General features: G+C 38.5%; 1 protein-coding gene across 4 annotated transcripts; it reads right to left on the reverse strand.

The window, feature by feature from the left end:
• Positions 1-9,587: 9,587 nt before the first annotated feature.
• On the reverse strand, positions 9,588-57,369 carry CEMIP2 (cell migration inducing hyaluronidase 2). 4 transcript variants are annotated; one of them, XM_041458434.1, is made up of 24 exons: positions 57,100-57,369; positions 44,142-44,478; positions 39,615-39,755; positions 38,510-39,071; positions 35,232-35,401; positions 33,731-33,919; positions 30,920-31,089; positions 28,273-28,482; positions 27,664-27,869; positions 27,021-27,090; positions 24,239-24,367; positions 22,520-22,608; positions 20,594-20,725; positions 20,074-20,109; positions 19,779-19,934; positions 16,988-17,165; positions 16,288-16,503; positions 15,399-15,610; positions 14,683-14,868; positions 13,346-13,565; positions 12,671-12,769; positions 11,443-11,591; positions 10,639-10,745; positions 9,588-9,895 (listed from the first exon to the last, which is right to left on the reverse strand). In XM_041458434.1, exons 2-24 carry the CDS (start codon positions 44,464-44,466, stop codon positions 9,699-9,701), a joined length of 4,149 nt encoding a protein of 1,382 aa, XP_041314368.1. In that variant the 5' UTR covers positions 44,467-44,478; positions 57,100-57,369; the 3' UTR covers positions 9,588-9,698. The 4 variants fall into 4 exon arrangements, 3 of the variants coding, with proteins under 3 accessions (XP_041314368.1, XP_041314369.1, XP_041314370.1); XM_041458435.1 differs by lacking the exon at positions 57,100-57,369 and adding an exon at positions 56,257-56,497; XR_005954386.1 differs by lacking the exons at positions 9,588-9,895; positions 13,346-13,565 and having other exon boundaries at positions 10,640-10,745.
• Positions 57,370-72,089: the final 14,720 nt, after the last annotated feature.

Genomic DNA, 72,089 nt, shown 5'->3' on the forward strand with positions numbered 1-72,089 from the left:
TCTTTCTTTGTTGTTTTGCCTGGCAGGGAGATCTCCTGAAATTGCAGCATCTGCTGGACAGGTGCCAAGTGGTAAAGCAATCCACAATCCCTGCCATTTGGCACTGCCTCTTCTGGCTCCAGGCATGCTGGAGCTGCCAATACCCCAGCAAAGGACTCCTCACCATTACAGGCTGTAGCTGAGACACACCAAAACCACCTTTTGCAAACAATCACCAGCCTCCCAGGGTCTGAGATACTATGCACTGGCTAACACTCCTGAAAGGCTCAAGGAAAGTTGTGTTTCAAAGAAGCCTCACTCCAAAACATTTAACTCCAGAAATACCTGGCTACAGATTCTCTTGAATTTCTGATTTCTTGATTTCTGAGCTGCTCAGCCATATCCATTCTCTCTCTGTCTGCTGGCTCCAGACACCTCTCTTCTGTGAGTTTGTCTATGGTTTCTCTGAGTATGAGACCATAGACCATGAAGGGTTTTCTCTGCTTCTGATGGCAGTTCTTGTAAAATCAATAGGACTAAATTTTAGTTTTGCAGATCATAGCACTTCTGGCTTCACAAACATTACCTTGCAGGAGGCACAAACATGTAAATTCTACTGGTCAAAACAATCCATAGCCTGATGCCAATCTTTTCTTGAAAACTTCCTTCAGAAGAGAACTTTCCTTTTTCTGGTAATACTTCTGGGAAAACTATTTTGCTGGCAAATGTGTTCATCTGCCCACGTTTGTTTTTCCATATCTGTTACCTTTTGACCCAAGTACCAGTTAGGAGGAGACCATACATTACTTTGTCTGAATCAGACATGTGTTGAAAGCCGGAGCATTTGCTTCTCTGCAGTTTTGCAATGAATTATGCATGACAGAGGAAGGAAATCAGTAGCCACTGTACTTGTTTTGCTTGTTCTGCCACTGTCTTGGCCTAACACACTCTGTTCCCTGGCCCCTTTTACGGAAGAGCTGTTTCCTGCACAGGAACCTGTTCCTGTTTGTGACATACTTTATCTGAAAAAGAAAAATCATGCCAACCTTTACAAACATTTCTTTCCTAAACGAATTCTCTTCCACGATAAATCTCTATCCCATGATAGCCCCACACTTTATCTGGGACAGTCTCTACACAACCAGTAAAAGAAGCTTTGGGGATGAGCTCTGGTGACTTTGCTGGAAATGAAAATATGTCTATATATAACTACTGCATTGGATTTCAAAACCAGACCTGAAGATCTGGATATCCCATTCCTAGTGGATTATTATATGGACTGCATATTCTTGGTAACAGTATCATTGGCTCCCTATCTTCCAAAAAATTAGGTACAATTGTATTCCTGTAACTTACCTATCACATAAAAATAAGCTGTATTACAGCAAATGTATCAATGCCAAGGAAGGGCAGAGAAATCTGTGAAAAGTCAGTGAAAATACATACACCCCCCACACCTTGCTACACACTGTTACATGGAGAAAGGCAGGTTTTATTTGCTATTTTCCTCTAAATCTCACCGATGGCTCCTCTGGATGCAGTTGGGTTCATTAATTGTTTATGAAGAAGGTTCACAGGCCCAATATAAGAACTTGGTTTACAAGGAGTAGAATTTAAAGCAAGAATTAATGGACTACAAAAAGAAAAGCAGAATTAAACACTCACTTTAGGTACAAATGGCCAAATTACTTCTGCAACAATTATGAACAAAACGCCACACTTCCATTCAAACACTTGTTCCTATGACCTTAACTTCACACAGCAGATTGTGCACAAGTTAAGCATTTGTTGGATGACAGCTTAAAAAAATTACAAAGATGACCAGGGTAATTACTGTCTTTAGAGATCAAGGATTTGCCTGTATATTGTTGCACCTCTGCCTAGTGAGAAACTTCATCTCACTTTGTACTTACATTATGCAGGCATATTCTAGCAAATGACATGTCTCTGTACAGCTTCATTACTTTTGCATAACATTTCTGAGAATTCTTAATGTTTAGAGTTAAGGTACAGTGTGTTTGAGGTTTTTAAACCCATGACCATAATTTGGTTAACTGTATGTGTGGGTGCACATACTGGTTACAGTGTATGTACAGTCACCTGTGAGAGAAAAAACAGGATTTTTACTCAAATTTACCATACACTTTGCTCGTAACAGAACATTTCCTTCCCAACTAAGCTCTGTATTGAGACTTCATGCTCTGGGCAATCCAGAAGTGACCTTCCTTATCAACTTCAGTTCTAGGCAATTTGTTATATCATTTACTCTTTCACAGGCAAACAGGGGAACTATTTGCAAACAAAATTATTTTTGTAATTTTCAGGATCTTCTTTGAAAAATGGAGTAACACAGTTGCTTACATACTTATGCATTAAACACACATAAATCTAGAAGTTGCAATTCACTCAGGACCCTTGTTTTCTACTTGTATAATCAATAACTGTTAAACATATGCGTATTAGTGTGAACTTTATTTATTAGCTTCATTTTGGAAACTGGTCTTGCATGTCACTACAAACCACGATTTTATTTGTGTACAAGTGCCCAGGGTGGGAGCATGCAGAGGGCAAAGAGTGACTAAAGTATGAAAGCAAGGAAGATGAAGAATAAGAAAAAAACCCAACCAATTATTCCTACAATGAGGGGATATCAACATTTCTAAGCTTCATGTCGACACTCATTCTAATTCCATAATCTGCACTGCAAAGTGTTTAATCTGGCTCATTCAACATCATGCCTATGGAAGAACTGAAACCCACCCTGACTCACAGATTACAAAGGGTCTGTTTGATGCTCAGCAAGCAACATTGTACATAGAAATAGGGAGGTGAAAGCAACATTTTTACACAAGTTCTGTGCTATTAATTCTTTCAGCTTGAGGGTGAGAGGTTGTGGAGTCTCCCTCATTTGAGATATTCTAGAACTGCCTGGATACAATGCCATGTGCTCTGGAACAACCCTGCTTGAGTAGAGAGGTTGGACCACATGATCCGCTGTAGTCCCTTTCAAGGTCACTGATTATGTGATTCTGTAACATGGGCATGTTCCCACACCTGCTGCCTATTCACCAAAGATATTTCTATGCATCTCTTTGATTTTGAACATGATGCTACAGTGTGAGTAACAAGGAGCAGAGAATTTTATGAAATGAGTATATTTTGAGTGATGACTCTGTTTAGACAGTCATGAATGAGTGTATTAGGTTGCTTAAGGAATCACTGGCAAAGGTATTGGTAAAGAAGGTTTCATATAGAAGCGAAAGTGTAAAAAAGTTTGTTGACAAAGTTCACTCTATTATTAATTGAATAGTTAGAGCACACAGAAAAATCAAACTAAAATCCGAATCAATCAGTCTAAAACCAAAATCAATTTAAAATTATATACATAGAAGCTTGGGATGGGAAAGGGTAAGGATTAGAAGAAATAAGGGAGACTCCCCTATTGAATCACAAGATTCAGACTGAATGCCTTTGCCAAACTGAGCCTTGGACTTGATCAAGGTCTTAACATCACTTAAACTTAACAACACTCAATCAATAGCCTGACCTAAATAATTTGTCAGAAGATTCTATAGAATTTACTGCAAGCACAACAATAACTCACTTATAGGTTTAACTTACAAATCTGAAGTACCTAAGCATCTAAGAGGGCAACATTCACAGCACATTTGCTATAACATACTCACACCTGTATGCACACAGACCCAGAGGAGTATGTACAAGGCATATACCTGTGAAAAACTGCCCTCAAGCTCAGTGAAGTACTCACATGGGATGCCTTTGTGCCTCCCCATTGGGTGAAAGGTTGAGCCCCGAGGATGGGGTCAGTGTTTGCTGCGATCCCCAAGTATCCTTCACTGGCTCCAAAAGGTGCCCACTCCCTGAGAGATTTCTGGTCACACGCCACAGTGGCCCAGGGGAATTCAAAGGGCCTCACTTGGCACCACTGTTTTTAGGACTGCAAAAAAATTGGCTTTAGCCACAGTAATTTCCCACATCAAGGTGAAGGCCTAATGAGCATTTCTGAAGTCAGTGCAGCTCGAGGAGACAGCAGGAGAGATGCACCACCACAAAGAGACAGGTTAAATTCTGAAACTCAGAAATGGTGGGAAAACAGGAGAGGTCTACCCCCTCTCTAAGAAACTTTGAAAATAGATTTAATGGAAAAGAATGACTGGCAGTTACTCAAACAAATCTGCAGGCAAAACATTGGAAATATCAGAAATGGAAAACTCTGTGGGAATAAGATACTTAACCAGAATAGCATCCCAGCCCTTAAGGACTGAGAGGAAAATGGTGGGGGTCCTTACAAAGCAATAAGAGAAAGGTGTGGACAGCTTATAGGGAATAGAGACTGCAAACAACTTTTTCTTCTATCTTCATTTTCTTCCATGTTCAGCTATTAAAGCCTGACAATGAGTTCTTACTGTACGTTTTCAGCTGGCTAGCAGAATCAACTCAGTGGCAATTGCACATGCTGCTATGATTAATGGGGTTATAGATACTCATATCTTCTAACACTTTGTATTTCACTGTAGTAAAGGACAGAAAAACCTGGCATCAACAGAAGAACATTAAAAAGAAGCATGTAACCAAAACATGCTGCATATGAAAATTTATATTACACTATAAAAAATTAAAAAGCAGAAATGTGCAATGTGTACTACTGAGTGATATTCATTATAGAATAATTTCAGAAGTAGAAATGAGACCACAGATAACTATAGTGTTGTTTGCTGTTACTATGAACATACACCAGTCATTTTCACTGGAGCTGAAGGAAAACTATTAGATCATGGTTCACACCCTACAGATGGAATAAGCCATCTTCTGCTCATGAACTTCACAGATATTAAAAAGATGATATCATCTGACATCCATCCCCAAAAACTACCAATTACACAAAACACACCCTGAACTGACTTGAGGGTATCTGTTGAAAAAATGGGGAAAAAAAAAAAGGCATTTCTCTGGAAATGCTGCATGGAAAGAGATGGTTGTGTTTCCATCTGCTTATAGCAGCTCTAGCAAAGAACTTTTCTACATAGAATAATTGCACATATTAAAATAATCCTGAAATACCACTTTGTTTTTATTCTCCATTTAGAATAAACTATATATAAAGTCAGGCCTTTGCATGTTCTGTGAGCAATTTCTCAAAAAAATATTATAAATTATTCACCTGTCAACCTATTCAGCTTGGAAAAAGATGAAACAAAGAATTCCCTCTCCAGGCAAAGCAGTTAAGTCTGCTTGGTACTTGTAAATACAACAGAAATAGAAAAGTTTCAAAGTTCACCTTTAAGGAGAAAGTTTATACAGACTGATTGCTTTGAAATTTCTCTGTGATCTGACCATGCCAATTTCTCACTAATATATCAAATGTGACAGCTACAAGCCTTTCAAGAAAAGTTAAAGTTTCTCTGAATTTTTTCATTATGTGTTAAAAGCACAAGATGATGTATCAAAAAGGCTAGGCTGATCTCAGAAGATCCCAAGATTGCTGTCTCCCAAAATTCACATATTCATAGAATGGCTTGGGTTGGAAGGGACCTGATGATCATCCAGTTCCAAGCCCCCTGCCATGAGTAGGGACACCTCCAGCTAGACCAGGCTGCCCACAGCCCCATCCAGCCTGGCCTTGAACACTGCCAAGGATAGGGCATGCACAGCTTCTCTGGGTGACCTGTTCCTTTGTCTCACCAGCTTCATATTAAAGAGTTTCTTTCTCATATCTGACCTACACTCTTTCAGTTTGAAGCCATAGCCATTCCCCCTTGTTCTATCACCACATGCCCTTACAAGAAGTCCCTCTCCAGCAATCCTGTACCTTCAGGTACTAGGAGACAGTGGTAGTATCCTCTCTGTGTAAAATTGTTCCTATTATATCCAAAAACTGTGTTCCCCAGCCCCCTGCCCCCCTCCAGGATTTCATCATGGAAAAAAAAAAAAAGAAGGGGAATTCTATGACTTGCCAGTCCCGTCACTCCCAGCCATGCAAATCAGGTTTTTTTTATTTAGCAAGTTGCAACTGGTAGTACAAATTTGATCTGCAAAATTGCAGTAGTCCCCAGTACTTCAATATTGATTATTATTTTAGAACTTTAACTAGCACAAGACACAGGGAAAAGAAAAGGCATTAGGAAAGAAAAATATCTTTGTGAACTCTAGGAAGAATCAAAACCTTCCCGTAAGTGCTAGAACAAGTATGACCAGAAGATAAAGAAAAATAATGACTGGGTAAAGCTCACATTTTGAAGTAGAAAAAAGTTACTGCTTTTCACAGATATTCTGGCACTAAGGTGACATCAGAATTACCTTAAACAAATATAACCATGACAAACACTAAGACCTTCACTGACCAGTGCAGCTACAGACCCAGATAGCATCAAACCCAGCTGACTTAGCTTTTCAGTCAGAGCTGGATGACTATCCTTAGATCTACATCCTTCCTACATAAGGTGAAAAGGAATTGAGGGGAAGCAGAGGAAATCATGGGACTTGCCCTGAACAGGAAACTCATGACCTGGGTCAGACGTTATCTGGGGTCTCAGCTGTCACTGCTGTCCCACAATACACAAAATTAAGTCTCCATTTTCCTAAGCACGTCCTTGCCATCATTCTGGCTCTTTAGGGATGAGTCTCTTGCCCCTCATATACTGGATTTCCAGTGGTGCCTTTGGTCAGAGAGAGTGCCTTATTGATAGCACACTTAATCTGCTACTGGCTCCAAGGAATTTGTTCCTTAGCTTGTTTTTCTTTTAATTTCTTTACTGCAGGATGACATAATTTGAGCCAGGAATGGAAATCAGCCTACTTGTATGCAAAGCCTGAGCATGAGGAAGCAATTACAAAGTCTTTTGGAATGGGTTTGGGGACTCACCATGTTTCAGACACGAGAAGTGTCTTGCTCACCCCTTGCAGGCTGCAACAGCTGGTGCACTTGAAGAGAGAGGCTTAGGTACACCAGTGGCCTTAACTTCCCACAATTACAGGATCACCTGGCTGGCAATCACAACTGGAGAAGGTCCAGGACACTTGCTGTTCCAAAGCACTGTCAGTTAAAGCTGCTCCTCCATAGGAAAACACTCCACAGGTGCACTACCAATCAATTCCAATGCCTGACCACCTACTCAATAAAAACTTTCCTTCTGTTTTGGTGGAACTGCCTGCATTTCAGTGTGCCCCACAGACTCTTTCTCTGCCACTGGGCCCCACTAAGCACCGCTGGCTTCACCTTCTCCACTCCCTCACCAGGTAGTTAAAGACATGGATAGGATGCCCAAGTCAGTACCAATGCTGGTCCTTGCTCCTTTGAGCTGAATGACTGTAGACTCAGCAGCTCAGACAGATTTTGAGATATCTGGCTTTCAAGACAGGCCCATAACTTCAGTCACCATCAGTGTCTCCTTTCCGGAGTTGCTAGCTTGTCTCTGAATGAAGAGTAGGATATACCCAGCAAACTTCACAAGTAAACCAGTGTTGAAATAAGATAGTTTGTATTATTGACACAGAACACATTATAAAATTACTTGATACAAGAACAGAAGACACCCATAATTTTATTGCCTTGTCAGATGTAAAAATTTATTTATGCTATTTGTCAAGTGTTTAAATTTACACCAAAGACAAACACTTAAACTTCAGGTCCAATTGTTCATCAGTAAACCCTACATCAGAATAATCTTGACACTTCCAAGGAAAATTTTTACAAGACGCTTAGAACAGCAGAATATCATAAATAATGGCCAACTTCACAAGCCTGAGGATCACTACCTCATTACTATTTCTCTGCTGAGCATGAGAATAGAGGAAGCCTTAAAGCCATTTTAATCCCCAAACACTATCACTACTGCACTCAGAGCGTTTACATCACTGCCCTGCAATAATAACACCAAACATTACAGTTAGTTGTAAAGATTTATCACAGCTTCCCCTAACAAAATTACTTTTCTTTTAAACATAACAAGAGAACTGTGCATCAGAAAAACTGCAAAATACACAATCACCCATTTGGCTTGGTTTTACAATAAAAATAGTATCGGTCATCTATTTGTTAACTTCAACTCTTGTGTCACACTCCTTACCCCTTCCTTTCTCACTTAGGAAACTACACTAGACCAGGCAGTTTAATTGTAGCACTGAGGTAGCATATTTTAGTTGAACAGAGTAATATGTTTGATATTGTGCCTCTTCTCCTTTAAAGCACAAAAAAACATCCCCACAGTTTTTCAACATCTTTGGAGAAGACAGGCATATAGCTCATTTCCAACAGCCATTCTATTCTGAATTCAAAGCACAAAGCATCTATGAATGGTAGATACATTATACCAGCTCAAATGAATGAGAACATATACAAGAAGAAGGAAATATGTCAGTTTTACTAGAACTAGGGTTATATTTTAGCCCTATGGCACCTATTGTTCCCTATTATGAAATGCATCTTTACCGTCCCTGAAATTTAATTTCAAAGACAAGGATCCTGAAAAAGGGCAGCTGCGCCACTGTTCTAAATGATTTTCACACTATTGACACAGCCAAATAATTGCAACAAAACCAGATTAAATCAAAAGACCTAACATAAAGTCAACAGGAATTAACAATATGAGTATACTGAAAGAATCAAAGTTAAGGCAGAAGGTATGACTTAATGAACTGAGAGCACTTTCCATTCACTTAGAAGTTAAAGCTGAGATAGCCTTAAAAATAATTAAAGAAAAAGCAACACCAAAAAACAAACAAACAAAAACAACCCAAAACCAACCAACCAAACAACAAAACAAACCCACAAAACAACAAAAAATAACAAAATCAAAACAAAACGAAAATATCTATCACTGCAAGAGTAGAAGCCTCATTTCCTAACAAATTGAGAGTAACAGTATCTCAGCTTTGCCCTTCTGGCTAAAAGCTTTAAAAGACTAAGCTGAAGTCAAGCTGTACTCAAGATTGCAGCCTTAACTTCTAGACTGTTTATTAAAGTAACTCTTACAGACACACCTGTGTATTTAGAAAGAATAATAAACAGTGATCCTAAAGAACAGGAGTAATTTCCTGCTCTGTGTGCCATGCTTGTACACAAAGCCTTGTAAAACTCTGCTGAATGCTACACAATCCTCACCCAGCCCCAGGCTGGATCTTTGAATTCCTCCCTCCATCTTCCCCACAGAAAAGCAAAAATTTTTACTGTAGCTAAAAATCCCTTGAGTCAGCCTCATGTATAGGGGAAATTGGGTTTTAACACGTTGGAAAGCAGACTGAGAATGTAACTGAGCTGACAGATAAACTCCCATGCAAACACGTAAACAGCTGAGGGAAAAATGCTTAAGTTATAATGACCAATTCAAGCTGTTTATGAAGGCATTGATGTTAATCTTTCAAGTAACCCAAAATGCACTCGAACACCTGTTACTAAAAACTTAAGGCTTTTATGAATACCCTCTTACATACAAAAGGAGTATTAAACAGAAGGAACTTGTTTACAGTAAATACAAACATCTGAAAAATCTCTGAAACCTGTTTATACAAATACTAATAAATTCTTCAATATTTTGTACAACTAGAAGGTGCACAGATTGGCATTCAAGCAGTCAATGCTGGCAAACATCTGTCAGACAATAACATGATTTACTTGGATAACAATATAGTTTAAAATGCCATAAATTAAAAAATAAGTTAGTTCACATTTTTTTCCCCAGATTTTATGTACATCTTAGTCTTTAATGAGATCGTGCAGCCTTCTTCAGAAGCTCAAGGTCTTTCTGACGGCTTTTAATTGCTCTGGCACAGCCATATTCTTCCAGTTGCAGAGGGATATACTTTTCTATCTGAACGAGCCCATGCCCAGCAGGACTGGTAAACAGCTTAATCCAGGATGGCTTAACGTTTCCTCTGAAGCCCAGAAAGGCCAAGCTTCCTGTGACAGAAAAAGCTCAGCATTACCAAACCAGCCAAGCCCACTGCAGCATCATACAGGACTGGTTAGGTAGGAAAAGGCATGCACCCCCAAAATTCCTTCCCCCACATTATTCAGGGCATTCATCCACTCTCAGCTTTACATGCACCTTAAAAGGAAATAATGATTTGCAATTTCCTGCCTCAATACTTAGTATTAAATACCCTGAAATCTTAATTTAAAATCACAGCTAATTGGACAGTTATAAAACCTGCTTTCTCAACCACAACTTGTGGCATCACTCTGAACAGATCAGAGCTACCCCATGTGGCCTATAAACTCATCATCCCTCAAAATACCAATAGCTTCTCATTTCTAGCTTCAAGTTGTTTTAGAACAGGAAATACTAGGCAGGCACAGGAGATTGCTTAAAAATACATTTGCTGGGTGAGGCACAAAATACAAGCTTCACAAAAAAAGCCTGGGACTCTTGTGTGATCCACAGGCACAAAGAACTGCTAGTTACTTCTCTGTTTGCAACAAGTTTCACACAATGGGATAAAGAGCTTTTCTGCCCCATCTGCTAAAGGGCTGCCCATCTCCCTTCTCAGCAAGAGCTGACACACAGCAGCCACACCAGCACAAACTGGCAACCACCCTCCACCAGCTGCATCCTTCTCACACACCCCATAAGAAACCCACCACGCCAACGCAAGCACAAAGACCAAGGTGGTGCCAAAGAAATGTGCAACATTTCCACCAACCATTGCTCTGAAGATAAGGTGGTTTCGCTGTCCCCAGGGACATTAAGGCTTCAGCTAAACTATTAGGAATTGCTACATCACCTCTTGTGCTCAGCAGAATGATAGACCTGCAACAGGAACAGCATGACACAGCAGCTATTACAAACACATTATTTTAATATTCTGCTACAAACCTTTCCAGCTAGCTGCCCTCAGTGTCCAATTCCTCATGAATACTTATGACATGGAAACAGTCAACACTTTCTGAAAAAAGGACTTAGAATTTCTTGGTTTTAAAGTAACTTTAAATTTAACTTCAAAATAATTGGAAAGTGTTATTTAAATACAGTATAGTATTTTGTATCAGAAAAGTCAAGTTTGGATATTGATCCAAAATTAGAGAATTAAAATACTGATTATTTTCTGACTAACTCTCTATCTTCATTTAGTGATAAATAATTTTCTGGAGAGAACAGTATGACATCTTTCACATAGCCCTTGCCACTGTCCTTATTAAACAAAAAGTTACTCTTGTTTTAAGCAAAGCAGTTTCATTACGTGACGTTTTGTTAAAGAAAATTACTTTTGAGGAAAAAGGCAACACCAGAAAAAATTTAAGTGTTTAAAATCTGCTTAGTTTTGTTAAATAAGACTACTGACCAATAAATTGCTCCTCTGTTTCTCCTTTTGCCTGAACTTAGACATATGTTTTGTTCACTTTCAGCACTCAGGTATCATTACCTATTCATCATTATTTAAATCCTTGTCAGAGAGCAGAGCTACAGCTTGCAGGACATACTGGAAATGACTGGTCATTGGACATACCTTTGTGGAATTCCAGATTTTAAATATCCATCTACACGCCTAATGTCTACTCCAGAAAATAATTTGTTTCCCAACACTGTGCCAGTGCAGGCATCTACTACGACAATAAGTATTCCATTATCCTTGAAGGAGAACATGGTATCATTGACCTGAATGGCAAGAAAAAGAGAGAGAAAAGGAAGTTAATATGAAACAAACAGCAATTCTACTGCACTCAGTATTAATCAATCTTACTCTAGTTTAGACACAGTAATTTCCTTACTAATACTTGCTTCTCCCTAGCAAGTATTCAGTATTCTTCAGTATTCCCTTTGAAAGAACACTCCTTAATGTGACTTCTGAAATTGCATGGGAGTCTTAAGCCTGTAGCTTCCACAGGAATATTGCACATTCCAGGTGACTTACTACCTGCCTCAGTCATTTCTCCTGCTTTTGGAAGCTAAAATTCAGATAGTAAATCCCCTGAACTTCTTTACAGTAATAGATTTATTATTAATTGAAATTGATCCCTGCAGCAGGTTAGTTCCAGCCCAGTTTCTTCCTCCTGCTTTGGATATGGCACACACATTCCTGGAGAAGTTTGCTCATGTGCCATTTGTCTACCTGAATAACTGAAGGTTCAGCCAGGCCAACAATGACACTGCAGAATTACAGGCATGCGCAGACTAAGTGGTATTTCACCTTCACGTGCAAGTCTGCTTCGGCATCTGGATGGAAAATTCAAACTAAAGTACTTGTTATACAGAACCACATCACTGGGCTTATTTGGGCCACATCAGAACAAATACAGAAATCTACTGATTGTTTAGCAATTGATATGTAGAGGACTTCCACAAAGTTTAATGGCTCATGTGACCCATCCCACTAACTTGCTAATGTGCTTGCAACAAGGACAATTTCAACAAAATGTATTTAACTAACAAATTGTTAGTTTATGTGCACTGTTTATTTCCAAAACCAGTCATAAATGTATACCCACACAGATTTAAACATAAGCTGAACATTTTAAACTCTAATGGGAACATTTTTCTCTTCAGCGAATATGCAGCTTTGAAGCCTCACTTTCTAATGTTTAAATATAAGTTTTTTGACTCTATTTTTTAAAAAATGAACCAATATTTTCATTCAAGTGAAGAAAACTGAGATGTGAATTATGTAGAGATGTACAACTGCTATAATACAAACTGCTATGGTGATATTTACAAAGAAAACCATAAAGAATACTTACATATATAAATGCTTGCTGACTTCTGCTTGATGCTTTTTCAACAGATGAATTAATCTGCACAAGGAGGTAGTTTCTGTGAGGGTCACTGGTGAATACCATCTGGATATCAAACAAAACAGTTAAGTACATATATTACTGTTTCTTCAACACTTTATCATGCCAGTTTACAACAGACAGCCCATGCTCCAAAGCAAATATATCCATTTGTCAGTGGCATTATTTATGGTACTACTAATCCTAATAAATATAATGATACATAGTGTAACCTATTTTATCTCTTAATTTCAATATTTTTCTCAGCTTGTATAGCTGAGACAATTTCAAGTTCATGCTAATAACTAAAGATCCAAACAGAAGGTTTGCCATGTAGATCACTGCAGCAAAGCTCTCCATGTAGCATAGACAATACTGCAGTGCAAGACATCAATCCACCTATGTCCCTTTTCTGTAGCACTTGGAGCAAGAGTTGAACAAAAGAAGAAAAAAAACCCTGAAACCTTTGTGCTACAGAAAGGACTCCAAACCTTCAAGGAGTCCAAGAAGATTAACCAAACTGACCACTGTAATTTGATAAGTGCAGTATTCTGTGCTGGAAGGTTGAAATTTGGACTTAAATTGAGCAGACAGCATCACCAATTCTACAGTTCATGAAAATTTTAGCTTATTTTATTTTACCTGAGTTGTGCCACATTTTGTACATGGTACAGTAGTTTTTTCTGGCATCTGCTTTATGACGGTTGGTACTTGGTAGTACTTTGGGTAAGCTTTTGTCATGCAATTACTTATCCCTTTTGATGAATCTTTGGTCACAATCTTGATCCTTTCACATCCCTGAGATGAGCAATAACTGTGACCATCCCTATTATATTTGGCTTGAAGAAACAAAAACAGTAATCTACACAAAAAGGGGAAAAATAATCTAAATTAACTTGTGAAATATAGGTACTTATATTTAATCTTAGCAGCTATATTTCATGATTTTCAGAAGCAGACAAACTACAGTATTCACTTCTGCACGACTGTCCAAAGGTTTCAAGATATTTACAGTTCACTAGAGTTAGGAAATCCCTAGCAACTTATCTAAAATTCCCCACAGTTAAAGGAGACATCAATATAAATGTAGATGCTTTGCAAAGAAAAATCAGTCCCCAGATCAGCAGCTTACAGAAAGCAAAAACCAAATTGCAGAGCATGAATTTTTTCCTTGCTCATAGATCTTTGCAGACATGCAGCAGAAATATTCAGTTTCACCCATCAACACTGAACAATACAGTTGTGCTACTTCAAATGCCTGAAAGGCAATTCAGGGTGTAAAGCTCTTACACAGAGCAACATAAATGTCTGTTCAAAAACTACATTCATTTGTGTATTTATTACAGACAGGCACAGTAGCAGGTAACAGAACAAAATAAATAAGAGCACAACTTATAAATTTAGAATCAATGTTTGCAAAACTCACAACTGATGTACACAGGACTTAATTTATTGGAAGCTCATGGTATCTAAAACCTCTCAGAAGGATCTTAGTGGCCTCTGTGAGAAGTACTTTTGAAAGAGAGACTAGGACTTTTAAGTTCTTTTGAGACAGCTGAAAACAGATTAAGATTTTCAAAAAATTTTTAAATAATTTTTATCATTTTTAAATGTTGGAAGAGAGTTTCTTGGAAATTTATAGAATTTTATGCTTAACAAGAAAACAGATACTTTCTCTGAAGACTAGGAAATTAAATCCTAAAATGCACTGCTCTGCAGCACACCAGATACTGTATTTTCCCCAGACATGGGCTAGGAAATATCTTTGGCCACTGTGGTGCTCATAGAAAGTATTTCAATGACAACCATAGTAGTTTGGAGATTTAAAGACATATGAACATTTTTCCAAAGGGTTTTGGAGTCCTTCTCAACAGCTTTCCCCTTATGCAAGTGCCTCAACCAATTGCTTTTAACACTTTCAAACTGGACATTTCAAAGTTAAACAACATCTTCTAGTAGAGTCAAATGACAAGAGTTACCCAGTACTGTTGTCAAAGTAAAACCTCTTGTCTGATCGATTCCTTTCAAGCTCCATCATTGAAGACACAGGCACGTAGCGCTCCACCTTGCTTGACAGAGCAGAGGACCGCCTTTGAAAGGTTTCCAACACTATAAGAAAATCTGTCTTTGGTTGGTAACAAAGACCAACACGAATCCAGTCGTTCCTAAAACCAAAATAAAATGTATGAGTCCTTGTAGGAACAGTTTAGGTGTCAATACAGAACAAAGAGATCACTCCAAAAAAACAAGAAACAGGAACACAAAAAGCTCCTAAACCCTCAACCAGATGATCAAATCTGCACAGCCTTTCATTAAACATTTTAATAACTGATTCTCACAGGATATATTTGGTTATATACTTCAGAGATATTCAGAGATACTTAATAAGTTCATCTGCCAACAAAATCAAGTATGATAAGCTATTCAACCGCAATTCTGCTGACTTGACTATTGCTACATCATCCTCTCCAAAGGTTTTTCCTTAAACACACTATACTGGACAAGTGTTTAACTTCAGGTGCAGATTGGTTGTTTAATCCCATACTTTTGTATTTGTAACTATGAAAAAAAAAAAAAAAAACCAAAACCCAAGCTCTGGTCTTCCAGATGGTTGCAAACTCATGCACAGTAATTTTGCAGGACATAACTTCAGTATTGGCTTATGGATCAAAGCCATGAAAGAAAATAAACATACTTGTTGAAGTTAATGAGATACAGATAGGTGACATTCGGAGCTTTTCCATTCCAATGCACTGTATAGCCCTTTTGGAGCATCACCACTGGCTGGTACTGCTGAAAGGCAGCTGCTCTCTGATTAATACCTCGAAGAACCATGGGATTGGCTGGATACTCATCTCGGACAATAGTCATGGAAAGATTCTGTCCATTCCAGGTTTGGACATAAACCTATATGATATTTAAGAGGGTGAAAATAGGAAAATTTGGTCTCTTTGCAAAAGAAAATGAAATTGTGAAGCATGATCAGGATAATATTAACCAAAATGCTGCAATCTGATGTTCTGAGTTATGTAATACACAAATCTCTCCTGAATAAAAGTCCTATTTAAAAAACTATTATAGATTTTTCCAATCTTACAGAAAAAAAAAGTGTATGGAAGAAAAAAAAAAAAATCAGCTATAACACCTGGCCACACAGAGCAGGAACCAGAATGGGAATCAAACCCATAAGATTTGTATTCAGAAGGTGGTATTTAACATATCCAGAAAACAAACAAAGAAAATAACCCCTTAAAATCCACTCTGTGAAAAAAAGCAGAGAGAACTTGTGTGGAAGAAGGCACCTTCAATGAAAAAATGTCTTAGCAGATACAGCTGTAACATAGAATTCTTGACAAACACATTTAGTTTTATCTTGCAGCATCTGATACTGTACCTTCAGTCTGCTGAGAGAAAGCATTATGCATAGACAACTGGTTCAAAGGTGTGATATATACAGAAGTATTTTTAAAAGTCAAAAAATTTTGAAATCCAAAGACAGGTAATTTTTTATTTCTTACGCTACCTGACTCCACAAGTAGTTCATATTATAGATTTGCCCCAAACAGAAAGCCAAAAGTACTAGCCTGTGCATAGTTCCCACTGCAAACCACTCCATTCCATTCTGTGATGTTAATGCATTTGGGGTGTCGAATCAAGTAATTATCCATTCGGCCCACATAGGTATCCGTGTAGTCAGTCACTGAGCCATCTAGATCATGAAATATTGAGTTCTTGTCACCATCCAGATCTCCTTCTTCAAACCACGGACCAGGCTTCCCAAAGAAGGCTTTCAAAGAAACCTGACAACAATAAAAGTTTTTGTTTTTCCTGAGGTGAAACACAGACTAACATCTCCACATATGGAGAAACACAGGAATTTGACAAAGCTGACTAAAAACTTTACAGCAAGGATAGCAGAATCTTGCAAAGCAGACATGCTGGGTTTTACTAATAGGTTCAGGCCAGCCCTTGCTTCTGAATAGTGTTAATATTTGCTGCAGAAAGTTCGTTACTAAGGATATACCAAACCTTAAAAATCTTACAAAAATTTCTTTTCAGCTTTACCACAAGCTGTGAATCATTTAGTGTAACATATCCTACATCTCTGATGGTAATGGATTTTTTGGTTAGGAGGCAAAGGAGGTGTGTGTGCCCACCAGCCAGGAGATAAACTCTGAAGTAGGTATGTGTGGAAAGAATGACCTACAGATCTTGTTTGTGTATGTTAAATACAAGAAAAGAAAACCATTTGCAGGACTTCAAGAAAACTTGTAGCAAACTTACGTTTGGACCAAACTTCACATGAGAAATGTTATTTTTTGGAGTCATCTGCCATGGATTTTTCATCAAGAATCCAACCGCACTGGTAAATCTGTCTGGAGTTGGCATGAAGTTTTTAAATGTGCACTTGGTAAGGTGAATAGGTCCATCATAAATCTGAAAGCCTCTGATTGGAAATGTCCTGTTGATGCAAGCAAATATTTATACCATCCTATAACAAAATTCATGGTACACTTGAATCTGTGTCAAATACATCTCTTCTCAGAAATCAATAAAGTAACAATTACAGAACGACTCGCAAGATAGAATTTAGCACAAGAAATACAGTTTCTGCGTTTCTCTAATGAGTCAAAAAATCCCCTACTCCTATATTTTCCTGTTAGCGGAGCTATCACTCTGCATATGAAAATGTGCCACTTTTTCAATACAAGAAATACAGCAGAAAAATAATACCACCTGCTCTTTGATTGATCACAGCAACTGGAATGACTGCAGACTGGAGGAAAGCAAATGTCACTTCTAACTTGAGGATGGAGCAGACAAAGAATAGTAGGCTTAGCTGGTAAGGCTTAGCTTGACCCCCAGGAAGATGATAGAGCAGCTAATCCTAGAAACCACTTCCACGTGCCTGGAGGACTGGAAAGTCATCAGGAATAATCAGCATGAATTCACCAAGGAGAAGCTGATAAACTTCTGTGATGAAATGACTGGCCTGGTAGAGCAGTGGGAGAGCAGAGGACAGGGTCTACCCAAACTGCAGGAAGACTTTTGACACTGTGTCCCATAAGATCCTCATGAAGCATGGGTGGGATGACAGGACAAATGGCTGGGCTCAGAAAGTGATGGCATAAAGTCTACTTGGTGACCAATAACAGGTGATGTTCCCCAGTGGTCAATACCAAGTCCAGTCTTGTTCATTATTTTCATTAGTGACCTGGATCATTAGGCCAAGTATAGTCTATGGGCCAAGCTTGCAGAGGGCACAACACAGAGGGAAGCAGCTGATGCAGCAGAGGGTTGTGCTACCACCCAGACAGGCTGGACAACTGGATAGATAGGAACCTCATGAAGTTCAACATGGGAAAATGCAAGGTCTTGCACATTGGGAGCAACAACCTCTTGTGCCAGTGAAAAGGACCTATGGGTCCTAGAGGAAGCAATATTAACAATAAGCCAAACAACGTGCCCTTGCCACAAAGAGGTAAAAAGTATCCAAGGCTGCACTGTGAGAAGTGTTATCAGCAAACTGAGGGAAGTGATACTTCTCATTTCTTCAGGACTGGTGAAGCGACAATGTGGAGTGCTTGTCCCCGTTACAAGGCAGATATGGAGACACTGGAAAGTGCAGCAAAGAGCCACAAAGATGATTAAGTCCCTGGAGCATCTCTATGGGAAGAAACACTAGGAGACATGATCAGCCTGGAGCAGAAAAGCCTCAGGCAGGAATCTCAATCCTCTGAAGGGAGGGTGTAAAGAAGATGGAGCCAGGCTATTCCCAGAGACAAGACCAGGAGCAATGTGCACGAGATGAAAAATAAGACGTCCCTGCTAAACAACAGGAGAAACTTTTCACTAAGAGAGTGACTGACCATTGGCACAAGTTGCCCAGGAAATTTATGAAGAATCCACCCTGGGAGATATAGTAAAGACACCTGAAACCTGGTTGTCCTGGAACCTGAGTCCTAGGTGACAGTTCTTGAGCAGAGGAGTTGGACAAGATGACCTCCAGAGGCCCCTTCCAGCATCAGTTGTTAGGTGATTCCACTCAACAAGACTGAACACCTCATATCACCACCACATTAACCTCTCCTCTTTAAATGGCTGAACAGCAAAAAACTAGGGTGGCCGGGGCCCACTTCACCCTTTGTCCTACTTGTCCCGTGTGTAGGGACAGAACCTGGAGCCATGTGGGCATGGTCAACACATTGTGCTACTTGATACCATCTTACACCATGGCTAGGAAGTGGGAATCTTTCTCATTTTCTGAAGGAAGAGAATTATTTTTCTGGGAAAGCAGTGAGGTAACACTGGTCCTGACCAGAGTATTTGTCCACAGGAGAACACTTTGGGATGCTAATGTAAGTCTTGGCCATCTCGTTCTTTGTCTTGAGAGCTACCCAGTGCCAGGCTGAGTGGCGAGAATTTTGCAATTTTTTTGCACATAAATCACCTTTGTTTTATATAACTTTGTTATTAATATTGTCGTTATTATTGTCAATATTCTTAATCTCATTGTTTCCAGTACACTGTTCTTGTCTCAGCTTGATCTCTGTCTTTTGTGTTTCTCACCTGAGGAGGTGAGGAAAGGGGAGTGGCTACATGGGGCTTAATTTCCAGCTGGGCTTAAACCAAAACAGTCCTCTTTCTTATTCTGTGGCAAGGGTAGGACTTGGCATTATGTTAAACAAGCACCAGTGCAAGTCAAAGAGAAAAGAGAAGGATCATGGTCACAGACTGTAATTTGTCACAGACAGACTGCAGTCTCTAGTCCCAAATTGACCTTTGAAATTCTCTTACCTGAAGGCTCTCTTCTAGACCTAAATAGTTTTTAAGTCTAAGGTTTAATTTAAGTAGGATAACTTAAATTTCTACAGAATAGTAACCTGTGGAAGCATCAGATGAACCTGCATCAGTAAAAAGGTGAGAGTGACACAGCTGCACACAGAGCATTAAAAAGAGAGCATCACTTTCAACGGAGTCTTAATCTCTTGACAGCTCAACCAAGAAGGGTCTTTACATCTGATACAGCAAATTTTTCTTGTATTTCCACTTCCTTCATTCATAACATACTTACCGATTTCTAGGCAGAGTGCGTGTCTTGTTGTCTATTCCTCCAGTTCCCACATATTTATTTTGTCCACCTTGAAACCCATAATTCTTGCTCTCACCTATGAACAGCGATTCTGATACCTCCTGGCTGGCACCTTCATCATTTGGGAAGCTCCCATCACTATCAAAGCACATCAAAGATAAATCTTTAGCCAAGAATCTCCAGCACCATTTTTACTTCTGTAACAGCCCTCCTCAAGCAAAGTCATACAGACTTCATGGACAATACACAAAAGAGAAATTATTTTAAAAGTACTCACCTTGCAAATGTCAAACCTATTCCATTGTCTGCAAACCTACAAGAAAGTCCAGAACATCAATTGTTTTTTCTGAATTATCCTACAATTGGTTAATGTAAGAGTACATCCTGCTATGCACTGAAAAAAGATTGACTTTTTCTATTAATGGAACATATAATCACCACACAGTTAACTTTTCCAAATGCATTGTTGTTAAAAAGTAGTAAAATAATTTTCTACACACTTCAAACAGGACTTGAGAGCTTCAGGGAGACAACAGAAATCCCAGTCCGAATTTACTGTCTCTACCAACTCTCAGGCTTCTTTTTACTACAGCTGGTTTTTTGCTGTTTAAGGCAGGTTCTCATCTAATCACATATAAACCTGCATAATTGAAGCTGTGGAATGGTATGACAGCTGATCATACTGAGAAGTTCCTGAAGTTAACCATCAATCCTCTCCTATAACCCTGTTGTAATGCACTTCCATAAATAAAGCCTCAGAGAAAACAGCATGCAGCTGTTTGCTTCCAAACACCTACCCAGAGTTCTGAATGAGGATATCGCCTCCCCTAACCCAGGCTCCATGATCATTGTTTTTGAAAGAGATTAATCTGTCAATCAAGGCAGCAACTCGGGGCTTTTCAGGGTCTGCATCTTGATGAGGTCGAAACCTGGGAGAGATAAACACTCAGTACAAGAAAACTTTTTTACCTTTTTTTATATGTGCCATATATGTTGAGCTGAGTAAACCTGAAAGACAAACAATCATCTGATGGGCAAGTTTCACTCTGCTTAATGTTTGGAATGAAAGAAGCTAAAAGCAGGTACATCTCTGGTCCTCACCAGTGCTAGAAAAGCGTCTGTGGGATATAATGAAGAAGGAACGTGAAACATCTCTTTTCCAGTAACTCTCACAGGCTCTTGCTCAGTCTCTCTACGTTTCTTTAGCTGCCTTTAGCCTCCCTTTATCCCCCTTTTCCTTCTGCCCTCCCCACTTGTAGTGGAGCATTAATGTGAAAGTTTGATGAAGGGAATTATAATCTCCTTGGAAGGACACAAAGGGCTGACATTAGTTATGCAAGAACAGTCTGGACATCTGTCTAACTAATCCTACAAATGGTTCAAGCTTTTCTGACATACAGCAGTGCTGCTTCTTTGGGCATGCCTGAGATTCTTTTATTGCATTGCTACCAAGATGGTCTTGTACAGTAAATCATGACTGGAATCTAGTTTAAATAGTAGGAAGAAGCAGTCTGATAAAGAATTGGCGACATTTTCACTTGATTACCCCCCAGGACCCCAGACAAAAAGTAATGCATTTTAAAAAACTGCAAACAGGCATTTTGAGCAGGTAAAGATACCTAGTCTGTTATCCCAATCACCTGATACTCTTTTGTTGAGATTTGGATCTGTCCCCTCCCCATCTAAGGGAAAAAATGGGAAGATCAGTAAATGCTAAGTTTTGATAGACTCAGTCTTCTCAATTAACATTTAAATCCCTCCAGTCTGATTCCATGTACAATGATTAGGATCATTGCATCCTCAACACACTATAGGCTCTCAAAGGGCATCCTGCCCCTCTCAAGCTCCTCTCAATTAACTGTTATGACTGAGGTAAACCGCAAGGGTTATATGGATTTTCTGTCAAAACATGACAGAAGTATTATGAAGTATCAAGTATCATCAAAATTTGGAACTTTCGTCTTTGTATTTGCAGTAGTCATTTGTCTTAAACACAGGTCAACTGACAATAAAGAATCTATTTATAAAGAACTATACTATGAACCATATTTTCAATGCTAATACTTAGTTAACACAATAAAATGTTGACAGATACAGTTATCCAATATTCAGTATCCCAGGCTATTTTATTTAAAGTTCAGGACAAGACTAACCAGGCACAGTATAAACCTGGCACTTTCCTAGACTCTCCATTACCTTCTCTCACTTTGTAAACTGAAGAAAATGTGGTTGATTGTACCACCTCTGCAAAGAGCCTTCAGTAGAACTGTACTACCGAGCTATGACCTCCAAGTCTAGAAGGAACAGCAGAAACATTCAGCAGTAGGAAAGGTGAGTGGATGCACTACTGAAACCTTTTTCTAACAATTAGTTAAAACACAGTTATAAATCAGAAGATTAGATTTTAAAGGAATATTTTCCTATCAGCAGCAATTCCAGAAAACATTTTAAGCATGACAACAGAGCATGTTTAAAACAATGTCCTCTAAGAGGACGGAAACTGTCCTGAGCAAAAGCTCAGAAGAAACCCAAAACCCTTTAAGAGATACCATCTCTGTTGTTCCCAAAACAGACGAATAAATGAAGAAAAATAACACATATGAACTTACTGCTTGGTTATAATTTATAAATTTTTGTTTTAAAAGGGTTTTTCCCCATGTGGATATAAGAGCAGTCTCAAAATGTGGCCATTTTTCACCCACTTGAAAGAAAGTATCTTTTACCTTGCATTGTTGTCCAAACAGAGATATTCTCTGGGATCATCAGCACTAGCATTAGTTGTTTTAACACCCTTATCAATGAACAAACCAGCCTGAAATAAACAAGGAAAGAAATACATAATATCCAAAATTAAAGATAGAGTAAAAATGAAATTTTAAAAACTTAGGCATTGCATTCTATACAGATATTAGAAACTCTAAGATCTTTCAGTTTGGCTTCAACTGGCATATTGTCTAAGGGAAAACAAGCTAATTAATATAATAAACCAGTCAGTGCTAAAATGATATTAATTATCTGTGATTTTTTAAAAAAGGCAATGAAGATTATCAAAGGTCACTTTAGATTTATTTCACAACATCTGTTTGAGGTTTTCCATTTATTACCAGACGCTGTTCTGGAAAATCTGGAAGCCAATCTTGTGGTGAGTTTGAATTATTCTCACAAATGGAAAAGAAAAGAAAAAACCCACTGTGAAAAAACCTTTGTGTTTCACTTTAACACTAAACTACCTTTACCATAAAAGATTATTTTGATCCATACAGTAATAAGCTTTAAACTCAATAATCCAGTATGAAATAAATTATTTGAGAAAAATAAAAGCATGAGGAAGCATTTGTGCTCCTTTACCTGAATTACATACAAATACCTGTGACTACTTTCACCTCTGATCCAAATCAGGATTACAACTGAGTCTTGTACACAAGTAGATCCTCAGACCTGCTAGTGGAGCTCTCCTTCAACATGGAACTTTAGCACACAAATTGCTACCTTTGTTTAGAGATGATAATAGCTATACAGGTGAACATCTTTTCTTCACCAGGCACTTTTGTATTGAGTATGTTCTAATTCTAATCTAAATAAAATTCCCTACAGTCCCTACAGTTAATGTTAACACATTAACACAACTTCCAAACACTGCATCATTCCTTGATATCCCAGACAATCTTAAGGCAAAATCAGTTTCATTTGGCAAAAAAAAAAAAAAAAAAAAAAAATCCAATAATGATTTTATGAGGTTTCAATGGTTAAATTATGAGAATCTCATGCAGCAAACAAACACAAGTATTTATTTAGAGTTAGATGGCTTTGTAAATGTCATTATATTTATACATACCCACAGCAACTAGATTCCAAATGAAACACTTTTAAGAACTTCAGCTGAAGTGCAACTTTAGCTGAGATGTGGAAAAGGTTTAAAAGCTAACAGAACCCTCCTCAATGACTGTAGGATGAGAACTTCATAAGAAAACTGATGCAAAAAAGTGAGCTCCTCACTTTAAGGCAATATTAAACCTTAATCTCTAGCCAGAGACTGCGTCACCATGCGCAAACACCTGAGACTCAGAAAAATAAACTGTAGCTACCTCAGCAAGCTATTGGATGAATCACTGCTATAATAAACTTTGGTTGTTCAAGGGTCAGCTTTATTCTGCGTAGGAAACAAAGCTGTAAAGAGTAGCATCTGAAATGCTACTTCTGAAAATAGTATTTTGTTAGAAGTATTAATTGATTTTAGTTGTGTCTTACAAAGTTCTGAAGCACTGAATATCTAAAATGCAACTAGAAAATACACCCATGCTGATTATACACTGTTCTACAGTTGAGTTCAAACACAGCACAAAATCTAATCTCCTACCCAGCTTAAAATGCGAACCGATAAGTTGTAATATAGAATACAGAGAGATAAAAACTTCATCTTTTTTAATAACATACTACATTACCTTAAAATTAGAATGAATCCTGTTGTTATAGAAGATTCCTAGGGGTGTAAGCTCTGATTTGGTTTCGATGGCTAGACTATGAGAATCTCCTGTAGCAACCCTGTGGAACAAATACCATATTCCAGCATCCTGCAAGTAATGAGAGAATAGTATAAGTGATTCTGACTATTTTTGGTGCTGATACAGATTTTAAAATAAAGACTCCAAACAAAAATTTAAATAGAGAAAATAAGGCAAATAATGCAAATAAGGCTACATTCTCATGGATAATATCAACTAAAAAGTGTTTTGCTTCTCAGTGAAGCCGTTCAACACCACATATTTAACATGTTCTAGTATTTCAAAGTAGAAAAGTGTCCAAATTAATGTAACTTCCGCAATTAAGTTATGTCATCCCACACACTAGATTTTCCTTTACTAATAGATAATACTACTCACAGTAAGATACTCAAAATCATTCCTCCTATCTTTACTCTTTCAGTCTGTTAAGGTTGGTTCATCTCTGCTCCCATCAAAATTTAAATGGCACAGCCAAAAAAACCCTCAAGAGCTTTCAGTAGACAGAAAAAAAAGCACATGAAGAAATCTGGCCAGTTCGGGGCACTGTGTCAATGACATGCAGTAATAATTTTATGATCTGTTCATTTTCTATACTTTTAATATCTCTTCTCTTAAATAAGCTGGATTTATCTGCTAAATGAAACCTACAAAATTTCCCTTTCAACTACACCTGTGTTCGCAAGAGGCAGCATCATGACAACATCTGCATTGGAGACACCTACTGACATCAAAACTTTTGCCTGACCATAGGTCGTGTGCCTTTTAAAAAAAAAACAAATCACCCCAAAAGGCACATTAAAGAATTAAATGGTAGCTAAAGAAACACTGGGTGCTCCATCTCAAGAAAAACAGTCATCAACCTTTCCAAGAATCATGTACAAAGTCAATTCACCCTGGCTTAAAAGATTTAATGCATTTCAGTCCAAGAATATACTAATTTTCCAATGAGTGCTGGAAATTCTACTTTACAGTAACGTTCCCATCCCAGTGTGTAATGATGATGCACTGACATTTCTGATTAACCATTACAAAGCAAATATGGATGTTCCATTAAAAAAAAATCCCAAAATCTTACCTCACATATAATTAAGTACAGCTCTGTGTTTGGCAGACTCATTTTATCCAAAACACCCTCTGATGCTTGAAAAAATAGACTTAAATAAACTTAAAAGCTTGTTAAGCATCTGCAAGCATTCAGAAATATGAAAAAGGTTGGGTTTTTTCCCCTTTTCTTCTCTCTCATACACAGCAAAACAAAAGAAATATCTACTGCCCATAGAGCCTTACAATAGGCTTCACTGCATAATTAAGGACCTTGGGAAGGAATGGAATTATTTTGCTGTGAATTGCTCTAGTTTATACCAGCAAAAGCTCCTTAGTGCAGAGTCCATATGAACACAGTTGAATTATTCTATTTCCAAAACAATAAGCCGTGGTCCCTTTATACTCGTGTTTACATCCATGCAAAGGATGTATATCAGAGTAGCTAAACTTTGTAAGACACAAATGCTTGTTCCAATCAGGCACATCCTGCTAACAAAAGCAAGTAACATCTATTGGGATGAGCTACATGGGCAGAAGAAGACTTTGTAGGACTTAAGCACCAGATAAAGAAGGAGAAAAGCTGTTTAACTTAGCCTGCAAAGCCTAAACTAGTTATATTACATAAATCTGGCAAAGTAGAAAAACATTGTGTTGGACAAAAAAGAACTGGCTTAATTTGGGAGATGACTCCAGATTCCTCCTAGTGACAGACAGTCAAATAATCAAACAGAAACAAACCCACTACAATAAAAGCAACAAGAATTAGACCACACAAAAAACAGAATGAAATTTTCTGATTTTTTTAACAGCTGAATTGAAATATCTGGAGTAAGTATTTTGAATCCTATTCTATTTATTAATAACAGTTAACTGCTAATAAATAAGTTATTTACTTATAAAAATGTTATAATTTATAGACAAATGTTATCTGGGGCTAAAAATACACAGGCTCATGTTCTTCCAATACCAGAGCCTTTGCAAAAACAATCAATAACCTTTCCTGTTTTCCATTCCCACTGATCTCTTCAGAGAAGTCCAATTAAAAACCTTATATATCTCAGCCTCTAATCCAATATAGAACAGACTCCAGCCCCTGCCTCCACATTATGTACATATCTTTATATCACAGGCAGCTATGATAAGATATTTGCGCTAATATAAGGTCCAGAACAAGCAATGCTATATCAGCAGTAACTGGCTGGAAACAATTGCCTAACCACTGACAGAAAAGAAGCATTTTAGCTATTTCTTACACAATGAACACCTTTTTGTAGTAATTTTTCATTCCAGTGACTAGAGCTCTTGCAAAACTGTCACTAAACTCATGACAACCTACAGAAAATACAGAAGACTTAATATGAAATGCACCAATTCTGTGAAAATAAAAGGATTTCTACACAGACACTACTACCTTTCTACACTGACACTACTGTCAGGTCTATTAAATACAAAGAAGAAGAGATCTCCTCTGTTGCAGCCACAACAAAGATTTTTGGCATCACCTAAATGCACACCTAGATATACATATTGCATTTTCAATGCCAAAATGCTGCCAAACATAAAAAGATGCATATATAAAAAAAGAAAATATATGTAAATCTGGCAGGGTAAATATTACAGATTTTACAAATGCCAGTGACATAAGTAGTTTGTCATTAATTATACCCATATGCCTTACCTGTGAGCCTGCTGCTGCATTGTTTATAAGATGATTGTTGGGATGAGAAATCCAGAATGTTGAAACGGCCCTGAAATATTATTCAGAAACTAGTTACTAAAGAAAACCTCTATCTCCAACAGAAATATCTTCCCTTTTTAACAGCATCAGAAAAAGGTAAACTGATGAAGTAACTATTTCACATTCAAAATACAAGTCACAAAACCTTCCACATCTAGAAGTCCAAAATGTTTTTTTTTTAGTTCAGTGCACAGTATTGTATTTAATGTTGTGCAATGTTTAATGTTAACCCATGCAATGATAAACTGTTTTTAAGAAGCTTTCACAAGAAACAAATAGTATTCAGAAAAAATAGTGGTGATAACTTCAGAGTATGTATAGGTTTACACAGTAGTGAAGATGTTCAACAGACTTCTAAGGTCCCAAGTATCACAAGAAACAACAATGTTCCTATAAAATATTTTTTTCTTTAATAGAAGACTAAGTGTTATTTTTATTGCTATTTTTTAAATACCAGTACTCCATGAACTACATTCATTAAATTATAGATAAAAATATTTCCATCTGTACTTTGTCAAAAGATCATCTGCAGTTCAACTGCTACAGCTGGCTGGGTTTTACTTTTTCATCAACACATACTCACATGCAGTCTGTGGCTGGGACTGGGACATAACTTCCATATACCTTATCCCTAATCCCAATACACATGCTGCTGTTTCTGTCTGTAGGTAGAAGTGTGCCTGGTTTTGTGACTAGCCCAAGGTTGTGGAACAAAATATTCCTCTGCTCAATGCCATCTTCTATGAAGAAACAGTGACCTAGTGTGTCATAGCCAATGGTGTCCTTTATCTGTAGAAATACAAGTTCATTATGTCAGCAGTAACAGCATTTACTGAGATTTATTTGACAAATACCATCTAGTTTTACTATCTCGGCACAGCTGCAGAGTAAAGTGTCAGTATCAGCAGATCAGATGATTCAAGCACATGGTTTTATTCATCCCTCACAAACACAGTGCTGTCTGGAGAGTTTAGCTGCCTTACAGCTGTCTTACAGCTAGCTGCTGTAAGAATCTGACAAAACAGAATGGTGAGAACTGTAAATTACTGTTTGTAGTAATTTATTTATCCACTGAAATAAGAAAACAATTGCTGAGCATTGGATTTGCATAAGGGAGGGGATTGTTTTGGCATCTAAATGCTCTTTATAATATTCATTCCAACATAACAGGTTTTACTCTCTGTGCACCTACCAGCAAACCATTAGTTGCATGAACAGTCACACATCTGGAAAAACAGTGATGAATGGAAAGACCTTCCAGATAAGTTTTAAAAGTATATCCTCCTTTTTCATCCACATCCCCACAAAGGTGAAAGTGAACAGGGTAACTTCCAATCTGCTGCTGGCCCATTTGCTTCAATTCCACATAGGAAAGGTGAACAGATGTAAAATTCTTCAAAATCTAAAAAAAATTAAGTCCAGAGGGAAAAACCAATTTGCTTTTTAATCAATAGAAATTTTAATACATCATCTACCCCAGACGTACAGAAGCTAGATGTGCAGTTGTCACAGGCCAACACAATAAAAGTTATAACAAATATTACTGTCTTGCTCTACAAGAAGCCTTACAAAACTGTATCCCTCATATATGATTTCAAAATTCAAATCTCCATGTGGCTACAACAGAGGAATTTTCACCAGACATATTGCCACACTTTACTATTTGGTCTGTACTAGGTGGCAGATGAAATATTCTTACATGTACTGTCCAACCAAACAGAAGTCACCTATATCTGGGACTGTCAGTAAAGAAGCTGCACCAGCATGGTCCATCTGTGACAGGCATAGCTGAATAAAAATCACAGAATAATGCAGATTCAAAGGAACCTGTTGAGATACCTAGCCCAACTGAGAGCTCGGTTCTTGGTCAGCTTCATAAAACAGCTGCTCAGAGAATACCTCCAGTCACAGAGATGCTCATGGTGTCAATTCCTTCCACCCTTTCTTTTTCTCAGTATGTGAGCATTATTTGCCTTCTTTAAGCCTGGTACCATTGCCTCTTGTCCTCCAGCTGTGCACCTCCAAGAACTGCTGTAGCCACTGAACCATCACCAGTACCTGAAGACAGCAATAAGATCTCTCCTCTCAACTCCCCATCATTCATCATCACACACTGCCACACTACCTTTCCAGGACACAGACCAGTGCATCTACGTTTTCATTGCCATTGCAATAAGAACCCAAAACTGGGCACTGCACTCCAGAGAAATGTCTTTACTAAGGAATATATTAAATAATTCTCACCATCATACACCTTCACAGTAATGTTACTATGTATGAAGTAAGTCATAATGGGGTTGTACCAGTAATGCAGAAAAGTATTTTCTTCCGCCTAACCTGCTATGAAAGCATAAACCAAGTGCAACAGCTAAACTGCAAGGAGCTAACCTGAGTTAAAAACCAAATAAAAAAAAGAGAAACCAAACCAAAACAAACCCTATTTTTTTTTTTTTTTGTGTAACTTCAGTTCATTAACTTAGCTGTACTAAGTAATTATCAAAAATATCCATTTTCATAGGGCACTGATTAAGCTTTTTTCCTCCTCCTCTAATTGAACTCTTGGGGTTTGTATACCTAACATATAGAGGGATGGTCAAAACCTGACCTTTTAGGCATCTTTAATCTCTAGCTCTTAACTACTGCAAAGCATCAAAACTGCAAACCTCTCCTCACTGCTACTAAGCCCCCTTTAGGCTACTGAACTAGGGACCAGTAGGAAATTCAGGATGTTCAAAAGCTATTATATTTCTTAACATCTAGAATCCCTCTGCTTGAGAATGTAAGATTAGCGTAAGCCAAAAATACTTTCAGTGCTGAAGTCTAGATTTGGCAGCAGACACTCACTACTCAGTCTCCTGGGAACAATTTAACTTTGATGAGTCAAAAAGTTTGTTTTCTTTTCTACCTTCCAGACAATCGAAGGTCTGCTTATTTATATGTTTGTCACACTTAGCAAGAGTCACAGCTTGTCACTATCTTCTTTCATTACATTATTGTGAACCCTTGACATCTTGAGCCCACGTACCTTCTTCCACAAAACAAAAGCTGACACATAGTAGGAAAGGGCTTATTTTCTTTCCCACTATTATGGTCACCACTATGAAATTAAAATCTGTATACAAATACATCAGAAAGAGATTTAAACTGTGTTGACCACATAATGAACACAAATATATTTGCAATTAAAATATGAGGCCTCAAACTTCTTTAGCATCATTGAAGCACTGCTGCTCAAATCTTTCATCTAGAAGTGAACACAAGTTAAAATACTAGTTTCTAGAACACTCCTTTCTCTCAGCTTCATTTATTCATAATACAAGAAATTTGAAGCTGTTTCCCTTATAGAGCCTTAGTACTTTCAGACTTTTAAGAAACTAAATATAAAACCCCATAGTACAAGTCAGTTTCTGCCCCCTCCATGCCTCTCTAGTGCCCAGGTTCAGATGGGAAATTTGAATTAGGATTCAATGCTCATCACCTGGGGAGGAACAAAGGCAGTGAAAGAAAGGAAGAGAGGGAGGTCAAGTTTTATGCTGTAATGTTATAGGATGTATACGCATGGATGTCACTTGTTCAATCCCTAACATACAATGTTACAGCACCTCCTGGACGTTTCTAGAACAGTTTGAGCATGATATCCCTTCCTTCAGTTCTGCAGACTAAGTCTTGAGGAGTTAAATCTAATCTGGGTAAAGCTGAGAATGAAGTAATTTCCACAAAAAGCAACTGAATGAACTGATGTTCTTTAAGTTTTCAAATGCCTTGAAGTTAAACATTAATCTTTTTGTCCTTAATATGCCTTTATATGACAGAAAGTTAATTTAAAATGCTTTTCAAACCTTGATATGTCCACCAAATGTATCGTAACTGAAGAACTGACACTCCTTTTCAAGATAGCAGGTATTTTCTGTCTCCCCCTTTATTAGGATGTTTCTTGTAAGAACTCCAACTTCTGCTCTCATGTCCACTCCATCAATTACTTCTCCTACATGAAGAAACTGAGGGTTTTCTGTCCAACAAGTTTTGAAGCAGGAGGAAAAAAAAAAAAAGAGAAAAAAAGGCACCGCTGATTAAAACCAGAATCAACTTACAGAAGAAAGAAAGATAACTGCAGCAACAAAACCTGTGCATTACTCTTCCTTAACATGCTGGTCTCTCTCAGCTTTTCTTATGGTAGATCTATTTTTCATTTTAATAAGAAATCAATCATCAAAAAATATCAACATTTTATTTGCAAGTGCATCTTATAGTTTCAATCCAATAGCTTGTGAACAGAATGGGAAAAACCAAAGAGTTTATTAATCCAATCTGTCAAACTTTTAGTGAAACACAGATGCAGACTTGCTTTAAAAAAAAAAAAAATGCTGGCTGCTTAATCTGTTTCAAGGACAAATTAAGAACTGAAAGTGAAGCCAAAACACTGTTTGAAAATGCTGTATTGATCTCCTCCTAAAAGAAAAAACGACTTGCTTTCCTAAGTTTCCTCTTTATGCATCTTCAGAATAGCTACCTAAGAAAGAGGAAATTAGGGAAAAAAAGATAGTCTGATTTTACACCCGTCTTCAAAAACCCAATCAATTTCTCATTGAAAGTAAGAAAATTATCTGGTTCTGTAAACCTTAAAAAATGCATTTATGCGTTTATTGATACCCTGAATACAGATTATCACTATCTCTCAAAGCCTTAAAAAAAAGGCTATAAGCCTAAACTACCACCACATGAAGCGGAACTAAGAGTGACACCAACACTAGACCTACTTCTGAGGATTTAAAAAGACAAGAGACATCTGTATGGGACTGCACTCCTCTCCCTAAAGGCTTGCCTATTGTTTTTCCCTATATTTGACTAGAAACTCAAGAAATCAAGTTCAGAAAGAGCAACCAGGGCTCCTACAACACAATACTTGATGGTTTTCCTACTACAGAAAGGTGAAACCAGCAAAAAACCTAGTAAAACAATGCAAGAAATAATTTTGAAAGATTACACATTCATCAGCATGTCAAGTTTACCATTACAGAGAAAATTCATTTGTTATGGAACAAATAGGTAGGGTGGCATGTGAATTTTTTAAAACTGTATGCATTACTTTGACAAAGAAAACTACATTGAGGGTAGCAAAGAACCCCAACTGGGTAAGTGGACTGTAAGTTCACCTCCTTTAGTATCTTTTTAGTTAGGATTTACTTTGGGGGGGAAAAAAAAAAAAAAAGCAGCCAAGATTTCATGTTTTACACCATATCTTGTGAAAACAGGATTTTTTTTAACCTTTAAAAGCAGCTGCTTTATCACAGCACAATTTCCGAGATGAAATAGAGTCTATGCACACACTGCTCAGTGGTGACAAGAAACTTCTTAAACTTCATATTGCAACCTTTCAGTTAAGTTTGCTCTTTAAAACACTGTGCCCAATAAAACACACAACATGATGCTTAAGAACAAAGCCCAGGAAATATCACATTCAATTGCACTAAGTTAGCTCTGCAGCTTCACTCAAACTGGCATTTTCTGACGGTGTAATCACATGAACGGAGATACGCTTTCCTCATACTTGAGATTTCTCAATGCAGTAAAACATACATGACCCATGCTAACAAACATGTGAGAAGCAAATTTCACTGCCAGCAGGACAGCCAGACTGGCAGTCCCTTAAGGCAGAGGTGTACAGGGAAATCTGAGGGTGTTGACAGAAAACTTCTGAGAATGAAGAAGAGCACTTTGAAGAAGAGGAAGTTGCACTGTGCAGAAATTAATGGGACAAAATCAGACTGAGAAGAGCACCCACGAGCTGCTGCAAACTAACATTCCACAACAATTTGTTAGTTTGTGCTACAGACTAACGCTGCCGCCCACCAGGAGCAAGAGGGGAAGCTCCAGAGCAGAAGATGGAGGACACCAAGGGGGAGGGCGGTACCATGGAGCAGGTGTGGAGCAGCAGAAGGAAAACAGAGACGCCAGCAGAGCTGGCAAGCCACTCCCGTGGGAGGCTCCTGTGATGTCAAGCAGAATGACTCAGATAATAAAAAGGAAATGGTCAACAACATGCATGACCATTTACTTGCGCATCATACCCAAAGGAAAAACAGATTGCAACTACTCAGGGATATCCTGTGACAGCAGAATCTTGGAAAGGCCACTTATTTTATAACCATTTTGTTGGGGAGGTGGTAAAAAGGAGACTGAGGGAAAGGAGAAAAAAAGAAAAAAGGTACAGGTTCACAGACTGCAATTTTCTTTTTTCCTTCCTGTTTTTATTTCTACTTTTTTAATAACAAAAGAAAAAAAATATAACAGTTCAAAAGATGAGAATGACACTAAAGGCAAGGGAAACAAGAAATTACCACAACAGCTATTCAAGCTTGTGGAAAGACAGAAAGGAGCCAAGGAAGGAAAACAAGCCTAACCCTACTGGAGAAAAAAAAAAAAAAGGCATTCAATGAGCCTGGGAAGAAATGAGAAAGAGAAGTTAGCATGGTGAGCTGTGAGGCAGACCTGACATACATTTTATAGCAAGGAGAATTACACATCCATGTATGTGGCAACAAAGCTATACAGCAATTCGAGGAAAGGCTGCTCTTTTCTGCTTACACTGCAAGGGCCTGTCCAGCAGCACATATTTCACACAGATCTTCAGGTGGTGACTGCTCTCATACCTTTGACTTTAACCTGATGCTTGGTACACTCCATGCAGGGAAGGAGGGTGAATTCCTCTGTCTGATACATCGAATAGTCTGTGCTTGCAACCACAATCCTGTCTCCAGGCTCCCACGTACTAACATCATCCAGTAGATTCAATATTACTCCACCCACCGCTTCCACCTGGAAGCCTGATATTGGGACACCTAATTAAAAAATAAAAGGAAACAAAGATTATATTCACCTTTATATGAAACAATTCCCAAGAAGATACTAACAAAATATGTAAGAGATTTTGCAGGCCCCAAAGCCCTCTAAAGTACAGCTTTGCCCTCAAACATGCCAGTGTGAGAAGCCTGTTTAATTACTGGATCTCAAACAAAACAAAGGGAAAACACAGACTAATGGTGACTGGAAGAAACTATGATTTTTTTTTTTCCTTAAAAAAACCCTAGTATCATATAGCAGTAATTTGTAGGTCCAGCTACCTCTGCTTATTTCAAGTGACATTTTTTTGCCATTTTAAACTGTACAGATGTAATCAAGGACATGGAAAACAAAGTAGAGGACTTTCTTTTTTAAGCACAACTAATAGAACAGTTTGGCAGACTAAACTGCACACATACAGAATTTCACTGGCTTATGATGAATTTGCATAAGTTCAGCCACTTTTGCTAACTCTTGAACCTAACTCTACAGCACCAGTAAGTAAAAGATATATTATGGTAGATTTTTTTTTTTATGTTAAGTCTTTACATTTTCATGGGGCCATCAAGAACAGTAAAGGAGTAGTAATAGCTCAACTGCCTAAGAAATACATTTTTAGCTACCATAAAAAATTTTTGAAGAAAACATAATAGCATTTAGTAATTCTAAAAACAGAAAGAGATTATTCCCAATAAAAACTCAGATCAAATATATCTTAAATTTAAAAAAAAATTAATAAAGGACAAAAGCAAGCAAGTGGCAGGTCTTCTAGCTTTTTATACCACAGACTCAACTTTGTAACTCTGTGCTTGAACAGACTCAACTTTGTATCAGAACATCAGCCTAAAGTTCAGCACTCTAAAAGCAGCCAAAAATTGTAACAAGAATGAAACATTTCTTTTGGCTTCTGCAGTTTGGGGGTTGTTTTTTTGTTTTGGTTTTTTTTTTTTTTTCTTTTGTACCGTAATCAACATCTCAGAAACTTAGATTTAAAATCTATGTAATCTGTCAAATTACGAAAAAAAATTTAAAAATGTCAAAACTTATAAGACTCCTATCTTCATCTAAATATACTAGAATTTAAGACTAGAAATTAAACAATATTATGCTGCTCAAATACTGTGAGACAGAGTGAGAAATAGGTAGTACTGAAGAACTGTGTCCTCCTATTTCATCCATAGCAAGAAAAAACAACTTATAGTAGCACTCAAAAATTTAAATTGCAACCAGAAATTTTAGAGAAAAAAAAAGCATATGAAGTATTTTTTTCTTTTTCCCTCAAATGTAGAATTTCACAAAACACTTTCCTACCATCATTCCATTCGCTGTAAGCTCTCACAACAAACTTCTGACCATCCACTGTGAAAAACTCTTTTTGAGCAAGAGCTTTCCCACCAGTGCTGTGGTTTTCATAGTTTCTCACTGATTCATTACAGGAAGAATTTCCACCACCTATGACACCAACTAAAGCCCAGGCTTGCCTGTGAAAATCAAAAGTAAATGTTTAAATATAATGGCCCTTTAAAAATTCTTTACAAAACCAGGAAAGGCAAGGAGTATAGAAGTCATAAAAAAGCCTTTTGCTTGCTATTCCAAATTAATTTTAAAATGGAACTTCAAAATGTAGAAGGAAATGGGCAAATGTAACAGCAGAGAAAAAAAGTTTAAAACAACTGGGTGTCCTATACACAAATTGGCAAACAACAGCTCTTACTGGGGAGGGCTGTCATATACATTTCTAGTAAAACCTTCAACAAGATACACATTTTTCCAAAAGCGAATTGCTAGAGATGTGTGACAAAAGCCACACAGGATCCTACTCCCAAACAGCTTTAGCAAGGCCCAGGAGGAGCAGGAGTCAGTGCCAATGTTCCTGCCACAGCTCCCTGCCATTCGCCAGCAACACCCCAAAGGAGCAGTCAGGACTCTCAGTTCCTCAGGCCAGGAGGGATGGACACAGCCTGCACCACCACAGACACTGGTGCTCACTCCCGTGCCAGACAGGCAATAGCTTTTGAATCTTTCAGGATGCCCAGACACAGAAAAGGAAATGCATGCTGTTACACAACCTTTGTACAATATACCACTCATGTGTGAGTGTTTGGAAATTTAAACCAAACCACGCACCACAGACAGCTGCCACCAAGTTCAAAAAAACAAGTTTATTTTGCTGTCCCTTACTGCTCTGTAATGCCATAACCATGTGTGCAAAGGAAGCGGTAGAGATCATCTACAAAAAAGCCAGACAATTTTGCATCATTAAAGTTGAATCATTCACCCCAAGTGAAAACAGTGTCAGATAGCTGGACTGCAGTCTGTTGCTAATGATTAATTCAACAGCAGATATTAAACCCACCTTCAATACAGATGCCTTTATTTTAACCTTCTTGATGTTTTTGTTGATTGGGATCAAAAAGCCTGACAATACTTTAGCATTAACACGTTCACAGAAATAGTACATACTGGGCCAGCTTTTTAGTAGCAGCAGCAAACAAGCTGAACATTTCACATACTGACATTCAAAGTAAAGTTATTTTGATGCACGCTTTGCATTCCATGCTGCAGGAAGAAGTGTAGAAGGGGAGAGGGCTGTAATGGAGTATTCACCTCCATGCTGACATCTTTTTCACTACCATTAGAGGTTTAAGAAAATTACTCTGCTTTTCCTGAACGAGCCACCAGGGTCAGTTTCTCGCCTATCTTCCACTGCAGAACAAAACACTTTTATGTGTTTACAGAGCCTTTACTGACTAAGGAAAGCAGACAAGGATCAGTTCAGCAGAGACACAAAAAAGGCTGCTTCTTCCCAGTTACAAGATGAAGTTTCTCATTTCAGACAAACTGGTGTGGAGGTCACGGGCAGAGACAAGCCCCAGAAACATACACCTCTCAGGACACACTGGGCTGGCTGCACCACAGCCTGAGCAATGTGAAGCTTTGCTGCTTTCATGAAGTGGTATTCTGCAATAGAACATCCAGGTCTTGGCACTTTTGGCCAAACTGCTACAGAGGCAAGAGCATTCCATTCCACACCCCTGTGCTTACACAGCCAGTGACACAAACGTAATCCTGACGGGAACTGAGGTCAGAACATGCCATCCTGACTGACACGCCAGCCTGCCTCTGCCAAAGCACAGGGAGGAAACTAACTGGAATCCAGATGTCAGGGGATAGCAAGGGATAAGAATAGAACGGAAAAACCAAATGACCAATTTCCTGGAAAACACTGGACAATACCAAAAGGTTATACAACACCATCCCAATAGAACAACAACAGACTGGATATACTTTTCACTTGTATTGCCAACACAGAATCACAGAATCACTTAGGCTGGAAAATACCTTTAAGATGATCAAGTCTAGCCTTTGACCGATGGCCACCTTGTCAACTAGACCATGATACCAAGTACCACATCCACTCATTTCTTGAACACCTCCAGGGATGATGACTCCACCATCTCCCTGAACAGTCTGTTCCAATGCTTAATAACCCTTTCCCTTAAGAAATTCCTCCTATGTTCAACTGTAAACCTCCCCTGATGCAGCTTGAGGTTAACATCCTCTTGTTCTGTCACTGGTTGCCTAGAAGAAGATGCTGATCCCCACCAGACTTGTAGAGAGCAATAAGGTCCCTCTGAACCTCCTTTAGTTCAGGTTAAACATTCTCAGCTTCCTCAGCAGCTCCTCATATGACTTACTACACTCTAGACGCTTCCTCAGCTCTGTTGCCCTCCTCTGGACACTCTCCAGCACCAGTCTTTATTGTAGTAAGGGGCCCAGAACAGGACACAGGACTCAAGGTGTGGCTTCACCAGTGCCCAGTACAGCACTACCTTGGTCCCGCTGGCCACATTACTGCTGATACTAGCCAGGACCTTCCTGGCCATGAGGGCACATTGCTTTGTGTTGCCCAGAGCAGTGCGGACAACCCTCAGTGGCACAAAGCCAAATTCAGAACATGCATCGCAAAAATCCATTTGCAATAACTAAATGAAGAGCAATGAGGAGCAGTGTAAGTTTCTTGCTTTAATAATTCCTGTTATACTTCTACTGTCTCACCATCCAAATCCTGACCAACTGAAAAGAACTGTCAAAAGAAAGAAACACCTTGTAACTGCATTTCAATCACAAAATAATTTGACAGGTCAGCTCCTTTGAGAATTCAACGGAGAGGTAATGTACTTTTATTTCAACAGTGCAGGAGTATGAATAAGATGTTTGATACCTGGGATTAGTATCCCTTAGAAATAATATTTTGGGTTGGAAGGAACCTTAGAGATCCTTCAGTTGCACTTGTTGTTCTTCCGAACTCATACAAATTAAAAACCTCACCTAGCAACTGTTACCTATCTATGTCTTAGTTTAATTTCTATAAAGAACAGTGAAAGCAAGTAATTTCAAGTAAAAAGGTCTGTCCCACAGACACCAGTCTCTGCACTGTATTGCTCACTGAATACTATTACTGCAGCACTGTGTACAACACCAAGAACTCTCCGAGAACTTTATGAACTGTCAAGTTTAACAAATCCCCCACAGCAGAATCTGCATGCCATCTTTAATCAGCACAAAAGGGAAAAAAAATTACCTACCTGTAACTTAATCCTCTGACAAACCTACTTCCCAGAAGATTTTGAATAGTGACTCTGGTTTCCTCCAGAAGGTTTTTAGCAGCTGAATCTCCAACAGCAATAGCAATAATGCGACCAGGATGCCCATTTTTCAGTAAGTTCTGGAGCTTTAAGCTTTCCTCTGCAAATTCATGAGTATCAAACTTCAGCACTTCCAAAACCTCCGCTGTATCCTGATCGATCACTCTAACATTTAGTCCTCGGGAAAAATTCTTTTTAAATGTATAATGACCATAGGCCAGCCCTGAGAAATACATAGTCTTTGACAGAAGAGTCCATGATACCTTCTGGTGCCCGTGCAACTCCAGTGTTCCTTCAGGGCCCACACCAATAAATTTTTTGCCAAATTCTGGCACATCAGCACCTTCGTTTGACTTCCCATACAAAATAATAGTTGCTTTGGATTTATAGCGGCATTTCTCTGCTCCAACATGAAGCATTCCACCATCCTTTATCAGGATAAATCGAGTTCTCAAGGTAATATTTTTAGAACCTTCTTTATTATCACCAAAAACAAGTAAACCTAAAGGAAAAAAAAAATTCTGTACATTAAATCAAAATTCAGAGACTCAAATAACCATGTTTTGCAGAAAGACCAACAGAAAAATTACATATTTATTTTCACACCCATGAATTAATCTGTTATGTTCTTACATATATTTAAGAATGTTTGAGAAAGTAACTGCTACCAATTGTGATTCATCTTTCTAAGCATTTGCTGATTTATTCCTATTCTTTTTCTGCCTGTTTGGTAGGATTACTAATATACAACAGTTACCATTGGAGGACAAACAGATTGAGTACTGCACAGGCTGCTAAACAACCTTGTTTTCCTATACTGCACAGAAAACTACATCAGTGCTGCCCTGAAAAGATACTAGAGCATCATCATAGAGAATTCATCTTTTGAACGATATACCCAACCTGGCAGCAGGCTGAAAAGTAAAAAAGCATGGGAACTGGTCAATAAGCTGCTAAATAAAAGTTTCAACATACTTTTGTGCAATCACAGAAGTAAAAAATATGCAGGACACTGAAGCAAGGTGTTCATCTTGCTATTTCATACCTCCATCCTGTATAACTATAGAGTGTACTGTAGCGTCTGAGTTCAGACGAAACAAATCCCCTTTTTTGATAATAACTCGTTTTTCAGGATCTTTTCCAGGGCTCCAGTTTTTAAGGCGAGGATTCTGATCAGGACAATTCTCTGCAATACAATGTGAAATCCAACTTTTAAAAAACAAACATCATCACACCAGTCATGGTGGCATTAGGATGTACACAAGTAAGAAAGGGTCAGGCACCCACAAAGGACTCCCACATCCCTCTGTGCTTTCAATACTGCAGTCATAGCAGTAATAGCCAAGAAGACACCTGAAAAACAGCTGAAGTCTCAGCTGAAGGGGTAGGAAGGCATTATTTCACTGAATTAAACTACTACTGACTACACGTTATTGACCATAGATACTTTTGAACCCCATCTGATTTTTCTCTTATTTGCTAGGTCACCTGTAGCAGATTAGAAGAGATAGTGGAATGCAGTCAGACAGACAACAGTCACTGAGCACTGGAAGCCTTAGACCAGCTAACTAGGCTAACATGGTTATAAAACATCTAAAATATCCCACCTCCTCAAAGTCTCAACCCCATCAGAATGGCTGATCCCTTCTTACTTTTAAGCATTCAAATCATTCTCTCAGTGGAAGTTTGCAGGAAGGACAAGACACCCTGAACATATTTAGTATAAAACCCAACTAGCAAGAGCAGCTCCCCGGGACATGAGACATTTGGATCTAACTTAAACATTTGTATCCCTGAGGAAGTCAGCTTAAATATCAGGCTACAAACTACACAAGAGCAAAGACACACGCAGTCCTTGCTGAAAGCTGCGGCTCTACACAGGCTATAAACCGAACTACAAGGCCAGAGAAGGAGAGGCAACAGCAAGAAGTGACAGATTTGTATGATTTCAGACAAAGTTACAGCAATGTAGTACTTATACCACGCACTTCTTTAATAAATTAAGCATCTGAGTAATGGGGAAGCATAGACACATCATGAAAACTGGAAAGTAGATTCCTTGGATTATCTTATCAAAATTAAAAATAAATATTAAAAATTTAAACATTAAAGATATTTTTTCCTGCGCAAAAGACAACGAAAAAGTTGCTAAAAATAAACATGTTAGCAGGCCAACTGAGGTTATCAGCCAAAATAGCTTTTTCACATCCTGTCTTCTGAAGAAATACACCCACACTTCTGAAGTGCTACTTCGGAGGCAAAAAGCTATCAGAAATAGTCCAGTCTTGCAATAACTAAAGAAACCAAAACCTATCCACAAATTTAATACAAGCCAGCCTTAGTTTTGCTAACATAAATGTTTTTCCTTTGGTATTAACTCTCCACATTTCAAATTCCTCCCAACACAGGAAAGCCACATAAACCAAGATTTGACTACCAGTGGAGAAAAATTAGCAAACTGCAGAAAGAGCAGAAGGCAGACCAACAGTATTATGAAAACAAAAACAAAAAATCTTTTGGGAGGATCCTATGAAGACAGCTTTTAGAAAATCTAATTCAACAGGAGGGAAAGCCGAAAAGTAAGGAGAGCTGCAATCAGCAAGACTGCTAAGCATTCACTAGATAAAGGCAAGTCTACTGCCTGACTCACTCAGAGTTCCTAATCCCTTTTCCCCAGACACCACACACACAAGCACTGTAAGAAACACTTATTTCCTGGCTGGTAGCAAAGGGCAGTGTGAGGAAACCATGAGTCAGCAACCTGATGACTTCTGCTTAGTGTGATTCATGGAAGAGAAGATCTAGTGAACATATATTTTCCTGCTGAATCAAAAAAAAGACGTATAAAACAGTAACTAAAAAAATTTATTATTTTAAAATCTCTTGTACATTACAATCCAGCAAGAAAGCTATCAGAATCAGAACCAGGCACTCCTGTAACGCAACACGCTTTTGGGGCAGAGTGGGTCAACTTTTTGGCAAGCAGATCAGATGTTTAGCAAAAGTATTTTGAAATTCTCCCTTAGCAATTGTGGTGGGCTACATGAAAACATCAAATATTTAGAACTTCAGTGTATGTTATCTCCAAAATTATCAAGTAGATTTTACAGGTAACAGTTAGTGCCTTTAAAGTTAAATAAAAACAGAAGCACAGACCAGAAACCGTTAGGTAGTGATGACCTTGCCAAATTTAGGCACCCATGTTGAAAACTTTTCAAGTCAAGCCTCTTGCTTCAAAACATTTCTGTAAAAATGGGTCAGCATTCCTTCAGGTTTAGTAGCTTCTATTAGAGCTTGGGGGAGAAGTAAAATTTCTGCAAGTAGTGGAGGAAAAGTACACCATCCAACCCATAAGAAAGCAACCTGACCAAAAAAAGGTCCAATGATAGAACCTTTCATGGAGCAAGCATGTGAAATTTGACAGGAGAAAAAGACAGGCAGGGAACAGTTCTCAAGATACAACTAAATAGTTACTTTCTACTTGTTTAGACACCATGTCTAGAACTCTTAAGGCCTCTGGGAAAAACATATCAGTGTTATATTATGCTCAGCAGAAGTTTATAAGACTTTGGCAGGGTAAATTTTCTGAGGATCCTGTTTACCCTGGGCAAGGTCCAGCTGAGAGCTGGAAGACTGAAGAACTTTTCCCTGTCTCCCCAGCTTAACCTAGGCAGAAGCCTAGGGAAATGGGGAAAGAAATTGCATTTCCGTTGCTCTCCCTGATCTCCAGTGTTCAGGACTCCTTAGATGAGTCAGGAATACAGAAGCATGGAGGAAACAGAAACCAGCTGATAAGCCAGAACAGAAATGCTGACAAGCAGCATTTGACTGTGGAGAAAATACAGTGGAGGTTTAGAATTTACATGCATTTACTACCAAGTAATTCCTTCCACTGCCTTTTAAACAGCCATTAAAAGTTCTGAAAATATGGATTTCCAACTAGTCCTGAAGAAAAGCACACCTAACTGGAACTGGTGTTGATCACTGCAGCATCACACGTGCTTGGGACAGAGCTACTATGCACATGTTTATGCACACATTTATGCACACTAACATTTCAACCTGCTGGGGAACTTTGGGGGAGTTTCTGCGACAACTATACTGCAAGATTAAAACATCAGCCAGGCTTTCCTTAGTCCCTGCAGGAATTTCTCTCATGTCAGGGTTTCACAGCATCACAGAATAAACAGGGCTGGAAGGGGCCACAGTGGGTCATCTGGTCCAGACTCCCTGCTTAAGCAGGGTCATCCCACAGCACATTGCATGGAATTGTGCCCAGACAGTTGTAGAGTATCTCCAGTGATACTCCACAGCCTCTCTGGGCAATCTGCTCCAGCACATGGTCACTCACACAGTAAAGTTCTTCCTCATGTTAAGGTGGAGCTTCTTATTAACTCTTGTCTTACTGCACAACAGCACTGAGAAGAGCCTGGCTGCACTTCAAAGTACTTCAGAGTGTTAAGTGGTAAGTCACCCTCCAGTCTCCTCTGGAATTTGTCTGTAATAAAAGTACTTACTACATATGTACCTGTTACCAGCAATATGTACCATAACAGAGGAATGATCCTGCATTTACTAGTCCCTAAGGTTTTGTTATTTTCCTTCATAATTATTAGGAAAGCTCAGCAACTTCACCCAAGGAGGTATCTCAGCAAGCCACCACCAAGAGCACTCCAGTTGGATATGTGCACTTATTTTGTACTGTCATTGGAAAACTTCAGTTGGCTATCTGATTTGCTCAGCCTGTGTTGCACGGCCTTTGGAAACAGCATCTTTTTGATTACTATGTCAAAAGCCACTGAGAAGTCTGTTATTACAATAGCCAAAAGTTTCAATTCAAAATCCTATTTAGCTTTTAGAAACCTTAAAAACAGTCAAAAATTCCAAAGTCACCAAAACAACCCACACTTCAAACTGTACTACCAATATTTAGCAACTACACCTCATAGCTTCTTCTAGGAGTAATTGACTAGAGGGATGTACACTTTGTCATCACATGACCTGTTAATGCCTTAAAATCACAGACACATTTCAGAGATTCTCCAAATTCCAAAAGAGTTGCCCGGTTTTCTAAAATGATGTGAAAACAAAAAATCAGGGCTAATAGATCAAAAAAGCTCCCTGCCCAATTTGCATAAAAACAAAACAAACACATACTATTAGCATAGTTCTCAAAGATTTTTAAATTATTTCACTTTAACTTTGTTTTACTATCTTCCTTAGTTACTGCTGAAATATACAGGATTTAGTTTTGTCTACAATTTGTGAACATATGAGACAGCTTCTGCAGATAAAAATAATTATGCTTATAAAACATTCATGTCTCTTTCTCACCCACCACTAATCTTTATTTACTGCTATGCCTTTCTACTTCATGTAAGTAAATCAAACCATACATTAAAAAACAACACAGATAACAAAAAAAGAGCTGATCTTTGCCCCCAGTCTCTCCCTCCTTCAATCTTAAAATCACAGTGAGTGTCCTATTATCTTTCAACAATAATCCTGATGCTGAATTACTGAATTATGTTAACAGATAGCATAACTTCTAGGGTGATCTTAATGAACTTACCATCTGGAGCATATTTTGAAGCTATTCCCAAAAAAATCCCCAGTGCAACAAAAAGTGAAAGGCTAGAAATGGCAGAACAAATAAGAGTATTTTTATGTCTGTTGGCTTCTGCCTGTCGGCGGTGCTGCTCCACTGGTAAGGATGGGAGTCTTGTCTGGGCTTCCTGCCTCGCCGAGGTAAATTCTGCTGCAGCATGGCTCTGCAAAGGCGGCGGGGGACGGAGAGGGGCAATTCTCCCCGGGACGTACCCCGAAGACCTGTGACTGCTCCCATTCTGAGGACGGAGGAATGCAGGGGAGCTCCCCCTGGTATCAGTGCCTTGCATGTTATAAAGTCACTGGAACACACACACACACACAGAGACAAAAAATAAGAGACAGGCTTTCAGAATACGGATCAAAATGCACAAAACAAACAAAACAAAAAAAAAAAAAAAAAAAAAAAAAAAAAAAAAAAAAAAAACAACCAAACAAACAAAAGGCAATTTTAAACCACATGTGTCAAGAACAGCCACTGAAGCTGTGACTATTTACAAAGTATCTGTTACTCAGTTGCTACTGGTCACTTGCCATGGTATAAGTGCATGGAACAACATATGTGTCTTCAACACAATTAAACTCAAAAGCACGTGGTGTGGGAGCCCAGTACAACACACACAATTTCTTCATAGTTCCACTGGTTATTTTTCACTGAGTATTTTCACAGTTAACTTGTATTATGAGATTAAGAAATCAGATGAACAATGAGAAAGCTAGCAATCCCTGTTTCCTCACAGTTATGCAACGAATGTCTAAATGTATTTTTTCTGTACACAGAAGCTGAACGAACTCCTCACTTTCCTTTATGGAAAAGAAGCTGAAAAAGCTAAGCCTGACTTCTACACTGGAAGCTCTAAAAGCTGCTTAAATTAAAATATCAAATACTATTTTACTTCTAGTCACACTGATGTAACTCAGTCAATACTTTTAATAAGCCGAAGTGAACAAAGCCAGAAAACTCTTGATTTACTCACAGCAAGATTCAATTGCTAGTAAAGGTACATCAGGAATGGTTCTATAAGAAAGTCACCTACATCTTATTCAGCAAAACTTGTGATTTTTTTCTGCTGAGATGCCTGGGTTTGGACACAAATCCTGGAAGCAACATGCCTGCTCCAGATCTCTGTACCTATCGCCCAGAAGTGAGTGCTTTTATTTCAGTTACTAGTATTGTTTCCATCTTTCTTCTGAAACACACCAAGAGGAGAGCATACCAGTGCCATCACTGCCTGGCCCATCCTCTGCAGCAGCTCTAACTCGCCACACTTGCCTAGTTTAAGAGACAAACCTGCATTTGACTGTTTTCTCTGGTTTTCCAGTCAACAGTGCTGCACAGAGTATTCACAACACTGGCATAATTTTTTTTAACCTGATTACACTGACACTTCTTGTAGATGAAATTTTTTGAGAAGGATGCTCAAGTCTCAGTTAACTGAAACCTAACTTTTGAAACTAAATCCTGAAGGGGATTTAGGCATAAGTCATGTGCATTAAACAGCAAAGTGTAGAAAAAATAAAAACTACTGATAATGGAAGAGTATAAAGATCCTCTTTCTGTTCCATTAACAAAGGGAAGTCTGAGCCATACTGTGAAGTGTCAGGCACGCTGATGAAGGAGAAATGTGACAACTGTAATCTTATTCTGAGAAGTAGCAAAGGAGCCTTTTGTCCCACATTCTGCAAAATCTGATAGTTCACTGTTTCCAGGAAAGAGCTGTTACTATAGAACAGGCTAGATTACCCTTTCATGGGAGACAATGCACCTCCAGACATATTCACAATGACAATGAAGGCACTGAAACATGAACTGGAGTAGCTATCCCAGAGTGCAAAAATTATTCCAAGTCCTCCAAAAGTGCTTCTTGCACCTGTTCATTATAACAAATTAATTTTCAGCATTCTCCTTTCTGTTCTTTGACAAACCCAATCCTCTGCTCTCACACTTAACTGTCCAACCAGTTACGTGCACTGTGGAACAGTTTGCTTTAACCACATGTGCTTTTACTCAGCTTATCACCTCTCAGAAATGAAAGTAATTTCTGTGTTTTAGATGTGGTATTAAAAGCTGGGAAGAGATGGAGCTTTTCAACTAGTTCAAAGACAGTATTTATGTCTAGCTAAACAAATGCTGGACTAGGTTCTTAATTAAACATTTTAAGAAACCTGATACAGCACTAAGATTTTCTTTTTTTATGGTTTGAAACCCCAACTCCTTAAACTTGGCTAATTTTTCTGTTAGGACTGAAAATTTTTCTGTGACACTGACAAAATTACTGCAGTGTTTGATATAGTGTAATATCAACAGTTAAAAAGTTTTTAAACTACTCAGCTATAGCAACTGAATCCAGATTGGCTATGCAAGACTTGAAATAGTTTTACAAAATAATTTCCCCACAATTCTTCCCATCAAGGCCTCCTAAAGTACTGCCAGACCTCTAAAGAAAAAAAACAAACAAAAAACATTCATTACAGCAGTCACTGGAAACACTTTGTGTCATATTTCAAACATACTTTGTGTTGTACAAAGCATTCTGCTTTGTTTGCAACCCTCATTTTGGCAATTGTAAAATGTTTTCAACTGTCCCACTCAAGTGAAAACACAGGCCACCCCAAGGCTGGGTGGGAAAGAGATGGTAGAATTGCTGTCTTAAGCATTACAAAATAAAAATAATTACACTAAGCCAATAAGGAGATACTCAGTACATTCTAAAGACTTACCATACATATATAACAGGAGTAACCACTGCAATACTTCCTTCCCTCTTCATGCATTATTTGAAATTCTCTAGCTGAAAAAGGATGTCTTCCATCCTGTAGAGCAGCTACTAGCTTTTTTGAAAGATAGACTGATAATCTGATTCAAATTATTGGCTTGTGTATTTCCACTCCGTGGAAGCCCTCAAGAGAGCACCACATAGAAATATGTCTGTATGGCCAGTTATGCACTAGAGAATGCAATTATTTGGCTGCACAAATACAGTTTGTGTGTCACAAATACAGCACAAATTTTACTCTGCAAATGCATTTACAGAGTGAAATGCAGGACAAAATACCCAAACTGTTGAACTATTTAAATACCACATTGAAAATTCCTATGCACCTGAATTTTCCCACATTCCCTTCGACCTGTGCCATGGTATCATAAAGGAACTCATGATCTAGGCATCTCTTCCTGATGGTCAGTCCCAGACAAGAACATCTACCACTTTTGTATTGTGGTACACAGAATGGTGCAGTATTTTACTTTGCAGCTTGCTTTAGTGTGCTTTCAGTAACAGTCAAGTTCTCATACCATATACCTAACATTTGCACAGAGCTCTATCTGTACAAACGTGTTATTTGTCATGCCAATTACAAATGCTGCTTTCTCACTACTCCCATACTTCCTGCACATCAGCTTTCAACACAGTATTATGCAAGATTTTAAATCCATTATTCAACACAGCTTTTAGTCAGAGCCACACTTAAACATGTGCTTCAAGCCCATCAGTAAGAGGGAAGCTTCCAATGCACAGACTCAGCTGTGAATCTCATCTGAGAATCTCAGATGCTTCAGCCTACGATGTATCTGGAGTATCTCAGATATTTCACTGCCACCCATCTGCTGGATGACTACACTATTTGCATATGGCTCTTTTGCAAGAGTGGTGCAACTCCACACAATCCAGGTTTCTGCTCATGCACCCCTTCCTACAGCATGAGCAAGCAAACAAGTACTTCTCATACTAGTCACATCAGCCAAGGCAGATTAAACCACCTTAAATTAAAAAAAAAAATTTAAAGGTTTATTTTGCACAGCTTCCAAGCGAAAACAGTGAATACCTGCAAGCCTGGATATGTCTACAGAGCAAGTGAGCAAACAAATGTGGACAGCAAACCCCAGCATGCAGACAGCAGTGAGCCGATGAACAGGCTGCAACATCTCCCGTGTCCTCAAGTATTCCTTCACTGCTTTTAACTTGTGCCACTACCACACTCCCATACAAGCCCACATTGTTCCACACAGTCAGAAACTGGAAATACATGCTCTGTACAACGAGGGCATAACATATGAACCTCCTGAGACATAACTGTGTGCTCAGAAGCAAGTAGCATGCTTATCCATTACTCATTTTGGGGCTGGTTTCCTGGAAAGAAATTGGCTTACTTTACCAGATAATTCAAAATGTCACATGACACCACCCAAAAAGTGAGAAAAAACCCAAGATATTTTACACTTCTGTGTCATCAAATGCTAAGTGTAATAAAACATGTCAAACATGCTAATAAACTCCCATACCTGCACCATCTGAAAATGTGGTATAGAACATTTGCTTACTTCATAATTCATGCGTCTCCTTAAGCACATTTTAAGGATCAGAGTTTTAAAAAATAAAATAAAAGAAACCAGGAAAAATGACACTCCTGTTCATCTGGGCCATCAAACTACACCAGCTCTAGTGCTGACCTATTACCACACTGTCTAATCTTAAGAGTCTATATAATTACCGCTAAGGAAAAGACTGAGCAAAGGGTGGAGGAAAACAACACATACACAAAAAAATATTTCCCCATGCAGCACAGTAGTAAATTTGCAGACAACATTAAGCTGAGAGCATGTGTCGATCTGTTGGAAGGTAGGATGGCTCTGCAGAGAGACCTGGAATGTTGGATGGGTGGGCAGAGTCCAGTAAGATGAAGTTTCGTAAGTCCAAGTGCCGACTCCTACATTTTGGCCACAACAATCCCTGCAATGCTACAGGCTGGGGATGGTGTGTCTGGACAGAGCCCAGGTGGAAAGGGAGCTGGGGGTGCTGGTCAACAGCAGGCTGAACATGAGCCAGCAGCGTGCCCTGATGGCCAAGAGGGCCAATGGCATCCTAGCCTGTATCAGGAATAGTGTGGCCAGCAGGAGCAGGGAGGTCATCCTACCCCTGTACTCAGCACTGGTGAGGCCACAGCTTGAGAGCTGTGTCCAGTTCTGGGCCCCTCAGTTTGGGAAGGACGTTGAGACACTTGAGCACATCCAGAGAAGGGCAACGAGGCTGGTGAGGGGTTTGGAACACAAGCCCTGTAAGGAATGGCTGAGGGAGCTGGGGATGTTCAGCTAGAGAAAAGGAGACTCAACCTCTATTTAAAGGATATCTCTACCTACTGTAAAGGAGACTCACTCTTACCAGACCTTCCTGAAAGGTGGTTGTAGTCAGGTGGGGGTCAATCTCTTTCTCCAGGCAGCAACGGACAGAACAAGAGGACACAGTCTCAAGTTGCACCAAAGGAAATACAGGTTGGCTAGTAGGAAAATGTTTTTTACAGAAAGAGTGATAAAATACTGGAATGGTCTGCCCAGGGAGTGGTGGAGTCACCATCCCTGGATGTGTTTAAAAAAAGACTGGATGTGGCAACTGGTGCCATAGTTTAGTGTAGGTGTTAGGGCATGGGCTGGACTCGATCTTGAAGGTCTCTTCCAACCTAGTGATTCTGTACAACAAAATTTTTTACTGCTTTCCTGGTAGAGCTACTTGTCTGGTATAAAACCAAAGGGCAGTGAGAAATCCATGAAAAGGGAAAGGGACAAGAACTCAGTATTAAAAAGATCCTAAGCAGAAACAATTACTAAACAGAATGTGATGTCAGGAAAGCTCCTAAAGCATGACCTGCACACCTCTGTAGACCTTCAAGATGGTCAACTACAACAGAAATACAAATTTCAATGCTTCAAGTGTCTTGGAAGTCCCCAGTTCAACAAATCTCAACCTCATTAGTACAAACAATTCCAGACAGGGTGCCCACATGCTTTCTTTCCTGGTTTCACATTTTCTCCTCCTGCCTCATTCTGAAATTACATCTATACTCTAAGACAACAGACGGCATATTGCAAGGAACCTACTTTTCCACCCACGTACAAAAGCTGGAAAGAATACGTGCACAGTAAAATGCATTGCTACAGTTAAGTAACTGTTGGAAATCACAATATTTAGAAGAGCCTGAAAAATCTCAACTGAGTTACAAAAAAACCCTTTAGAAACTCTACTGACATCTAGACACATATGCTGTTTTCTGCATGCCTCCACCAAGTTTTCTCCCATGCTCTACATTTTCAGAAGAAAATTAGAGCAAAATTCAGCAAGAAACAAAGACATAAGAATGGTAAAAGTTACAAAACTTAGAAGATAAGCTCTACTTCACTAGATTTTCTGAATTTCTTGTGTAGCAATTAATAATCTTTAGTGAATTTCTCAGCATGTAGAAAACATGTAAAATTGCAAGATCCATATTTCTTAAACCAAATCTTTCAAAGTACAGAATGACAGAACCACTTCAGTACCACACATCAAGAAACAGAAGTGAAAGCATGCATTATATTTACAGTAGAGAAGGCTTATACATAGAAATAACCTTCATCAACTGGTCTAATGAAATCTTTGAGAACACAAGCCTCTCTCTCCAGTTCAGAAGAAATTTCAAAGTTATATACAAGTAGGGAAAGTTGGACTACATATGTTTAGGTGATATGCAAAACAATTAAGCTATTATCTATGGATTAGAAAGGATGATGAGGTGGGGGGGAGACAATGGTGAAAAGACTGCACTCCAAGGGAAAGAGGTAAATAGATACTCTGGAATAGAACTTGCCTGTGGGTATAAGTAGAAAATTATGGTCAAGTTAAACCACTCTCATGTCCACCGCTGGCAGCATCCAGGAGAACCATGAATTTCATTTCTATCCTCTTGTGCAGGTGTTTGGCAGATCACCATTAAGGATGAGACAAAGACCAGAGGGTATTTGTACAGTAAAACTGGTTCCCTGCTCCAGTGACAGGTGGGCTTTTGTCCTTCAGATATGGTTTGTGTGAACAAGTTCTGCAGCACTCACCTGGTTTCACTTACAGAGCATTTAATGCAGCAGATGAAGTATCTGATCTTGCAGAAAGTTTACATACAAAACTTATGGATTTTTGTAGTGGTGAAGATATGCATCTTACTGCAGAAACTGCAGGTACATGTTTTTTCCAGTTCCTAAACACCAGACTTCTAGGTAACCTTTCAAGAATTCTAAATTGACCAGCAGACACTTCAATTTTCAGTCAGCTCAAGCAGAACTGTAGTAGCTTCAGATTTTGCCCATTGAAACAAAGAAACATAAGCCAGCAGCCACAACAAACTGTAGTCAGTGTATCTAAAATGGTATCTGACATTTCCAGTGAATTATACTTTCCTGCCCTTTGTTTCTTTTTGACACAGTTTATCATTGTAAATTATAAACTGGTGGAAGTTTATTCCGTTTTTCATTCACTGTTTAAAAAATAGCATATTCTGCTGGAGGAAACCATGCAGAAACAGTGCATTATCTACAAGTTAAATACAGCACATCCAAGAGCACGCTAGGAAATATGGCATGTGCTGAAATAGGCAAAATGAATGGAACCATTTTTACTGCTCCACTTTCAGAAACGTTTAATAACTTGTGTAAGAGATCTAGAGTGGAAACTTGCATTTTAGTCACCCATCTGTCATTAGCTTGCTGCATGAGTCACAAATTATTTGGGCCCCAAGCCTGTAACATGAGAAAAAAAAGTGGTCACTAGCCTGACAGGGACATTGTGAGGGCTAGTTTAGAGAACACTTTGGCCTCAGCCCAGTGATGCATCTGAGTACAAGCCTACTTTTAAGTAAATAAATAGCTACACTTAAGTGAACAACATTCATATGAAAATGATGGATTTGCCACATTCACCTTAGGGAACCTGAATAAGATGGTAGGGAAAAATCTAAATAAAAATCAGGGAAAAGCATTTAAACTACTTCTCATACAGACAATAAGAAGCTGTATACAGATATTGGCAGTCTCTAGAAAAACACAAATCCCAACCTAACAGCTATAGCCTAGGACTTCAAAGCAGAAAATTTTCTATGTAATGGTAATACACTTCAGAGAGGTAAAGTTGAGTTCTGGTACTAGCTTGAATCACTGGGCCTACAATCCTACTCCTAAGAGAAGGACAGTAAGATTAGATATCTATTATTAAATTAGAAAAGCTGTTATAAATAGATTATAAGCATACATGAAAGTACCGACTATAACATGCAGTGGGGAAAAGAATCAGATCCGATATTTAGCTTCGGTAAACTGACATATGCAAAACACTCTTGAGTGTACTCATATAATCACTTAATCAAAGGGTTGTCATATTTAAGTTATACTTAAAACAAGAATCAGCATAGTAACACACTCTCTTCCACATCAGCATGAGGATTTCTTTCTTTGGCAAAACTGTGAAGTTCTTAAAATTTTTTTCTTCAGTCCAAGTTAAGCTTCAGTAGATGATATGTCACTCCTCATTCTGCATACTTGAAGGACTGCCTCAGCAAATTTTAACTGTGCATCAACTACAAAAAAAATGCTGCCTAAAAAACTGAATTGTTGCAGCTGCACACCCACATTCTTTTGTCTTGCCTTTTTAAGAACCAAGTTAAATGAGTCTGCATTAAAAAATAATTAAGAGCTGCAAAATCACATCCAGTGAGAACTCTTTGAATCTGCAAAGGACTCTTCACAGTGGTGATGGATGACTGGGAGGTTATATGTCACAGGCCCACAAAATCAGGAGTAGCTGGTAGAATGCAAAGATTTCAAGCCTCTTCCAAGGAAGAAAAAAAAAATTGACACAGAAGTCTCTGAACCTGTCTCAGTACTATATGCTTCGGACATCAAGAATTTACACAGGTTCAGGGAGCAACAAGGTTGCAGAAGAGAATTCAGTTGAGGATTATTGGATAAATAACACTGTCTCGAGTTTAGAAAGTCCCTGAAACACAAGCTGGAAGCAGTAGCATCACAATGCCGTAGCTTCACCAGCTGACTATTTCTCACCACTGTCAGACCCTGGGTAATTGCCTGGACGGACACTTGGCCTGATGTGATGTGGTCACTCTTCTACTACGCTTTAAGACCTCATTTACCTGTCTTTCACCTTCACTTTTCCAAAATCACCTCTCCTCCTCTAAGGACCAAATCCCCCTCAACTCAGCCACTGCAACTGCCTGCTGAGATCAGCAACACAAGATACACCTTTACCTGACTGCTAACATTAACATGCCACACTGATACACAGTAGCTGAAACACAGTACAGTTTTCATTTTGCTGTAGGAATTGTGGCAGTGTAGCAGAAGGGCACAGCACACACCAGCTAACACATGAGGGCACAAAGTCTTGTGAAAAGAGTTTATACTGATGAACTAAGAAGAGTAACTTGACTGTATATCTAAATGCCAAGATAACCCATGGCTCTAAAGTATCTCAGAAATCACAGAACTACATGAGTTGAGAACCCGGCGAAAAAGGAACAGTGATTTAGCTTACACAACATGATACCTTTGTAGAATTTTGTAAAAGAAAAAACATTCCATAATTTTCCTTTGAAAAAAACACAAACAGCATATTTAGGCTATCTCAAAACAGCAAAATCTCAATCTTCAAACTGCATAACAAAGCCCTGTAATCCACCATTAGGTATGCATTAGCCACTTGCTGAGCTGGTGGCTACACTCATATTTTGGCTTCCCTATAGTGAATTCCGTTCTAGGAAACTCCAAGAACTTTGCATCCCACTGCCAAGTACTGCAACATCCTGCCAGGTATAGCTAGTCATCTTGCATGATTGCACTACTCTTTTTTACATGTTCTTCTTAATCCCATGTGCCAAAAAGACAGAAGAGCTACTAGCACACCCCCTCTGTTAACCTACTTCACAACAAAGCAAGAAAATCAGTTTCAAGTTCTAAAGTATGCATTCCTTAATGCCTTCAGTATTTTCTTTCCATATTGGCAAATATATCACTTTTCTCCCTCACATCTTTGTTCAACTCTTCTACTCCTTTTCCACTTTCTCAGTATTACTATTCCACGAAAATACTTCTGTGGATTACTACATCCACATCCAGAAATAATTCATTCTCATTTGCCAAAAATACCTCAATTAAATCAATAGTGAAACTCCTTTTGGTAAAAATAAGCTGAGACTCTATCAAGTCTAATCACAATTCGACTCCAAAGAAGAAAACTGCGATTTACAACACAGACTTTAATCATGTTTTGATGCATACCGTAGGTGATTCTATGGAACAGCCTTACTAATGCAAAGCATGAACCTCACTGATATACTTCAGATTATATTCCAATGATTTAATTTTTTAATATACAGATGGCAAGATTTACTAGGTGACAATTTTCTCACTAATTTCTGTCTGAAGTTTTTAAATCTCTGGTGCATGCACACAGAAGGTAAAGAACAGTTCATCGCAAGCACTGTGGGACACCATTCCTTGAAGTCACGCACGATGTGGCCCATCAGCCAAGGAGCTCCTTCAGCTGCAGGGCAGAGGTAGCAGAGGTGTGCCCTTCCAGCTGTGGAGGCTGCAGCATCAGCCTCCAGCAGACAACGGGTTCCCTCTCTTCCCCGGTTCCCCCCAGCTCCAGTACAAGGCAGAACCAAGAGGCGATGGAGCTCCAATCCTAGCACAGAGAGTAGTCAGAGCCTTCCCACAGGTACAGAAGCAAACAGCTCTGTCCTATTCAACAGGTAAGATAAACAAAACTGAGTCACTGCTCATTTTCTGCAATCAAGACTTCCACAGCAACAAGCTGGACTTATCCCAAAACATACAAAAATAGTATGCTAAAATTGTTTAATAAAACTTCTGAAACACACTGGACATACAATAAAGAAAATTAATACCGTCCTTTGTATTTAAAGCACATTTAAAGTTATCCATAATTAAATAACATTTCTAGTCCCAACTATCCAAGGCATGCAGACATTTCTTCACAGCCTTGGTGGTAAGAATGTTGTTTTGAAGTAACAAAAAGCACCTATCCCACTGTCTCCTGTCAGTACTTAAAGAAATAAACCTCCTAACTTCCACTGAAGTACAAGCTACTCAAATATGTATCAACTCAAATTAAAAAAAAAAAAAAAAAAAAAAAAAGGTGCAAAATAACCAAAGTAGTCCAACAGCTTGCGTTCTACCTAATTTTATATTCATGCCTTAAAGTAGAAACAACCTTTTTTTGGTCCCCTGGTTTGTAAACTTGGAAGAAAAGTGAACTCTACCTCCAGTTACAGGACCTGTAACAGCCAGGGAACATTCAGAGGATTTCATTGCTTCTGAAAGCAATGGTCTTTACACACAGGGGCCACCATCTTCTACTAGTTAGTGTCTCTAACAACTAGCAACAAGTCAGGTGAACTGGCTAAAAGCTTCCAGCCAATGCTTAACAACACTTTCCCCACAAATTACCATGGGGACAATGTGTTAACATTCGTAATTAAAAAAACCCGCAGCGTGCCACCGGAAAACATATATCCCCATCTCAAAACAGGACACACCACAGCTCCTGCTGAGACCACACACTCCAGAAGACAACTCTCATTTTAGCATGGACAAGACCCCTTGTCTTTGTCCTTCTCCCCTCCACACTCCCTTTCTTCCTGAATCCCTTTGGATGTGGGGGCATTTCTCATGCTTTACACATAATTTATTTCTCTGGCCTTCTTGCCTAGCTCAAGTCCCCAGCATAGTCTGCTGGATGCCATAGTAGCAGAGAGAGCGCAGGAGGAGCAGGCCCAACAAACTTGATCTGGCAGAAGACTTCACATTTGTGCAGGCAGCGTGCAAGACCCATGTAGACAAAGCACCTCAAAGAGCTGGTGACTCCTAAGAACAAAGACGAACCTCCCTTCTCCTTACTGCTACCCATGGGCCATTTCACATCAGTAGCTAAGCTGCTGGAAATCTTTTTCTGTGATTCATGAAAATAGACTAACGCCACAAAAAAATACCAAGTACTACTTTATCCTCCTTATTACATTGTCTTTGTCAAGCCACAGCTGCTATTCTGCTTTAAGAACTACTGAGAAATAAAAAATCTCTTCCTTTTCAAGGAAACCGTGTCACTAAATACACACTTAAATACCAACAAGGGTATTATCTTCAGCACACAGCCCTCATCTAGCTGTGATATAGCACCATGCAGCGCATTAATCACTGCACACCCTCCTTTCTTAGAGGGGCTGCGATGATGTACGACTCTCACTGTTTCTTCCGTTCCTCTGGGCAAGTGAAGCAGCTGTTGGTTATCAGTCACACGGACGGCATTCCACGACAGCCCCGGCACTCGGCGATGCCCATGACAAATCCCAGCGCAGTCACGCCGCGACGCGGACCCGAGCCCGGTCGCTCTCCACCGCGATCCCGGCAGCATCCGACCGGGCGCGCCAACAAAGCCGCGGCCCCGGGAGCGCGGCCCCGCCGCCGCACCTGCCGCGGTCCCGCGGAGCGGCGCCGGGCCCACACCTGCCGGGCACGGCCGCCCGCCCGCCCCTCGCCCGGCCCGGCCGCACCTCCGCTCTGCGCTCGCCGGGCGCCGCGCTGCCCGGCCCCGGCCTGGCGCTTCCTGCCCCGCGGGACTGCATCCCTCCGGCTCTCCCGCTGCTGCCGGGGGACCCAGGCCGGCTCCTGCAGCAACCGGGCCTGGGGAGCAAGAGGAAGCAGGGGGTACTTTGCATCCGTGCACTGACCTACGGCTTTCCTCTGGGCGGAATGGAAAAGAGCTAATTTGCAGCTCAGATACTGCACAGACCGTTAGATGCCGATGTCCGTGTTAAAGTAATAGTAACAACAGTTGTAGTGCTTCTACTAATAATAACGATAATAATAGTTGTAACAGTAATGATAATAATTCCACAGTTATAAACGCGCAGGTGCTGCCTGGGCGGGGTGCAATGTGCGCGGGGTACGAGAGCCAGGCGGCAGCGAGGGAAGAGACAGCGGGGAGGGATGGAGGGACACCCGGAGCGCTTGAGAGGCGACAGTAGCAGATAGCGGAGGGAGAGTCGCGGCGGCTGTCGGTACGTGCGGGCTGAACAGAGTTACTTACGGCGGCTGTAGTCCGGGCAGTCTGACCAGGGGAAAGAGCCGACTGGAGAACCTGATTCCGCTTTCTGATTTGCTTTTTTGTGTGTGTGTGTTTTAATTTAGTTTTGGGTTCTAATGTTTTTTAAGTAAAATCAAACTAAAGCCCAAAATGTTCTGAATTTCAGGGAAGCCCTGCCTGAAGCTGTTACACAGCAAAGAGCAGCAATTGGTATAGACATTCCAGAAGGACTGTGAAGCCTCAGGGCACCTCAGGCTGTCAGCTTTGATGCAAATCTGACAACGGGCTTCTCTTAAGTTTGGGACCTCCCACCATTTCCGCGCAGCAAGGTTGGGCCACACTCATTACAAATGAGCCAGCAGAAGAAAAAAAAAAAAAGAACAAAAAAAAAAAAAAAAAAAAAAAAAAAAAAAAAAAAAAAAAGGTTGCCCTGATCGGATTCAAGATACTTCAATGAAATGCTTCAGGAAATACAGGCATTTCCCAACATAGTTATTTCCTTGGGAATATTCCAAACAGATGAAGTCAAAGTGATAACTCACTTGTATGTCTGTGAACACTGCCCTACTAACTTTGCCTCTAGCGATTTCCTCTTTGTTTAAAGCATAGTAAGCCTAGCCTGTGTGGTGTGCTTATAGCACACGGAGACATCTAGCGCCTAAATAACAGACTGCAAATCAGCTTCATTAATCTGAAGTCTTGGAGATGACAGTCGGATCCATTGCTTGCAATGTTTCACCCCAGGACTGCAGCGTACAGAGCGGTTTTACTGCCAGCCATCACACCATTGAATAGCAGCTGCCCGTGGGCAGGGACCGCGGTGGAATGAGCAGCTGCACTAGCTCAGGAGGGGACTGTGACTGCAGCTCTGCTGCACAGCTTGAGCTTCAGGCCAAAGAGTCACAGCAGTAACTGACACAAGACAGAGATTTGCCTGTGTAGACACAAAACAGGTTGAGACAGTTCCCAACTTGCCTTTGTCACTAAACCACAGAGAGGAAAGCCTGTAGGTGTATGAATAAGACAATTTCATCTTGGCTTTGACAGTGTGTCTCTATTCTTTTTTTATTAGGCCAGGAGCACAATCATGCTAACACGTGTAAATGCAAAGCTTTGCCGCTTTTCAACAAACATGCAAACTGAATACTTACATTTGCCAATTACTTTGGCTGAAATTAAACTGAAGGTAAGCACTGCTTATCTACTAGAAAGATATTAGTCCAGGAACAGAAAGTATTTAATTTTTTTATATATCTCTCTAAGAAAGAAGAAATACAGACTGCTGATCAACATTCTCAGCCAGAAGCCTGAAAAAAGGTTGTTTCAGTGATACCCAAGTGCAGATGTTTTTGCCAGTACTACTGTCTAGGGGTATAAAGTAAAACATTTCCACATACTTAAATAGTCTGAAACTAAATATATTTTATTAGATGTATGTACACATGTATGTACAGTTTAGACAACTCACATCATACATTCTTTTCAGTCTCAGGCAGGTCACAAACACCTTTGAGCTATAAAAGCACTAGATCATAGGACCACAGAAAAACTAAGGCTGGAAAAGACCTTTAAGATCATTAAGTCCCACTGTCAACCCAGGACCACAAGCACGTTCACCATTAAACCATATCCTCAAATGCCATATCCACAGTTTTTTTGTACACTTCCAGGGGTTGTGACTCCACCATGCTTTACAACCCTTTCTGTGAAAAAGAAAATCCAAAAATTTAAACTAAACCTCCTCCAGTGCAACTTGAGGCCATTTCCCCTCATCCTGCCATTTGTTACCCAGGAGAAAAGACTGGCACCCACCTCACTATGACCTCCTTTCAGGTAGCTGTAGATCTCTTACAGAATGGAATCATCACCAAACAACAATAATGTTTTTTAATGATGGATACATTTGAATAAAACAATCCCTAAACTCTGTAAGTATGCAAAATGTCAGACTTTGAAATTTCCTGATTTGAAATCTCTCTATGAAACCCAAATGGTGCACTGAAGCATTAGTGCATCTCCATTCTGTATCACTTGCTTCTTCATGCTGCTTTGGGTTTCAGCAGACAAAAGATTAAACCAAAATTTAAAAATTATGAAAGATGGACTTGAAAGAGATGATTGATGCCGTCACTATGGCCTAATGATTTCAAAATAAGCAAGAAGGAAGCAGCTTTTGTCCTTCTGAATAAAAAGAGGTACTAGGAGAGAGGGGGGAGTATGTTAGGAAGAAACAGGTGGGAGTAAGTAAGTATAGGCAATTAAAATTATGTCCGATTCTCTCAATTCCCATGAAGACCCTTAGAAAATATTGCTGTTGGTCTATTTAGATAAGAGAGCAAATGTACCTATTTCCTTCCTTAAGCCTTTTTGGCATATGTCCCAGGTATTCTGCCATAATACCTTTTCCAAACAGTACCCATATTTTAAATTATCATAAAAACCACGCAGATTTTTAATTAACTCTCTGGGAGTTTAGCACTTGTGGCAAAATAAAACTTAAATTATTAAAATAATGCAAACACTGCCTAGGCTGGGGGAAGGTTTGCTCCTGGTAAAAAACTTGATCTTACTTTGACATACTGTGCTTCAACCAAAGGTAACAGCAGTTAATAAAATGTAACAACAGTTTAAGCGAGAAGATAAGAGTGCAAAATGCATATTGGGAGAATGTAGAGTTAATTTTTAACCAAATTTATTCAGGAGCAGACTTAGTGCAACATCTTCCCCTGCTCTCTGAAGAGCCAGTGCGGGTTTTCTTCTGTATGTCAAGACAACCCATATGCAACTCATTTACTTTTTACAGGTTTACAAAACAGTGTGACCTATTTCTGAGTTCTGGTAAACCCTACCTATCATTCTCCTCTGTCACTTTATATGTTCCCAAAATTTTTACAGTGGAGAACCTTGTCAGAATTTTAAGATTCTGATGAAAAACTGTTGAAAACCAACAAAAAAACCTGATATATTTTTAGTGGCTTTTAGATTTCCTTCTTAGTAATCCAGTGTTGATAGCGAATCAGCAAAATACTTTAAAAACTTGAGTTAATGGAGTATTATAGGCTGCACTGAAGGGTGAAAGGACAATTAATATATCAGGGTTTTAAAAGAATAGTTGAAAATAAATATAACGAACAAATAAGAATGGGAGGGGGAAGCAGATATACATGGACCGAACACATGAAGGGGAGCACATAATTGAGACAAAAGGAAAAAAGAAGAAAACAACAAAATCACAAAGCCGATATGAGTACCAGAAAGCTGTATTTTGCCTTCTACACTTCTAATGTGCAGTTTGATGAAAGACAAAATGCAACAAAACCACATTGCATCAATTTTAAATATCATGAGAATAAAAGTCACAATTCCCTGCCAAATGAATTAATTCATTCACATTAAGAAACACACATACTACTTTCTTGTTGTGTTTAGATTTTAGTTGAACATTATTAAAAACATTTGATTGTGATTGTCTTCCATATTTAAATTTTTTTCCTTGGGAAAGCTTCTCACAGCAGGTGTCCAGCTTCCAAGTCACTTCAATATTTATTTTTAGTGAAGTGGGTTGACATTTACATCAATTTTACAAGCTAAGTGCAACAGTAAACTTGCCTTGCATTTAAGGTAAATATTGATGGAAACTGATTGGCAAATGAGTGATCAGAAACACAGCCATAAGGACTGCTGGTTCTAGTTGCTTGTTTGGTCAATAAACATAAGCAATATGTAAGCAGATACACTGTTAGGCTAGTCAGATCCATGAGTGTTGAATTTGGAGTGCTGTACTCATGAGACGAGCCATAGTCTACAGACCTTTTAAGATCTGTCAGAAATTTTTGATTACGAGGCATTCCGTAATTGATAAGGCAGACAAAAAATTGTTGAGTGCATAATTTCCTACAAATTGCCTGCTAGACTTTGGTTGAGACTATAATTGAAATATCTATGACCATTTGCTTTTTATCTCATATGCCTGGCATAATTGCTTTTAAATTGTGCACATAATGTTTCTATGTGATAAATTTAGGTCCTGAATTTTTTGTTTTGTTTTTATCTTAACAGAGGATGATTTTGGTTAAAACTCTGTGAATTTTACAAGAAGAGTAGAGCTTAAAGCAGAGATTTCTGATTTGCATTCACATACTAGAAAGCCAGAAACATGACAAAATTGAGTTCTTTTAATTTTTGAGAGAGACAGAGAGTCTGGCTTCCACTGTAGAGAAATGCATTTAAGTGATCTGTTACTTATTATGTATCTGATTTAAGAGAAATATAAATATTTTCACAAGGTGAAATGCTCAGGAATGCTTACTTATTTGAAAAGTATTTAAACATTTGGAAAATAATAAAGTTGTATTGCTTCTAAATTATTGCCAAAACCAGATATGGAAAGCTGGTACCTCATTTTGTCCCAGAAGAAACATATGTAGGTAGGAACAATGTGTATTTGAAAACATTAAAGGCAAAGTGCCACATTAGGACATTAAGATAGCATTGTTTTCCATGGCATTAAAACCAACTTCAAAACAGAACTCCCCATCAAACACAGCAAGATACATTTCTTGCACATCATGATTTGCTAATGTAAATCTTCTTACAAAGCTTTGGGTTTGTCTATTCACATTTACACCATAGTCGTCAAAATGTCATTCTTTTATAAAAACTTCTGTGAAATTCAGCAGAAACACATTTGACACATGTTTAAGTAATATTGTAGAATAAGACACTTATGCTTACCTTGTTTTGTAACAAAGTAATAACATGCATATGTAAAATCACAGGAGATTGTTTCCAGTAAATTTTCAGTTTTCTGCCAACAGAGTGTGTCACCAAATGACGGACTGAACCTTTTTCCTTTTTGGAAGAACAAATACAAATGCGAATCACAGTTACAGGAAAAGTTATCTGTTGGATTCCGTGAACAGGATATCATCCTGACCTTTTGGGTTTTTTTATGAAAAAGCTACAGGAACTCAAATGTCTAATATGAATGAAAGCCAAATGTAAAAACAATAAATATTTATTTGCCCAAGAGAAATGAATACTTTGATTCTCTGAGATGCATTTGCAATCTTGCAGAGCATGGTCCTTAAACATTTGGTTAAATATTAGGTTGAGGTATTCAATATTCAATATTCAATATCAATAGTATTCAGTAATCCTAAAAATCATGCTACATTTAAAAATCAATTCTTTAAACAAGAGACTGAGGTGAAAGCACATGATCATGATCATTACTGGTTTTGTAGATGTTTCTTTACAAAAAACATAATTAACATTAAAATAGGTCTCTCTACAATAAAGCAGAGATTCATCTAGCAAAGTAGCTTCTTTCCAACAGCTGTTGACAAGACACTACAAGAATATATTTTTAGAAGATAAGTAAACATACATCAAAACTTGATAGACTACTTCCCCTTCTTCAAGTGATTTGCAGCTCTGTGTCACCATTATATGATATGCTGCTTTTTACCAGCTTCTATTAAAGAATCTGTTGCTTTCTGAGCTATGTAAGTTCCTAACATCCATGATATCCTGTGACAAGGAGCTCTGTGGGAACTACACAGGGCATATGAGTTACAAGAAGCTTATCTCGTAACAAGAAATATCTCTTCCAGATGTTCCACTTATCTCATATGATTCCCCATAGTTCTTACATTGAAAGAAAGTTAGTCCCTATTCACCTTTTTCATCCTTTTCACACTCCATCAAGTTCTCTCATGCCCATTTCTTTTGAGATACTAATAAATGTATTAACAGAACATATTTCTCTGTCCCTTTATTGAAAACTGTTTCATATTTCAGCATCTTTTTCTTTTGCCAATTTTGCTGCCCATTTACTTAAAGAAGACAGAAAGAAAATTGCAGTGTCCTCCAGAATATGGGTACCTTAGGTTAAAAAAAGTGCTTTCTTTTCATTGTATTTTCTCCCTTAATCATATCTAAAATCTTTTTGCTTTGTTGGTCACCATTGAATATTGCATTGATGTTTCCTTAGTAGTATTTCTGAACAGCAATCCTTTAGAGTCTGTAATTGTGTCTATAAACTTCACTTTGGATTTCCCAACAACGTGTAAGTACCATATGCTATCACACTCATATCAGCAAGCTTTTAAGAAGGAGCTGCATTTTAGATTGTTCATGTTCTGTTCTGAACAGCAAGTTCCTGTTCTGTGTCAATTGCAAAATAGGAGCCACTCAAAAATTATAACCTTTGCCATAAACCAGCCCTTTGAAAAAAAAAAAAAAGAGGCCATCAGTTCCCTATTTGCTCCTCAAATACTCTCATTTGATTTTAGGTAAGCAATGAGGGGGAACAAAAGATAGGAAAAAATAACTATCAAAGTCAATAATGTGCTGAAGGCAAGACAACGTTCTCAGCACAAGCTTGCCATTCTTTTTACACATAAGGCTACTCAGTCAGGGAAGTTCTTTTCTGCTGACTTTTTAATTTTCCTTCAAGTTCTCTCGCTACTCTCCTTTTTGGTTCTTTGGTTCCACTCCCTTAGCTTTTTTTTTTTTTTTTTTTTTTTTTTTTTTTTTTTTTCCAGTAGGAGCATATTTACTAAGCCAGGCAGTTGTACATGTTGGACTGACAGCAAGATTTTATAGTTAAGCCTTACCTCTAGAAAATTCTGTGGAGCAAGCTGCATGGAAAAGAGAGCACAGGGAAAAAAAAAAGAAAAAGACTACAGATAGAAACCTTCTTCATGTTTGTACAACAAACTCTGACAGGAAAGATAATTTACACAATGATTTTTCAACTAAAACTTCAAGCTGAGCACAGTGAAGGTATAATATCTGTCCAAGAAATTTTCTCCATTCTGAATTAGACAGAGCACAGACTTAATAGAGATTAAAGGCTTAACTGAAGTCAACTCCTGGGCAAACACAATGCCAGAGTTGGAGGAGATCGTCTACAAGAAAAAAAATCACAACCAAGCCTCTAGGGACTCAGAGGTAATGACTGCACAGAAAAGGTCGTGCTGGTTTTGTGTATGGTAGAAGCTGTCTAAATGACTTTTTTTGGACAATATTCTCCATAAAGCCTGGTGTTTTCCTCCATATATTTACACTTTTTACAGGCATAAGGAATCACCAATGGTGCTGAGTTACACAGTGATTAGACCCTTGTATGGGTTCAGACTAAAATTCATATGAGGCCGAAACAATGCAGCAGCTTTCATCAGCCCCTGCTGCAGGGGTGAGATTCATGCAGGCTTTGGACGAAACCTCCACCTGTACATGGTCCAGATTCATGCTGGTCAGGCTGGCCAGAACAAAAAGCTGTTTGAGACTGGGAAAATTTCTGTCCACTCCTTGAAGCACTCAGCAATTGGACATAAACTCTTAGACATTTACATTCTGGCTAACCAAAAAGACAAAGAGTAATTTCCCAAATTAATGGATGCCTTAAGTCAAATTTCTTGCTATGCAGGAAGGACTATTATATGGTTATAGATTGTTATTTTACTTCATTTGTTATGTAATTAACACTTTTTACATTACTGTTTTAAATCATACCCCATTCGGGAGATAAAAATCAAATCATAAATTATTGCACTGGGGAGGAGGAGGATACCTGAGAGAAAAAGACCTGCAGAGGGAGGGGCAGAAGATGCTCCAGTGCTGGAGCAGAGATTCCTCTGCGGCCTCTGGTGCAGCCCATGGTGAGGCAGTGGTGCCCCTGCAGCCATGGAGATCCACAGGAGAGCAGAGACCCACCTGTAGCTCCACCTGTAGCTCCTGAAGCCCCAGCCTGGAGCAGGGTGATGCCTGAAGGATGTTGTGATCCCATGGGAAGCCTGCACTGGAACAGACTTCTGTCAGTCAAGGAGTGATAGAGTGGCTGGGTGGACACTGGACATCCAGCCAAGGTCAAGCCACAAGAATTAGATATTAACTTAATCGTTGTCGTGCGTCATTTTAACAGAAAGACTTTGAAAGAGGCTTCTGCCTGTTTCTTTTGCTTTTTGATAACAGCTTACCTTTGGTCAGCTTCGTAAGTCTCTCACATGAAACCAGGGAAGGAAGACACTTTTTTGGAATCAGAGAAATATGACAATAAATCATAAATTTTCTGAAAGCCAGACTGTACAGAAATCACATTAATTTTTAAAACTTATTCCACCATGCAAAGTATTGACTCCATGTACAGATAATGAATTAAAATCAGATACAAATGGACAAAAATATCTTTGCATGCTGTTATTTAGGACCTCTTCTCAGAGAATATTTTTGAATTTGAAGCCGTACTACTTGATCCATCTATCTTGTGTAGCAAATACTCAGGAATATGTTGCTATATACCTATATATCTAAAGGATTATCCAGTAGTAATGACTCATTTTTTTAAGTACATAGCTTTATTTGGTCCTCAGAGTTTAAACTTTTATTTACTATTCATTTCTCGTCCCCCCAAAAAGGAATCCTATTTTATCTGATGTATTCATAAATATCCAGTGTCTAAGTTTCTTGCAAGATACTATACAAATATATTCAAAGAATCTTAATATCTGTCTTGGAATGCCTGCAGCTCTGCAATTAAGTTTCAAAATATGCATATCAAGTTAATAGCAGAGATTGCTGACTAGTATTACAAAAGGTATGAGATGTGAATGACTCCTGTATGTCTCATGGGTGCTAATCCTGAAACAGAGTAACCACATTTCAAAGGGAAATATTAGTAAAGACTTCATTACTAATTGAAAAAAACAAACAAACAAACAAACAAACAAACAAACAAAAAAAAAACAAAAAAAAAACTGTTAGTGTGGCTAATAACTCCTCACAACTATTGGTTAGTGCTATATTCCAATACAAACTTAGAGTGGAACACATACTTCCTTGCTAACTGGAATTGCTTGCCAGTCAAATGGAATTTCTTCCTCCCTTTTAAGGAATTTAATTTTTATCCTGACATACATGCTGTCCTTTTCACCAGCCATATTTTCAAATGTTCCCTCAATGAGGACAGCAGACATTTATTTATTTATTTTTTGGTGAATAAAATGCTGACCTTTTCATATGCAGTTGACAACACCCAAAACTTGACAGGAGGCTTGTTCTTTTCTTTGGACTAGTCTTGAGCTAGAACTCAAGTTAGAGAAGTATTTAAGATGTGAATAGAACTGTCAGGTGAATGCAGCTTTCTTGGATATGAACATGGCTATGGAATAAGATAGCACTGGAAAAGATAATTCCTAGACTTTCCACAGTAACTAGAAGAAACAGAACTTTTAGCACAAAGTTTTCTGTGGCTTAAGAAGCTTCTGAACATTTAGATAACACTAGCAATGAAAAAGTTGCATCTTACTATGGACTGGGTAAATCTAAAGCAGCAGACTGCTGCATTTGATGTCTGGCTGACACAAACATATTTAATCTTTATTTTTAATCTCCTCCGAAATACAAACAGGTTAAACTCAGATAGAAGCCAAAGCTGTGATCTCCCATGTTATATCCACCAAGGTACCCACTGGTTATAACCGCATGAACCTGTCCTTGACAGCCTCAAGATGCAGCTTGCAGAATCTCAAATTGGTCCTGCAAGGAGCAGCACCATGAATCAATGTGGAAACTCAAGCTTATTTGGTGTTGTCAGCTCTCATGACCCTTTCATTATCTTGAAATTAGATAACATCTGCCTTACAGTCTCTATACCCTCTTATTCTCTTTAGAATGCTATGGTTACATCAGAATCTAAGCTTTCTTTAAAAAATAAATACTTTAGCTTCTGTTTTGAAGTTGAAGTTTGGAAATGTAACTTTTGTGTCCATTGACAGCTCAAAACACAGGAGGTCAATTAAAAGGACCAGGCTTAGGTTAGTTTGTATTACAGGAGAGGGATAAACTCAAGACTTTTTGTGGTCCAACATATGTTTTCAATATATTGGATTGGTATATTAAAGAGTTTACTGTCCCTTCCTTTTTGAAAAGCCTCATAAACATTCTCTGTAAAACAGATCTCGTACAAAACTTTATAGAATGCATTCTATTTACAACTAAATCTAAAAACCAGGTCTGTAAGCCTCTTTTTCTTTCTAAAGTTTATCTGATTGATAATGATCTAGGTCACAATGCAGTAGGGTCTTCCTACTACTCTGCCAGTATTGTCTCACAAACAGTACGGTCATTAAATACTACTTAAAGGATAGCAGAGGCCCAACAGGATACAGATCCTTTTATGTTTGAGTGAGCTTCAACCAGCACTCCAGCAGATGAAAAGAATGATGAATTTGTGTTTATAAAGTGAGCTGAAAACAAAGTACAGAGGAATTGCCTGATGTCACCACGGGGAAGCATACTGAAGGCAAGGAATCTTCCCAGTCCAAGTCAATGCAAACTGTTGCCTGTTTTGTAACCATTACTGTATTTTCTAATATTCCCAGTAGAAAGGTCAGACACAGGGAGATTGAACACACCTTTTTGGGATCTTTCCATTCTGCTCCTTAAGCCATTGACACAACCGGTTGATAGCACTGATGGACTCTTATAAGGAAACATATAAAGTCAGAAACCTCCCCCCGCAACACTAGAATCCAATTCCATATTTAAATGTAAGTATAAATTTACTAAAGGGGCTAATATAATTTTCCAGGTTTTGTGCCGGCCTAAGTTCCTACACTTCTAGAGCATTTAAACCCAGCCTTTCAACTGAACTGCAGACTGCATTAGATAATCTGCTGGTAACAAAGATTTATTAGGCTAGGATGTTAAAATGTAATAATGTTTGCTAATTCAAATATATGTCAGTAGAGGGCACAAAGAAGGTCAGAAAGCATTCAAATGTAAACTAGCCTGAAAATACCTTTAAATAATCCATAGTTTTATCATAGTTTTGTTTCACTATCAGTGTTTGTCTTTTGTTACTGATTCAGATTGCTGCTTCTAGATATAAGAAAATTAATTATACAAACATTAAGCATAAATGTTGTTAGACAAATATAAATAAATATTCTTTAAATACAAGCCTATGGTTATATTCTTACAGCTTTTACCTTCCCAAAACCTTTGTTATATGAATTTCCACAGGAAAGCACATGGGAAAACAGCAAAACAAAGCCTTTTTTTTGGGTTTATCCTTTGCAAGAAAGCCCAGTATAATTTATTATTGAAGTTTTGAATGTCACACTTTCAAATGTGTTACGTCAAACACATTTGAAAATCAAGAGTCAACATATATAAATCAAGTTATGCCTGAAGAAGTGGGTCTGATCTTAGCTGTGCAACTGAAAACATGATTGCAGGTCTAATTCAAAGGATGTGCACAATTCAATTTGCTGATCCTACTTTGAGAAGAAACTTAGGAAAATACAAAAGACTAAATTGAATTCTTCATGTCTTCATCCAATAGCTGTAGGTCGACTTTGGCTATAACTGGACTAGAATTTTCTAAAGTCATGGCTACATCTTTCAGTAAGTTGTGCTTTTATTTTTGGAAACCATAATTTTTTCCTTGTAGCTGGTAAATGTAAGACAATAGAACATAGAAAATTCAGGTGTGATCAGGCTGAATGACTATATTTGTAAATTATTTAGGAGTGTAAATTATTTTGACTGGTCCTAACCAGCTATTTTTGAATCCATTTCTGTGCAATACTGTAAAACACTTATGAAGAGGTGAGGCAGCTCTGCATCCTGTGATAAGGAGGCCATCTCCTCATCTTCCTCACCAAGGCCCTCAAATATGTAAGCAAAGCTTTGGAGAGAGCTCATCACAAAGCTTTAGACTAGCTAAAGCTTTGCATTAGGTCTAGTCCAGTGCTCTCCAATGTATGTGTGTGGCAAGGAAATGTACAACCTGGGATACGTGCCAGACAATACACTGGAGTGAAGAAATATGGGTGCTAGGATTAACAAATTAAAAAAAAAAAAAAAAATTAAAAAAAAATTTCAAAATACTGCTTGTTTTTTTCATCTTTATCTCATATTATCTTAGTTCCTATTTTGGTAAATATTTTAAAATGTACATAATACCTTAATAGAATAGTGCATGTATACAATTTATAAATAAATATATATGCCTCTATTATGGGATCATGCTCAAAAAGGTCTTAATGATAGAGGTGCATGATCAAAAACTTTTGGAGGTCACTGGTCTAGCCCTAGCACAGTAATAGTATCAGCAAGTAAATGCAGAGGATATGCCATTGTTAGACATAAATCCTTTTATCACAATAAACTGATTTCCCAAGGACATATGACAAAACAAAGGAATTGGAAAATAGAAGTAAGGTAGGGTGTTCCCCCTCCCCTTTTCAACTTCCTTTCATTTTTATATTTTCCTTCTTCCTCTCTATTTTTCATTGTATTTGGCTTTTCTCCATCTACTAATTGCTTCACTCCCATTTGGATTAGTTACATTTTTCTTTCAAAAAATGTTTTACTTTGAAAAGACAAAAGCTTTTTGTATTTTTCTTTTCATTTTTCCTTTTCCTGATTTTGCCTAGTTCTGCCAAAATCTCTTGCTTCTCCCAGCATCTCCCTTTTTCTGTCTCATTCTGCTGGTTCTGCTTTCCACTACCTAACCACAAACTCCTTTAATCTGATCTGCAGATCCTTCTTTAGGCCTTCACCAGGCCAAACATTTACCTTAACCTTTTTTCTTTTTCCCCAGTGGAACATCCTATTTTCCCCATCCTCACTTTCCTGTTATTTTCTTTTCCCACAACAAGACGGAAGAGAAATACTTAGGAGCAGATACATGGTTTTGTTTCCTCTGGCCTCCCGGGTACTTGGCAACCAGCCTCTCCTCATGAAAGCAGGAATAGCCGAACATTTGCTGCAGCAAGTCCCTTCTTGTCTGTGCTTCTCTGTGCCACGGAAATGAAGATGTGGCATGCAGTCCATGGAGCCTGATCCACTTCTGGCTGCTGCTTGGAAGATTTCTGAGATGGGCTTGGGAAGCATGGAGACGAAAACAGGGGCAGCGAGACAAGAGTGCAAGGGACAACAAAGAGCCTGCAGGAAGAAATGAGTGTCTGAAGCTAAAGAACAATCTAAACTCAAGGGAAGACTGGCCACATCAGCAGGTGGCAATTGCTGCGATTCGAGTATTGTCACAGCAGAAAACATCACAATGAACAATCTGGCAACTGTGACTTAATGATCAAGAGCCTTTGAAGCCTGACATTACTAATTTAGCTGCTTCTCTGCTGCTGTGCTTTTCAAAAAATCATTAACCTAGTTGTTTCAAGACCCACAATATCATAAGAAATTATCAGTCACAGTAAAGTGTAATCCAAAAAAGTACTGTAAATACCTATGACACTTAATGGGTTTTTTCCTCCCTAGAAATTTACTAGGGTTAAAATAAAGGATCAGTACAGGAATTATCAATGTATATGCACTGGTTTTTTGTCAAAATATCACATCAAAGTATTATAGTACATATCAGAAAACCTTATTAACAAGTTAGAGATAACCACTTAAATTAGTTCTCAAAGTATTTTCTAGTACCTAGTTTCACTGCTTTAACTATGCTAAGAAAATCTAAGTTTGGAGACATGGTTTCTTCTAATAATATATTTTTTAAAATAGTCTATGACAGAAACAGTATCTGTACCTACATCCTATAAATACAATTTCCTATTCCGCACTAAATGTCTCAAAAATTTAGTAGAAGTATCTATAGAAATACTGCTCCATAAAATACAGCAATTATATTTTATATAGATTATATATTTATACACTATATGTTTCTATAGATAATACATATCATATCCCTTTTTATCAATTATTTGAAAGCATGAGCACACATTTTCAATAATGCAGTTTCTTAGTGTATCCTAAGTGTGTATTATATTTCAAACAAGGACAACGAAATGACTAATAAGAGGGAGCACTTCCTTTACCAAGAAAAATTGTGAAATCTACTAGAGAATTGTTGGGCAAGATGGCAGCAGAACTGTTCACCAAACCCTGGAGAAAAAAAAAAAAAACAAAAACTTTACCAAAACACAGAAAAAAAAAAAAAAAAAAAAAAAAAAAAAAAAAAAAAAAAAAAAAGGAGGACATTCATTTAGGAGTGAAAATTTAACAAGATGGATTTAAAAACAGAGAAAAGGAAGTACTGCTTTTAGAGTGATAAAATTGTTGGATTTGTAGCCATGAAATAACAGTATCAAGAAGTCCAAAAAGGCAACAAATAAATCACACACTAAAGATTTTAAAGGGCATAGGTTTGGATGTAGTCCCTAACATTTCTTGTTCTCTAATTTAGGATGTCAGCGGAGCACAAGAAGATCCAACAACAGAGAATACACAGTCTAAAAGCTCTTTCTAAATCACACCTCTGACTAGCAATGTTGCAGACAGAGCAGTGGGACAGATGGACAACTTGACATACTACAGCACTTTTTAAGGCAACTTGCTACAAGAAAAGCATTTTCTGTGCATTAGTTGCTAATCTGTTTGCAGGTTCTAAGCCATGTGAAAATGTGATACAATTAAAGGAGAGCATAAGTAATCATGTATTTATAGTGGGTCACATCGTTATTGCAGAAAAATTGGCATATAAGAAATTCTTAAGTTTACCTAAATGAAAACTTTATTGCAGACCCTATCTGTGCTCCACATGCACTCTACGCAGTGCAGAAAGCTGCAACAACGTAAACTCAGATGGAAACAGATGTCCCCATGTTTCCTAAGCTCAATGCAGTGGATCAGCTCCCACCAACATAACTAAATTGGTTAGTTAGACATTTGTAACAGGAAAAAACTCATACGAAACATGAAAGGGAAGCATGGAAAAGCACTGCAGCCACCTGAATGATTCACTAACAAAAAAATCCAATTTTTGCCTATCATAAATGATCACGATTGACTACTATACAATTATTCAATAGCTGTATGTGTATCAGTCATGATACATGGAAATGTGAATATTTCAAAATATTAATTATTAAACAAACATACCTTAGTGATTCCTGTTTACTTATAAAATCCAAATGTCTACTGAAGTAATACAGTACTAATTACAATTCAGATAGAAT

Source organism: Pyrgilauda ruficollis, unplaced genomic scaffold, assembly GCF_017590135.1.
Source record: "Pyrgilauda ruficollis isolate IOZ18807 unplaced genomic scaffold, ASM1759013v1 scaffold128, whole genome shotgun sequence".
In the NCBI taxonomy this organism is placed as follows: domain Eukaryota; kingdom Metazoa; phylum Chordata; class Aves; order Passeriformes; family Passeridae; genus Pyrgilauda; species Pyrgilauda ruficollis.

What these genes read in the sequence shown, in the direction of transcription:
- CEMIP2 (XM_041458434.1), bottom strand. Translation starts at nt 44,466, where the DNA reads ATGCAAGGCACTGATACCAGGGGGAGCTCCCCTGCATTCCTCCGTCCT. An exon ending in ATCCTCATTCAGAACTCTGG is followed by an intron (nt 20,110 to 20,593) that starts GTAGGTGTTTGG and finishes ACTTTCTTGTAG; the next exon opens with GTTTGCAGACAATGGAATAG. An exon ending in GCAGTGGGAACTATGCACAG is followed by an intron (nt 15,611 to 16,287) that starts GCTAGTACTTTT and finishes AATATCATATAG; the next exon opens with GTTTATGTCCAAACCTGGAA.